The sequence below is a fragment of the Nycticebus coucang genome, chromosome 7, assembly GCF_027406575.1.
Source record: "Nycticebus coucang isolate mNycCou1 chromosome 7, mNycCou1.pri, whole genome shotgun sequence".
In the NCBI taxonomy this organism is placed as follows: domain Eukaryota; kingdom Metazoa; phylum Chordata; class Mammalia; order Primates; family Lorisidae; genus Nycticebus; species Nycticebus coucang.
This window is the reverse complement of record NC_069786.1, coordinates 116,255,809-116,324,989: the sequence shown is the minus strand read 5'-3', so window position 1 is coordinate 116,324,989 and position 69,181 is coordinate 116,255,809. Positions and strand designations below refer to the sequence as shown.

At 50.9% G+C, this 69,181-nt stretch overlaps 3 protein-coding genes across 11 annotated transcripts in view; all 3 read left to right on the top strand.

The window, feature by feature from the left end:
* IHH (Indian hedgehog signaling molecule) overlaps nucleotides 1-3,868 on the top strand; it is a 6,954-nt gene extending 3,086 nt beyond the window's left edge. The window contains exons 2-3 of the mRNA XM_053596550.1: nucleotides 198-459; nucleotides 2,434-3,868. Coding sequence (XP_053452525.1) covers nucleotides 198-459; nucleotides 2,434-3,092 — 921 coding nt within the window. The 3' untranslated portion in view covers nucleotides 3,093-3,868. The remainder of the gene's footprint in view (nucleotides 1-197; nucleotides 460-2,433) is intronic.
* A 10,669-nt stretch (nucleotides 3,869-14,537) lies between these two features.
* CFAP65 (cilia and flagella associated protein 65) lies at nucleotides 14,538-51,101 on the top strand. Of its 9 annotated transcripts, XM_053598230.1 has the most exons (34): nucleotides 14,538-14,612; nucleotides 15,898-16,068; nucleotides 16,260-16,494; nucleotides 18,260-18,444; nucleotides 24,810-24,912; nucleotides 25,702-25,868; nucleotides 26,060-26,259; nucleotides 26,518-26,663; nucleotides 27,147-27,369; nucleotides 27,739-28,004; nucleotides 28,783-28,983; nucleotides 29,241-29,600; nucleotides 31,060-31,197; nucleotides 32,377-32,622; nucleotides 33,196-33,420; nucleotides 34,215-34,376; nucleotides 34,597-34,747; nucleotides 35,175-35,303; nucleotides 36,865-37,078; nucleotides 37,411-37,539; nucleotides 41,811-41,987; nucleotides 42,271-42,337; nucleotides 42,520-42,630; nucleotides 44,454-44,645; nucleotides 44,745-44,903; nucleotides 46,104-46,247; nucleotides 46,433-46,546; nucleotides 46,727-46,834; nucleotides 48,020-48,064; nucleotides 48,288-48,493; nucleotides 48,947-49,075; nucleotides 49,577-50,077; nucleotides 50,720-50,857; nucleotides 50,952-51,101. In XM_053598230.1, exons 3-34 carry the CDS (start codon nucleotides 16,336-16,338, stop codon nucleotides 51,052-51,054), a joined length of 5,598 nt encoding a protein of 1,865 aa, XP_053454205.1. In that variant the 5' UTR covers nucleotides 14,538-14,612; nucleotides 15,898-16,068; nucleotides 16,260-16,335; the 3' UTR covers nucleotides 51,055-51,101. The 9 variants fall into 9 exon arrangements, 8 of the variants coding, with proteins under 8 accessions (XP_053454205.1, XP_053454207.1, XP_053454204.1 ...); XM_053598232.1 differs by having other exon boundaries at nucleotides 15,898-16,482; XM_053598229.1 differs by having other exon boundaries at nucleotides 15,898-16,494.
* Nucleotides 51,102-61,545: 10,444 nt separating this feature from the next.
* On the top strand, nucleotides 61,546-65,131 carry CRYBA2 (crystallin beta A2). Its single transcript, XM_053597179.1, has 4 exons — nucleotides 61,546-61,861; nucleotides 62,652-62,793; nucleotides 63,915-64,057; nucleotides 64,922-65,131. The coding sequence occupies exons 1-4, from the start codon at nucleotides 61,701-61,703 to the stop codon at nucleotides 65,067-65,069; spliced, it is 594 nt and encodes a 197-aa protein (XP_053453154.1). The 5' UTR covers nucleotides 61,546-61,700; the 3' UTR covers nucleotides 65,070-65,131.
* The last annotated feature ends 4,050 nt before the right edge of the window (nucleotides 65,132-69,181 follow it).

The following is a 69,181-nucleotide window of genomic DNA, read 5'->3' as shown; positions in this document are numbered from 1 at the left end:
TGGTCCCCATTCTTGGGAGCGGTTAGACACTAGAATAGGAGGAAGCATGTTAGGGCCTTCTGTTCCTAAGAGAAAGGGACAGAACACCCTGCCCGGCTTTCCCACTCCACTGGGTGCCGTTGGACAGTTCGCAGGCAGGCTGCGCCTGCACCTGCACCTGCACCAGAGCCTTAATTTCACGCACATTCCTCTGGCAGCGTTGCAAGGACCGGCTGAACTCCCTGGCCATCTCAGTGATGAACCAGTGGCCCGGCGTGAAGCTGCGGGTGACCGAGGGTTGGGATGAGGACGGCCACCACTCGGAGGAGTCCCTACACTATGAGGGCCGTGCAGTGGACATCACCACGTCGGACCGCGACCGCAATAAGTATGGACTACTGGCACGCTTGGCAGTGGAGGCCGGCTTCGACTGGGTGTATTACGAGTCCAAGGCCCACGTGCATTGCTCGGTCAAGTCTGGTGAGCTGCCGCCGGGGGGCTGGGCCCGGGGCCGGGGCCGCAGGGCGTGGGCAGGCAGCTCGGTGCCGGCTGGGGCTGAGAAGGTGAAGAGGCCCGCCCAGGGATGGAGGCAGGGACCCCAGGGAAGAGGACGTCAGCGGCGCTCCCCGCAGCTACTCATGACTGCCTGCTCGTCCCACCTTGCTCAGTAGTGTCATGGGGGAGCCTAGCGAGATAGGTCCTGTCCTAGCACAGCTGGGTGCTGACCTGGCAGTCCACAGTCCACAGGAGGTGCAAGACAGAGCAAACTGGACAGATGGAGAAAGCCAGGCTGGCAGACATGCATCCCCACCCAGCCTGGTGCAGAACAAGGAGGGTGGTGGGGCCGGGGGCCAGGGTGTGCCCAGATTCCACCATGCCTGACCAGGAGCTCCAAGGTTCAGAACCCACCACCCAGCTGCAGGTCAGGCCTCCTGGGGCGCAGGCGTCCCCATCCTCTCCCTCCAGGGCCCTCAAGCTGGACATTTTGGGTCAAAGCCAGCCGTGAGAGCCAGAATAAAAAAAAAAAAGTGGACTCAATAAAGTGGATTTTCCCAGATTGGCCGCCTTGTTGATCACAATTGGCAGGCACTGGGGCCTCGCCCCCCCCTCAAGTCTTGTCAGTGTCCCTGTCGCCTACACTGAACCTGGTCATGGGTGCTTCAAATGTTTCCTGTGTGGGTCGCAGCCTGGCCCTCCTGGCTGCAGGCTCAGTCCTTCACACTGGTACCATGTAGTAGTCCCATGCACAGACCCGGCACACTGAGCCCAAGCCCGAATTTTGATATTCCTGATCTTAGCTGGGGTCCCTGGGTGATCCCACCCTAATCCAAAGCCACACCTTGGCCCCTCTGCTCAGCACACCCTCACCAACTGTGTCTACCTTAAGTCCCAGCCACCCTGCACCCGTGAACACCAGCTCAGGGCCAGATTCCAGGGTGGCCACTTCCATTCCTTAGTCCTGACCCTCAAACACTGTTTCCCATCCTCCCTGCTAATGCCATTGTGTCCCTGCACAAGGACCCAGCACTCAAACTGAAGATGATAACTGTATACTCCCCCAGATCCACCCCTGACCTGAGTGCTCACACTGAGGCTGCCCCAGAGGTCTGTATTTGCCCCATGGGCTGGCCCTCCTCTCTCTCTTTTTTTTTTTTTTTGTTCAGACAGAGTCTTACTTTATGGCCCTCGGTAGAGTGCCGTGGCCTCACACAGCTCACAGCAACCTCCAACTCCTGGGCTTAAGCGATTCTCTTGCCTCAGCCTCCTGAGTAGCTGGGACTACAGGCGCCCGCCACAACGCCCTGCTATTTTTTGGTTGCAGTTTGGCAGGGGCCTGGTTTGAACCCGCCACCCTCAGTATATGGGGCCGGCACCTTACCGACTGAGCCACAGGCGCCGCCCTCCTCCTCTCAATTCTGTGGATTGAAAGAGTCAGCTCCAGTGCAGAACTTGGGATATCAGACTGAGAGGACCGTGTTTTAGGAGCCTCTAAGCAAGGGGGTGAGAAATTCAGGACCTCTAGACCCAGAGGAGCTAAGAGGCTTCCCCTCTCCATGAGGCTGCAGCTTTCCTGTTGTCACATCACAGCCACCCACAGCCTGGCTCAGCTGAGCCCTGGCCTCTGACTTTTTCATAGCATTGTCAGGATGTGAACAAATGGGGGGCATCACCTAGGCCTTGGGAGAGCACTTTTTCTTCTACCCCCTGGGTCTTAAAACCCTGGTGTGCTGCTGTCACTGGCATAGGATTAGGCAGCAGAGAAGGGAGCAGGAGCTCATATTGGGCTTGGGATGGATTCAAGCCTGCACAGGAGGTGGAAGCCAGGCCAGGATATGGTGATGGGGACCTCTCTGGGAGCAAGAAGTTCTTTGGCTGGGCGGGCTGGCCAGGGGAGGATGCTGTGGTGGGAAGGCTGAACTCCACCTAACATCTTTGTGTCCCTTCTTCCCACAGAGCACTCAGCTGCAGCCAAGACAGGTGGATGCTTCCCTGCTGGAGCCCAGGTGCGCCTGGAGAGTGGGGCCCGTGTGGCCTTGTCAGCCTTGCAGCTGGGAGACCGGGTGCTGGTCATGGGGGAGGACGGGAACCCCACCTTCAGTGATGTGCTCATTTTCCTGGACCGTGAGCCCAACAAGCTGAGGGCCTTTCAGGTCATCGAGACTCAGGACCCCCCACGCCGCCTGGCACTCACGCCTGCCCACTTGCTCTTTATGGCTGACAACCACACAGAGCCAGCAGCCCACTTCCGGGCAACATTTGCCAGCCATGTGCAGCCTGGCCAGTATGTGCTGGTGGCCGGGGTGCCAGGCCTACAGCCTGCCCGAGTGGCAGCTGTCTCTACACATGTAGCCCTTGGAGCCTATGCCCCACTCACCAGGCATGGGACCCTGGTGGTAGAGGATGTGGTGGCTTCCTGCTTCGCAGCTGTGGCTGACCACCACCTGGCTCAGTTGGCCTTCTGGCCCCTGCGACTGTTTCACAGTTTGGCATGGGGCAGCTGGACCCCAGGTGAGGGTGTGCACTGGTACCCCCAGCTGCTCTACCGCCTGGGGCATCTCTTACTCGAAGAGGACAGCTTCCACCCGCTGGGCATGTCTGGGACAGGGAGTTGAAAGGATCCCACCACTGCCCTTCCAGAACTGCCATACTAGGTCCAGAGGCCTACCAGTCAGGCGGGTGCTGGCCCTGGAAGGGACCTGAGCTGTGGGTACTGGTTCCTGCCATCTCCTCCACCATGGAGACACACCATTGAGATTTGACTGGGCAATGCCAGCGTCCCTTCCCCCCATCTTGGTGTAGTGATAGAACTGCAGGCTGAGCTGGTGAGGGGGTAGTGATCTATCTATCCTTCTATTTTAAAGACCTTGAGGCTGACATGGAGGCTTCCAACCCAGCCAGCTCTCACTATAATTTTTCATACCCTGCCTCCCCTGATGGAGAGGGCCCATTCCATCTGTCTTAGGCCCCATTAGGTGGGCTTGCACCTCAGATGATGCTGCTAGATTCCCTGGGAGCCATCAGGGAGCTGGCTGGACTCAATGCTGCCCAGAACCAAGAAGGCTACAGGGGTGGGGCAGCCATCCTGACCCTCATGAAGTATTACCTTCCTCCCTGGCCACACTCCTCAAGATGCATCCAGAGACTGTTGCTGTCAGCAGCAAGAGTTCTGTGTTCCAGCCAATGTGACCATAAGGCCTGGTATTGGGGGTCCTTGCCACCACTGCCAAGGCTAAGCTCCCTTTTCTGCTGAACCTTGACCCCTACCTCCTCCTCCGGTCAGTCTCCCCCACCTTATTTATTGGCGCGGAGGGGGAAGCCCTATGGGAAAATTTGGGGGATGTTTTGGTCTTTTCTTCCTTTTGTAATAAAAATTATTTAAGTTGTTAGATCCGTAGAGTCTAGGATGCTGAGTGGGACAATACACAGATAGTTTGGAGCCATGGATTTGTGTGTCTAGGGGTTTGCTCCCCTCCTCAGTGAAGCTTGGTTCACCATGCTCTAAGGACAAAAAGCTTCAGTGTTTCCACCATCTCTGCAGGCTATTTCTCATCCAGGAGCACTGCAAAGTCCCCACAGAGAGCTGTGCTTTGCTCTGGGTAGGGCCTTTGCATACTGACCCCAAAGTTGCTCTAAACACGGCAGGACCAGAGAGAGCACTAAAGTCCCTTTCTTCATTTATAACCATCTCAGTGTGCTCTCGGGCCTGGGGTTCCAACTCTTTGCTGTTGGTTATGGACTGCAATATGAAAAGACCCCGTAGAACTCACATTTGTCTTACGGCCTATTCTGACTTCTTGGACTGGTTAGAGATCCCTAACCTAGCAGTTCTCAAACCCCAGAATTGCCCAAGCAGGTATTTAAAGATGATTCCTGGCCTCATTTCTGGGATTCTGCTTTAATAAATTCAGCAAAGCCTAGGAACTTATTTTTACAAACACACTAAACATAGCAAATAGACCATGGACTTCACTTTGAGAAGAGTGCTTAGTCTAGAGAAGACCTGGTTTATTGCCAAGACTGGATGACCCTCTTCTCCACTTTCCTTCAATCCATCTGTCCAAGGCAAGTTTGTCCTACTCACCAAGGATCAGCTGAGGTTCTAGGTCCAGTGGTACAATTGTTCAATTTTCAGAAATTTTGTGAGCCAGTTGAAATAGGCATCGTGGCTATGGACACTGTGGAAACTGGCAAGTGTTGCAAATTAGGCCTTCCACCACCTTGAAGAGTCTGTTGCTAAAGCACGCCACTGCCCAGGTCCTATCTTCTCACCTAGACTATTGTGTTGGGAGTGTCAGGGATGACTACTCAGACTCTAACCTTACCCACCCAGCTCTGTGGAAGAAAGCTCCTGGGAAAGCTTTTTTACTGTGGGATCTGTGTCATCTGGAGCAGTAGGCTCCACAGGTTATAATGACAATTGCTTCATTTAATGAAGACTAACCATGGCTAGCATTATTCTATATCTGTACACTTAGCAGCCCATTTAATTCTGGTAATAACCCTAAGCAGTGTATACTATAATGTCATCATTTTCCAATTAGAACTTCCAAGGAAGTTAAATAACTTGCCCAAGATTACATAGCAAGTGACATAATTAGGATTCAAACCCTCGTAGACTGGCTCTTGAACCCGTTGTTTTACTACAAAGCTTTTCCTTTAAGGAAATTGGGTCTTTCCTAGAAAGTCATGCTTAGTACTTCATGTCTGGAAATAGGCTTTGTCGGCACATCTGGAGTGGCCCCCCTCTCTGCAGCAGACTCTCCCTGACCAGGCCCACAGGGAACAAAATGACCATGAACTCATTTACAGTGAGAAATAGAAGGTGAAGGTCAATATGGTCTTGTCCATTCATTCACATTTTCTCTCCCTGTACACATTCTACCCAGGAAATCTGATTATAATGACAGCTGTTGGTAAGTGTGGGTGTATAGAGAGGATGAGTCTCCAAGTTTTGGAGGAAATGGGGAGAGAGAGAGGCTGACTATCCCATTGAGCTTGGACACACTGGGTCCAGAAGACACAGAGCCATTTGGTGTCTCCAGACCTTCCTTTTCCAGATGAGCCTTCTCAGGGAACATGTTTATTCTTCAGATAAATTAAAAAAAAAAAAAAAGACCCAGTACAAATCTTTGTCCCAATTCAGGCCCTTAAAAGTCCAACCTTAGGGTCGGAATGGATCCCTACAGCTTTTCTGGGGACCTGGGCCTAGATCTGAAGAGACAAGGGAATGAGTAGATAAGGGTGTCCTGATTGTCATCTTTCACTTCTGCAGCATGCCGGCCCCAATCCCTCCCATGCTCTGTGTGCTGCCAAGGCCCAGGTGATTGAGGATTCCTGCCTCTCCACTTACACCCAGGCTCAGCCTCCCAGGGCTGCTGCATCCACAGTTGTGATCTTTACTCACAGCAGATGTTTACTGGACAGCCTTGTGTCAGGCACTGTGCTTGCTGGGTGCCTGCCCTGGGTGAACCCCTAGGGAAGAAAGGAGAATAGTGGGAAATAGGGATGTCCACACCATGCACTAAGTGCTATGACTGACATCCTGAAAGTGGCTATGGAAACACCAGGGAACAGCTGGTAACTAGGAAACATTCTGAAAGTGAGGATACTACAACTGGAAGAAAAGGGCCCAAATCAACTTTAGGGTTTTAAGCAGGAGATCCAGCTCCCTAACCCCCCAGCATCCTTGACCTTAGCCTTTCTTTGGCCTTTGTGGCTGCACCTGTAAAGGTGATGTCAAGGGCTTTCTCATTAGATATCCTCTGTCTTTGTTACCAGGGTTCAAGCAACCTCTATGCTCCTGTTCTCTCTGCCTGCTTCCCCTCAACCTTGGAAGTGCATTGGGAAGAAACTTGCAGTAGCTTCCAATAGCCTAGTCCAGACAAGGTACAGGGCCTACGCCTAAATCCACAGGTTCCCTGGGGAGACCTAGAGATAGTGAGAACAGAGTGGATAGTGAGCTTGTTTATGCCAACTGCCTTCAACACAAGGGCTCACTGTACCTTGCCTTCTCTACTCTGCTGTGCCTCGCCACAGGTCCCCTGCCCCCAGCTGGCCTTGAAACCTCTCATTCTTATTTGGAAAGCCTCAATTAGTGCAGAGCATGGTTCTTTAGAAGCCCTGTAGGCCTGCACACAGCCCTTTCCCTCAACACATGGGCCTCAGGGCTCTGCCTACGCCCTGTTGGAAAGGGCTTTAGGCATCAGGCCTGCTACTAGCACCGTGGCCCCTGTATGGCAACTGGAAATAGGCACCCTCCATTGAAAAACAGTAAAAAGCTACCCCTGGGGGACAACCAACTAGAAAAGGCAACTCTTTTTGTCTGCAGCCCGGGGAGGAAGTCCATTTAGGTGAGAGCCTAGCACAGGGTGTACACTGGAGCATGCAGCACATGTGATTTTAGCTCCCCTTGCCTGCCCAGCCTGGAGCCCTTATGCAGTGTACAATTTATACAGTTGTAAATTCAGGTCCTGATGGGTCTGGGCTTCTGCTAGGCTCAGCCAATTCTGCTGGGGATGAAGATTCGCAAAAAGCTCCATACAGTGCAATATCAGAAGAGCATGGCTGTCAGCCAGGAGCCAGGGCTGGATGCTACAAGACTGAAGACTTCCTGGAGGTGGCTCCAGGGGCATGAGGACTTGGACAAGGTAAGAAGATGGATTATCAGGAGCAGGTGCACAGAGGGGAAGTTCGGGGCATCCTCAGGGACTGGGAGCTAGTGTACTTGAGTCTAGAAGTACAGCCAGGAAGGGAGACTGCAAAATGGGAGGAGGGGAGAAGTGCTGTACCCCATGGCAAGGGCAGAATTAGTGACTCAGGGGAAAGTGTCCCTGTAGGAAGTACCCCAAGAGGCAGATTCTAGCAATGGAGGCCTTTGGGTGACAGCACAGGCCCAGATTTCCAGCTAGGAGGGTGCCCCATCTGGGGAGACCTCTCTGATAGGGTTAGCAGCAGCAGCTCCGCAACCAGTGCCCTCTGACCCCTGGGTGGCTACATCTTCTGGGGCTCAGTCCCAGGCCCACAAGCCACCCTGGTTCTTGTTCTTAAAGCCTCTTTGTTTCATGGGGCACAGCTGTGGCCAGCCGGATCTGATAAAGCACAGTTGGGTAGATAACAGCTCCACCCTGCCTGCCTCCCCTCCCTGAGTCACACCTGGTTGCCTGCCTCCCACATGACGATCACCCCACCAGGGTGCAGACACGGGGGCCATCTCACTCAGGTGTGGCCAGGGTGTGACCTCTGGGCTGGCCCTTCCTCCAGCCCATTTAAGAACTCTCTCATCTGCATGGTGAAGGATAGGAGAATTATTATCCCTATTTCAGAGAGAAATAAACTAAGCCTTCAAGAAGGAAAATATCTTGCCACAGTCATTTCTTCCACAATCAGGAGCACCTACTGTGGGCAAAGTGTACTATTTACATTATGTTTTTCATCCTAACAGTCTATGAGGTGAGGTTTTTCCTAATTCCTACTGTGCAGAGGAAGAACCAGAGGCCCAGAGAGGTGAAGCCATTTTCTCAAAGTCACACTTAGCAGAGTCCAGACTGGAATCCAGGCCCCTGCAGCCACAGACCAAGGGAAGTAGAGACTGATGAGTCACTGTCCCAAAAGAATGGGAGGAAGACACTCCTAGCCTAGAAGATATGATGGGGCTGAGAGTAGCCAGAACCCTGTCAGAGGATGTGGACCTGGAGGAATAATATTTTAGGTACTGCAAGGAGATCCAAGGTAGGGTGTAGGGATGGTTAAAATATATCCACTAATTCTTTGACACTGCTCCTATGGAGAGGCAGGGACTATCTAGCTCTTGTTCTAAATCTTGTCTGAGGCAAGATCAGAAAGGGCCATACAGTCTCTGCCTGTTTCCATCCTGAGACTGCAGAGTCCATGCACTCAGCCTGTAGATAGGCATTCTGGTCCATGAACTAGCCAAGCTCCCAGCTGACAGCCAGCATCAACTGTTGGCCATGGAGTGCACTATCTTGAATATCCAGCCTACTCAAGCCTTTGGATGGCTGCAGTCCTGGATAACTTCTGAATGCAACTGCATAAGAGACCCCAAGCTAAAACTTGCCTGATCAAGCCCTTTCTGAATTCCGACCCACAAAACCATATGCAAAATAAAATGGTTATCTGTAACCTCAACATTCTGGGGTAACTTCTTACATGGCAATAGTAACCAAACAAAGGGTGAAGAGGGAATGGCGTTGATGAGGACATCTCCTGAGGCTTTCAGAGGACTTTAACACAACGTGACACAGAGGCTTTAAAAAAGGGAGCCCGTGTGAACCTTTTTCATGATTAAAGAAAGGATAATGCAGAGGTGACATGGCCCTTCATCCTCTGAAGGGGGAGTGTGAGAATACTCTGAAATGGAATAATCTTGGGGCGGATGGAGACAAAAAGGGAGGTTTGGATGAGCACATCTCTCCATACACAATCGATTAGGAAAATGATGCATGTCTGCCCTTCTGACAGGACCTCTGATGATGGCAACTCTTGCAGGAGTAAGGAGCCTTGCAGTGGTTCAGGAAGGAGGGAAGTTCATGGATAAGGGCTTGTGGGTAGCAAGGAGTTATACATGGCCAAGTGGAAAGAAATGCTATTGAAGATTTTTAAAACCTAAATATTAAATATTGAAGACAGTGCTCAAAGGCTGGAGCCAGATCTGGGAAAGGGGTTGGATATTCCTGTGAACAATTTCTGGCCACAGTAGCCAGCATGCCCAGAGTGGAAAACATAAAACCTTGGCAAGAAGGTGCAAGAAAATGAACTAGAAAGCACCTTGTTGCTGTAATGAACTCCAGGTGTGTCAGCATCTGGCTTCTGCACACACTTCCAAAAAGGCCTTACTTAGGAACTCAGAGGAAAATGACCAGATAATAGGGAGTGCATATGGCTGGGGAAGCAATTAGGAGTGAGAAGGTTAGTTCCAGGACAAGTATCTCACTTTCAGCCTCTTAATCCTAGAGAGGTAAAAGACGAGCATGATCCAAATCTTATAAAGAGAAGGAAATACTGTTTCCCCGAAAATAAGACATCCTCCGAAAATAAGATCCACTTACAGGAAAGATAAGATGTCCCCTGAAAATAAGACCTAGCACATCTTTGGGAGCACACCTTAAAATAAGACACTGTCTTATTTTCGGGGGAATGGGGTAGCAACTTTACAGTGGAGAATCCTGGCAGATACCAGGTGATCAATTAACATCACCAATAATACACAGTGACACTATGTACCCCTATGATACCCTGAGAATGGCATGTCACCTCTGCCTTATCCTTTCTTTAATCATGAGAACTGTGAGATAAACCCAGATGGAGAAACACTCTACAGAACAACTGACAATACTCTTTAAAAATGTCAAGGCCAAATGAAAGGCCAAGAAGACTCAGAAAATGCCCCCCAAATAGAGGACAGTTGAGGAGGCATGACAACTAAATGCCAGATATGATCTTGGATTAGATACTGAAACAGAAAAAGGACATTAACAGACAAATCTGTGAAATCTAAAGTCTATACTTTTATTAATTGTGTTTGACATACAAAGGTTAGCTTCTTGGTATTGATAGAGGGTCTACCGTCATATAAGACATTAACCTGAGAGGAAGCTGGGACAAGCGTTTATGAGAACCCTTGGTACTATTTTTGTGACTCCTCTGTACATCTAAAACTAACTCAAGAATTCTTAAATGTGAATATAACTCATAAGGACAGAATCTCATGGACTGGTCAAAGGCGAGCTTCCTTACCACACCTGAATCCAAGCCAACTCCCACATCCGAAGGAGGCCACCTGTACTGAGCCAGTGGTCACGTGACGAAACCTTCACTGGAGAGAGGGTTCTAGTCAGAAATTCATTTGGAAAGAGGTTTGAGGAATTAAATAGGATGGAAGTTACAGAAAAATAGTGTTCTTCATTTATTCAGAATCTGCAATGAACCAAGCACTGAGCTAAGTTCTTTAGAGCTTTTACCTCACAACCTTTGAGGTAATGGACAAAATTCTCCCTGTTTACAGATGAGGGCACTGAGTTGTCTAAAAGTGAAGGAACAAGATCCTACAGCTATGTAGCTGGTGGGGTTGCATTTGAATCCAATCTGCTTGGCTCTAGAGCTCCTTTCTAGCCAGTCCACTGTACTGCCTCCTCAGGAATGGCCTCATTCCATTCAGAACTCAGGGTTTCTGGCCTGGGGTGGGAGGGGGAAGAGGAGATGGAAGGCTGGAGGACCGAGGAGGTGGATGGCCTCAGATGGGCTGGTCCACTGGAGCTGTCCATGGTGCTAGTCACAGAGCTGGCAGGAGACAGAATGGGTGAAGACAGCAGGGTAAGCTGCCACAGAGAAGAAGCACTGCTCACACAACAATGAAATGAGCAGCTAGATATGCTGACAAGTCCTCCCCCAGTGAGGAATCAAGAGGGAGAGTGGAAATAAATAACTGTATGCACTAACAGGTAGTGTAGGGATTTTTGCTCAGGTATGACTTGCAACCAGCACAGTATAGCTATGCTGGTTGTTTATATCTGGAAATACTTTGGTGCCAGTTGGTACACCATCACCGACTGAGGCCCCCACTGCCCTGGTTGCTCTCCCAGTCATCTCTCTGTATGACCCAGGCTTCCCTATGATCCTAGCACAATGTGGGCTTCTGAGATCCTGCTCTGGCTCTAAGGCCAGCTGGTATTTATTATCATAGGCCATTGCCCACACTTTACCAATTATTAAGTATTGTGAATACTACTGTTGTTTGTTCCCATTTTATAGATGATGATATTGAGGATTAGTGAGGTTTACCAATTCACCTGACATTTCTCAGCTATTAGAAACTGAAACCAGAACTTGAACTTGAGTCTTCTGAAATCAAATTTTAAGTCCTTTTCCCTCCATCTCTCTACTGTTGGCCTATGCATCCTTCCACCCTGCAATGAGGACTATACACACACACACACACACACACACACACACATATATATAAAAAGTTATGTAGGAGGTCAAGGTTTGCATAGGAGAGTTAGAAAGACAGAACGGAATCCTTCCATTTGAATTCTCTTGCCAGGGCGGCACCTGTGGCTCAGTGAGCAGGGCGCCGGCCCCATATGCTGAGGGTGGTGGGTTCAAACCCGGCCCTGGCCAAACTGCAACAAAAAAATAGCCGGGCGTTGTGGCGGGCGCCTGTAGTCCCAGGTACTCGGGAGGCTGAAGCAGGAGAATCGTCTAGGCCAGGAGTTGGAGGTTGCTGTGAGCTGTGTGATGCCACGGCACTCTACTGAGGGCGATAAAGTGAAACTCTGTCTCTACAAAAAAAAAAGAAAGAAAGAAAGAAATGAATTATCTTGCCATTTGGTAGTCTGTACCCAACCCCTGCCTGTTTTGTGCCCTGGAGATGCCATCAGTTTCTTGACAGCCTCCCACCTCCACAGCTTCAGGGGACCATGAGACTCTAATACAAAGTGTACCCACTGCCTGCCCTTTGTTCCAACCCTGAACTCCCATAGTGGCTCTCTTAGTTGCAACCTTCTCTTATTCTTCATTCCTCAACCTGGACTGAGAAAGACTCACCCTACTCATTTCTGAGGTCAGAAGCTTCTATGAGAGGCACCTCCTCAATTTCTTCCCACAAGTATATCTTGGATGCAGACTTGATTTCAGAGCCAACACTTGAAACAGAGTCAGCATCTCAGGGTGAAGGAAGATGGGAGAAGGCTTTCTAAGTGCTGGAGCCAGGTTGACTTACAGCCATACAGCAGAGAACCCTGGTGTCTCCTTCTGTCTTTATCTACCACAGAGCAGTAGGTGTCTCATCCTTCTTGGAGAGACAAGGAAGGAGGATATAGATAGGACAAAAACTTCCCACTTCTCTAGCATGTAGCAGAGAAGCTGGATGCTGGTAGGAGGGGAAGATTCGTGGAGGGTTGAGTGGATTATTAACAGGGACCTTCCATCTAGTGTGCATGTATGTAACCTTGTTGATTGCCTACCATGTGTCAAGTACTTTACACATACTTATCACTCAGTCTTCACACCTGCCCTTTGAAAATATCTTCAAGTAACAGATGAAGGAAACTGAAGTTCACAGAGGTCATATGACTTGCCCAAGGTCACAGTAATGGTCAAGATTAATCCCAGGTCTTTCTGATTTCATAACTGAAAGTCTTCTCTATTCCATAGGAAGGTGGGGGTGGGATGACAGCGGGTGAGTACAGGGGCATGGGAAGATGCTTGGAAAAGATATTTTTGTGTGTGCTGAAGTCCCAATCACTGGGTGTAATTTATCTGTATTATCCCCCATCCCTAGCTTCAGACCAGGAATACCTGAGGCTGTCTCCCATTCATCTATCCTTCCTCCTTTCTTCCCTATCCTAATCCTCATCAATTTCCTGTATAATCACCCATCCTTGTTCACAGCCTTGAATCAAACAGCACCCCCAATGTGGTCTTTTTTGATCACCAGGATCCAGCACCCATTATCTGCCACAGGCTCTGGGATCCTGGAAAGGGGGATTTAAAAGCAAACCTGGCTTCTTCTTCCCCCTCTTCTGGGTCAACCTCTTGTGAATTCTCTTTCCATATGTTTGCACCCCTGGGCAAAGTCCAGCAGGCAGGTCTCTCCCTGCGAGTTTGCAACATTCACCAAGGTCACTAGCCAGCAGAGCTTCTATGAGGCAGCTAGAATCTCAGAGAAGCAGAGCCCAGAGAGGACCTGCTAAGAGGAGGAATCATCTCCTTTCATTGTCCCAAACCCAGGATCCACCAAGGTTTGAGCAGCAAGAGCTCTGGAGGGAGACTCATCAGTGAAGAGGCATAAGGATGTGTAGCTCCTAGCTTGAACTTTCCTTCTCTACGAGTTTTCTCACCAAGATTCCCAACACCAAACTCTGCTCCCAGAGTCACTGTTCCCTATTGCTTTTTAGTCTAAGAATGGGCAGGTCCCTTTGCTTGTCCCTAAGGTGCAGCTGAGTCATGCTGACCATTAAAAAAACACTTGGAGGAAAACAAAAAGGAAATCATTATAGAAACTACAAACAGCATAAAGTCATTATGTCCAAAGTGCAGGCTTCAGATTCTTAGAATCCTGTTAAAACCAGTGAAAAGCTCACTGAGTTCCACATGCTTCAATTCCAAGAAAGGCCTAATCGTGCTGGCATAATTTACCAGCCCCTGGGTCTGCCCCTTCCCTCCAGTCTTTCCATGCTCTAGCCATGTGATCGCCAAGGACAACTCAGGTCACTTTGTCATCTCAGTCCACCTTTCACTGTTCACACATCAACTCCAACTCTCCTAAAATGACAGTTTATTTTCTGGGTTTACCCCTAGATTCACTAAGCTCTCTCCTCTGACCACCTCTCCCCTCCCATCTGTAAGGAAACCTGTTCACTGCCCTAGACAGTGAAACATCCTTAATGGTCCATGACTTTCGAAAGTTCAAGACTTTAATCTTGAACTACCTAAGGAGTCTTCACAAAATGCGATCTTTCCCCCACCGCACATACAGTGTACAAATGAGCGTCCAAAACTCCATGTAATGTATAATAATTCATACATTAACCTTCAGTTCCCTTCGAAAGAGTTGTTTTTCTTGGCGCTGGGTAGGAAGAAATGCTGGGAGAATACGCCAAGGACACATTCTCTCCCGCCAGCAAGACAATCCATTTGCAAAGCAATATGCAGATAAGAAAGAATTGCCGACTGCTTTTAAGTTAACAATTGTAATCACAGGTAATGAGTTTCCGACCTTAAGTCACAAGTGCCTGTTAGGGAAAGAACAAGAATGACACCCATTCCCATGCCAAGTCCACCGAGTAGCTTCCTGTGAATTTGGCTGTCAATTAAAGTTGCTGGGAAGTTACAATAACTAGGTAACTCTATATACCATATCATGACTGGAGAAGCACGCAGTTACTACTGACAGAGAAATTCCGAGAATTAAAACAGAATATAGGGAGTAAACCCGGGCAGCTCATTCGCTTTTTATGATTCTTGACTCATTCGGACTGCCGTCGTTGTCGTGGGATACCAGAAGACGCCGTGTCCTGTGCGTCCTGTATCTATGGAAACGACAATATGGCGACGGTGTGCGTTCTGAGCGTTGGTCCCAGGATCCCGGGGAGCCGCGCAAGTGGCCCAGGAAGGTAGGTGTCCGGGAGGCCCGCTTCTCCGGGAAGCAGTGCCCGGGGGTGGGGTTCCTCCAAGCCCTTCAGAGACCCTCGTGGGACTGAGACTTGGGCGAGATCAATCAAACTAAGGATCCCAAGGAGAAAGGAAACAACTTAAGCATATTTTGTCCCCCTTCTTCTTTACCTGTTTATTCCACTCTTCACAATGATCATTTTTTCCACGAGTCAGTCATCTTGGGAATTTTTAGGTCGGAAATTAGACGAATAAAGGAAGCTGATGATACATATTTTTTAAAGTACTCGAACTTAGAAAATTCTATTTAGAACAAAACAAAACAAAAAACCTCACTTGCCCAGTCTCTTCAGAGTGATTGCAGATGTGTGAATCTTTTGGAAGAGTAGCGCAGGCTGGTATGTAAATTGTGATTGCTAACTTCAATAACATAGGTATGTTTAGTGCTTTTTCCAATCCTCTATTTCATTCAAGCTTCACATCAGCTTTGTGAAATAGTCAGGACAACTCTCATTTTACAGGTGAAGAGACTTGAGGTTTGGGGAGATAGAGAAACTAGCCTCTCTGGACAGTCTGAGGAGATGCTGGCACCCAGCTTCCTTTGCATAAGACCAGTGCTTGGCTGAAAGTTTAAAAATTTTAAATTACATGTGTGGCTTGCATTCTATTTTGGAGGGTAGTGCCATGTTCAGTGATCTCATGAATGAGAACTCCACATCCGTATAAAGGAAAGTTATAGCCGAACCTTTCAAAATGGATCATTGAAGAGTCTGCAACCCCCTTCCACATGTGCCTGAACAGAGTTGACCTTAGTTTTGGTGTTCGAGTGTGAAAATTGCTATTCTTTTATACAGGTTACAGAGTCATACTTGGGTGTGTGTACTAAAGGATCTAGCTAAAAGAGAAGGAATTTGAGGTGATGAAGGAGCCAGAGCAAGTCTGAGACCCTTTGTGTCTCTTAGAGCAGAGCCAAGCACAGTGTTGAACATTTGATGAATGCTGTGGATGCTCTTCCTGAAAAAGACATATACATGCATTCGACATCTTGCATATAATTTGCATATAATGTTTTCATATGTGTCACTTGTATTTGTATATAATTTGAGCTTTAGTTTATCTGGGAATCCCTCTGCTCTAGACTGAGTCATTTATCCTTGGATTGATTTATTATTTCAATCAAACCTTAAACCTGGACTACAGGTTGTACACTGGCAGAGAAAACCCAGAAGCCCAAAAACCTGCCAGTCTCCTTTGCCTCTTCTTTCCCCCTTACTCCTCTTCCCCCAGGAGGTAAGACACGTTCAGAAGAAGCAAGTGGAAAGCAAAAGCCAGATAAAGGCAAGGCGTGTGCTTCAGTGGCACCCACAAGCTTGCTGAGAAATGCCCAGTGTGGCTGTGAAGGGGCATGGCCCAGTGGACCTTATCTTCAAGTCCTCTTTCAAGTGCCTTTCGTGAATGGTGAGTCCCCGGGCTCCCAGGAAAAACTCTGGATCTTATGCCCATTCGTATTCTTCAGGGTGCTGCCTCATACCTGTTGCCAGACCTGGGGATCAGGACCTTTCCTCCATGACAGTGATGGCCACAGTGCATCTCCTCCATCATTCTCTCTTTCTCATGTCCCCCCTGTCTTCTCTCTGCTCTCTCCCCAGCTCTGAACTCACACCTGGACCTAGCAGGAACTACTGGTTTAGTAAGAGGGCTCCCTGGAGCATCCCCAGGTGAACAATGCTCACTCAGACCCCAAGCCCCATGACGCCACCCGTGGACAATGGGGACTACACCATGAACTCCGGCGCATCCTGTCTGAGTACCAGCACAGTGGCCATCCCCTCTGCCAACAGCAGCAGCGCAATCAGGAGTGCCTGCAGCAGCGTCAGTGCCCGGGTGGGGACACAGCCAGGGTGGGCGGGGCCTGGTGTGGCAGAGTGGTGGGATAGAAATCTGAGAGGCCTTGACTCTCCCCTGTGTGCCCAAGCACTGTCCCCTGTATAGATAGGGCAGCAAGCACGCTGAGTGCTGGAAGCAGTAGGCTCACCGGGAGGCCCCCGGGAGCTCCAGAGAGAAGTAAGTTCTCTCTTTCCTCACAAAGCTCTTCTGGCCTTGACCCCTAGAACTGTGTTTGACTGATGTATGGACAGCGTTTACTTCTGGCGACTTTTGTGGTTCTCTCTGTGGTGCAGCTGTCCAGGATGTGACTATGGGATGTGACTTTGTATTCCACACATGTATGTCTGTGTTGTGGGTGGGTGGCACATGCCTCCTTAGATGTGATGGTGGCTTCACTTGCCTCCTGGTGGCCTGAGGATTTTGTGTTGGAAAACATCTCACTCCACGCTGTTCTGGGCCTGTTTGCTCTCAGATTCACTCACTGCCCTTTTCTGCTCTGCTCTCCTCTGAGCTGACAGATTGGAAGGCAGAAGGCACAAGCCAGGGCATTTCTCTTCCCCTCTTTCCTCTTTTGACAGTGGTTCTGTCAGCAGCTGCATCTTCCCTGTGGCTCCAGTTCCCACCAGACAGACCTCGGGGCTCTAACACTACAGACCACTACTTCCCCTAAGTTAGGCGTGGAGGAAGCAGGTTGATGTTCTAATTCCTGGGTTCCTTTCCTGGCCCGACTTGTGCATTTAATTCAATACTTTAAAGAGTGGCTTCTGTTTTCCTGATTGGACCCTGACTGATATTTGTAGTAAATTACTCTACCTCACCAATGTCACCTGTCCTCCACCGGTAACTTGGGAAAGAACATACTGTATTGGCAATCTGACATGCTCTGTAAATATTGAAACTGAGGATGTAAGCTCCAAGAGAGAATGGATTTGTCAGCTTTGTTCACCACTGTAGCCCCCGTCCTTAGCACGGCATGTATTGCATAATAGGTCATCAGCAAATATGTGTTGAATGGGTGACTAGAGCCTTGTGTTATGCAGCAACATAAAGGCCACACGTAGTCAAAGGTAAATTAAAATGCCAATGAGTTGAGCAGTCATAGCAGTGCCCGTGGAAGGAAAAGACACTGACCCCCAAGGGGCTTCTCTGTTCCCCTTTCTCTCCACAAAGATGGGACTGTGGATCAGCTTATGAAAGGATTTTCCATTATAGACAAGGAGACACTAGCTCATTCATCGTGGGGCCCCAAAGTCAGGGTATGAGTGGAGGTTGATTACAGGCACGTTGGCTCCTTCCTGTGCTCCACTAGCCAGTTGAGGGTGGGGAGGAGATGGTGGAGAGTGTCCCTGTGGTCTGAAAAAGTGTCTGGGATAGACCACTCCAGGAGAGTGGAGAGGGAAGATGGGGGAGGGGTGGGGGAGGATTTGAGGGAGGGGTATCTCAGTGTGCACTGAGGAATACAGCAGGTCAGCTAACACTGAATTTCTGTGCTAGATGGAATGGTTGGGTGGTGTGGTCCAGGGAAGGCTTCAAGAGTTGAGGCTATAGTTGGAAAATCATTCCAGTGACCTCAGAATAAGTGATGTCTGACTCCAGGGCCTGCCTGCTCCTCACTTTCTCTCTCCAGGCCATCACTCAGGCAAGGGGTGGTGCAATTCATTGCTTTCTGGAGATGGGGAGATCTTTGCCTGTCCACTGGGTCTTTGCATCCCACTCCACTAATGCATCTTTTATTCTCCCCTTTCCCCTGCCACCTGAACAGCCAACCAGCTCCACAGACGTGCAAAGGTTCCTCCAAAGAAAGCAAGACATAGTGAAGAAGAGGGTCATCTGGGGCATTGAGGTGGCCGAGGAGCTGCATTGGAAAGGCTGGGAGTTGGGGAAAGAGACAACAAGGAACCTGATTCTGAAAAATCTATCCTTGAAAACCCAGAAGATGACATACAGGTATCAGTATGAGGACCAGGAATCCAACTCCGAAAAACCCAACCCCCCCAAAGCAGGCTCCCTTTTTTTTTTTTTGAGACAGAGTCTCACTATGTCCCACTCGGTAGAGTGCCCTGGCGTCACAGGTCACAGCAACCTCAGACTCTTAGGCTTAAGTGATTCTCTTGCCTCAGCCTCCCAAGGAGCTGGGACTACAGGTGCCCGCCATAACGCCTGGCTACTTTTTGGTTGTAGTTGTCATTGTTGTTTGGCGGGCTTGGGCTGGGTTCAAACTCATCAGCTCCAGTGTATGTGGCTGGCGCCCTAGCCACTGAGCTACAGGTGCCAAGCCAGCAGGCTCCCTTTTAAGTATTTCTTCATACCTGTAATCTCAGCACTTTGGGAGGCCAAGGTGGGATTATTACTTGAGGCCAGGAGTTCAAGACCAGCCTGGGCAACAAAGCAAAACCCCATCTCTTAAAAAAAAATTTAAATAATAAAATAGTTTAAAACTTTTGGTATGTTGTATAAAAGCACATGAGTGTTTAAAATGTGCAGCTTGAAGAATTCTAGAAAGGGGAACCCATGTAACCGGATTAAGTCACAGAATAATGCTGGTGTCCGACCCTCCCCTATTGAAACACCCTCTGTACCCAGGGAGATAACCACTATCGTGAATTTTATGTAATGATTTTCTTGCTTTTCTCAAATAGATTTACCACGTATGTTTGCATCTCTAAATGATATACTTTAATTTTACCTTCTTATAAGCTTTATGTGCATAAAATTTACAAGCATATATTCTTTTGTGGTATGCTTTCATAACTCTTTTATCTTGCTCAATTATATTTGTAAGACTCAACCATATGCAGCTATGATATACCTTTTTCATTATGGAATAGCGTTCCAATGTATCCTTATACTATAATCCATTTATTCATTCTTATGTTAGGGATGTTTGGATTAGTGTTTCCAGTTTGGGACTGTTACCAACATTGATGTATACCTTCCCATTAGCACACGTATAAGAGTTTTCCTAGGGTATATACATGGGTGTAGAATTGTTGAGGCTTAGGACACGTGTATGTTCATGTTTTGTTGACAAACCAAAACTATTTTCCAAAGTACATGCATCTGTTTAGATGTTTACCTGCAGCGTTAGAGAGTTCTTATTTTTTCACGTTCTACCAATAATTGCTATAGTCAGGATTTAACATTTTTTGCCAATAATGGTAACCTGGTGTGGTTTTAACTTGGGTTTTTCTAATTACTGATTAATGAGGTTGATCGTCATTGACCATTTGCATTTTTTCATTTATGAAATTTATGTTCAAGTGTGTGCCCATTTTTCTATTAGAATGCCATTTCTTTTCTTTTTCTTTTTTGTATAAATTCTTAACTTGAGTACTAATCCTTTGTTAGTTATGTGTTGTGGCTATTTGCTCTCACCTTATGACCTGTCTTTACCTCTCTTTATTGTATCTTTTGAAGAATAGAGGTTCTTAATTTTAAAGGACTCAAACGTATCAATGTTTTTCTTTTATGATTGGTGCTTTTTTTGCACCTTGCCTAAGAAGTTCTTCTCTACATCTATCCCGGTCATAAAGATATTCCCCTATAGCAGTCTCTGAAGACTTTATAGTTTTGCCTTTCATATTTATATTTGTGTTTTATTTATGTGGAACTGGTTTTTGTGAATGATTTAAACTAGGGACCTGATGACATCTTTTCTCAATCAAATGTCCAGTTGTCTCAACATTACTTATTGACAAATTCATACTTTTTCTGATGATCTCCCATACTGTTGACATACAGCAAATGTACTGGGCTATTTCTGGACTCTTTGTTTTGCTCCCTTGATCTACTTGTTTATCCCTGGGCCAACGCCAGCCTGAATGAATTTTTAGAACTTAACAGTAAATCTTGATATCTGGTAGTGTACGTCCTCCAACTTTATTCTTTTTTAAAATTGTTTTGGCTATTCCTGGCCCTTTCAACTTCTAAATAAGTTGCTTGACATGTCCCATTAAGTTATTAACTTCCTCTCTTTCTGTTTTCTTGAGGAAGGCTTGCAGTGCTATAAATTTCCCTCTTAGGACTGCCTTTGCAGTATCCAAGAGGTTCTGATAATTCGTGTCTTGTTGTTTTGTTCCAAAAATTTGGTGATTTCCTTTTTAATCTTGTCTATAACCCATCTATCTTTCAGCATAAGGTTGTTTAGCTTCCATGTTTTTATATGGGTATGCAGGTTCCTATTGTTATTGAGTTCAACTTTTATTCCATGATGGTCTGAGAAGATGCAAGGAATAATTTCTATTTTTTTGAATTTGCTGAGGTTAGATTTGTGGCCTAGGATGTGGTCGATTTTGGAGTATGTTCCAGGGCTGATGAGAAGAATGTGTATTCAGTTCTGTTGGGATGAAATGTTCTATAGATGTCTGTTAAGTCCAGATGGTTGAGTTTAAATCTAAAATTTCTTTGCTTAGCTTCTTTTTGGAGGATCTATCCAGCACTGCTAAAGGGGTGTTAAAATCTCCAACTACTATGGAACTGGAGGAAATCAAGTTGCTCACGTCTGTTAGAGTTTCTCTTATAAATTGAGGTGCGTTGTGGTTGGGTGCATAAATATTAATAATTGAAATCTCATCATATTGAGTATTACCTTTAACAAATGTGAAGTGTCCATCCTTATCCTTCCTTATTTCAGTTGGTTTAAAACCTATTGCATCTGTGAATAGGATTGCAACACCTGCTTTTTTCTGCTTTCCGTGTGCCTGGAGTATAGATGACCATCCCTTCACCTTGAGTCTAAATTTGTCTTTTAATGTAAGATGCGATTCTTGTATGCAGCAGATATCTGGCTTGAGTTTTTGTATCCAGTCAGCCAACCTGTGCCTCTTTAGAGGACAATTTAAACCATTCACATTAAGGGGATTGGTGGGATTACACCAGCTGTGCATCTTACAAGGTGTGAAACTTGGTAAACGGTCTGTGAAGCTAGTGAATGATGCCCCATGATCATATCAATGTACACAGCTATGATTTAATAAAAAAAAATAAAATAAACCATTCACATTAATTGAGAATATTGATAAGCATTTTGAGAGTCCGGTGGACATTTTGAATCCTTTTGCAACTGTGGAAGTTGAAATTTGATCAAAATTTTCTGGGTGGATTTACTTTTGTGGTGGAGGATTATGCTGGTCTTTATGGAGGATAGGTCTGACAATATCCTGGAGAGCTGGTTTAGTTATGGCAAATTTCTTCAACATGTGAATGTCATTCAAGTATTTAATTTCTCCATCATAAATGAAAGTCAGTTTAGCTGGGTACAGGATCCTGGGTTGAAAGTTATTTTGTTTTAGGAGATTAAAAGTTGATGACCATCCTCTTCTAGCTTGAAAGGTTTCAGCAGAGAGATCTGCAGTTATTCTAATATTTTTGCCCTTGTAGGTGATGGTTTTCTTTCATCTGGCTGCTTTCAGAATTTTCTCCTTCATGTTAACTTTAGTGAAGTTGATTATGATGTGTGTGGGGGATGTCTTATTTGGGTTGAGTCGTGCTGGAGTTCTGAAACTGTCTGCTATCTGAATTTCAGAATCTCTTGGCATGTCTGGAAAGTTCTCCTTCATCATCTCATGGAGAAGAGACTCTGTGCTTTGTGAAGCCACTTCATCACTTTCAGGGATCCCTATAAGATGAATATTGGTTTTCTTCGAATTATCCCAGAGGTCTGTGAGAGAGTGATCTGTTTTTGCCCTCCATTTCTCTTCCTCTTTGAGAGTTTGGGAGCATTCGAAAGCTTTGTCTTCAATGTCAGAAATCCTTTCTTTTGCTTGCTCCATTGTGTTACTGAGGGATTCTACTGTGTTTCTCAGATCTTTGAGGGCTGCAACTTCTTGTCTTAATGTGTCAAAATCTTTGGTCATTTGGTCTTTGAATTCGTTGAATCTTGACATATCTTTTGGGTTACTGCTTGGAATTCTAATTTGATCTTATTTGCTATCCAGATTCTGAATTCGATTGCTGACATCTCAGCTATTTGTTTGTGTATGGGATCTTGTGCTGTGTCTGCCCCATTGATCCTTGGGGGAGTTGATCTACTCTGACTATTCATATTGCCAGAGTTTTTCTGTTGATTTTGCCTCATGATTGTTTTTCACTGTTGCCTCTGGCTGTCCTCAGTGTTGGGGGGGGTGTTTCTCCAAGATTAGACCCCAGCAGGATCACTCTATTATTGCTGGATCTTTGTAGGGAGTGGCCCAGTGTAGTTCCTCTGGGGCTTCCCCAGCCAGGGAGTTCTGGTTGTGGAAGCAGCTCTGGAGTGTGATACACCTGGATCCAGCAACAGGGCGGGAGGTGGTACACATGGTTCTGGGAGTGCCTGGTGCTCAGTGACTTTGGTACAGAGAGTCCAAGGCTCCAGCAGTCTCTGGCCAGGAGACAGGCTCTGTGCAGAGGCAGGGAGGGCTGCGGAGGGCACGCGGCTTCCAGAGTCCCTGGCCTGACGAGCGGGCCAGTGTGGAGGCAGGGAGGGTACAGGAGGGAGGACGCAGGGTTGCGTGGCTCCTGCAGTTCCTGGTCAGGGCATGTGGAGGCCCGGCAGGTGCGGGTCGCGGGTTGGGGGTCGTGGTGCAGCTCTTATAGAGGTACAGGCGGCGCCAAGCCCAGGAGTTTGAGGTTGCTATGAGCTGTGATGCCATGGCACTCTACCCAGGGCAACAGCCTGAGGCTCCAGTGTGCCAAAACCAGTCTCACTCTGCCCCCAAGGGTTAAGGCTGTAAGGCAGCTCAGTCACTAGGTTACTAGCTCCCGCCTGATCCTTGCTCTGTGACCCTGAGAGCGGAGTTTGCCAGGGCAGTTCTCTCACAGTGGCTCCCTGCAGCCCACAGCCAAACACTATTAGCTCCATCCGGCTCAGCAGCTCAGTCTGGGGCCCTAGACAATGCCCAAAGTTCTCTGCACTCCTGCTCAAGCTCTCCCCAAAGGCAGTTCGACTGGGTGCCAAGTCCAAAAACACTGAAACAGTTCACAGGTAAGGCCTTTCCAGTTTGCAGTCTCACTGCTGCTTGTACTTATGGCTGCCAGTGGGATTAGGTCGATCAGATACACGCAACCACTTGCCAGTTTTCCACTGTTTTTGTCCTCCTCTTGGGGTCCAGAAGTCCCTTGCTGACTCCCTGTATCCTCAAAGGGATGATTATAGGCAGATCCCACCAGCCAGAGATGCCTGGAGTCTTATCTCCCCAGACTCACCGTGCCCTGTAGCAGGGAGGCTATTACTTGGCCACCATCTTGGATTCCAGTCCTCTAAATTCTTTTTGCTAATATTTTATGAAAAGATTGGCCTGTAACTTCTCCTTTTCCTTCTGTGTCTATCAGGTTTTGGTAACAACATTATGATGGCTTTATAGAATATGTTGATGAATGTTTCCTCATTTTATATGACCCGGAATACTTTAAAACCAGAATTGTTTTTCCTCATTACTCGGTAGGACTTGCTATAAAGCCATATGGCCTAGTGTTTTCTTTGTAGGAAGATTTTTGACTACATTGTTCTAGATAGGCTGGCTATAAAATATATTGTATAATTCTTGAGTCAGTTTTGGTTAAGTTATATTTTCCCTAGGAATTTGTTTAATTCATCTAAATGTAAACATTTATTGGAATAGGGTAGCTGACAATATCATCTTATCAATGTTCTAAAAGTCTGCAACGTCTATAGTTTTGACTGACCCTGGATGCTACAGCCCTGTCATGGTCTCTGTTTGGAAAAGTGTCCCTGGCACCTCCCTTCTCAGCCTTCCCCCAGACCAAGCACTCAGGGCTCTGATAAATCAGGGCATCTTTCCCTACACCCCACCACGGTCATTACAAGTACTCTTCTCTCTCTCTTTTTTTTTTTTTTTTTTTTTTAGGCACAGAGTCTCACTTTATCACCCTTGGTAGAGTGCCGTGGTGTCTCAGCTCACAGCAACCTCCAACTCCTGGGCTGAGGCAACTCTCTTGCCTCAGTCTCCTGAGTAGCTGACTATAGGTGCCTGCCATGACGCCAGGCTATTTTTTGTTGCAGTTTGGCCAGGGTTGGGTTTGAACCCACCACCCTTGGTATATGGGGCCAGCGCCCTACCCATTGCACCATAGGCGATGCTACCTCTTTTTTGTTCAGAGTAAAGGGCTGTGGCAATAGGAGGAGGAAGAGGGAGACAGTTCCTTTTGTGGCTAAAACCTCGTATGCCCCCCTCCATGCACTCATCCCCAGATATCTTTCTCCGTGGCCCCCAGGTCTCAAGACCTTCAGCTCCAGGTTCTCCCTAGCCTTCTTGCTTCTTCTCATTGTTCTGAGCCCTGATCTGAAATGTCCAACCTCTGGCTCTCTCCCACAGGCCTCCCAAGACCAAATTCTTCTTCACGGTCATCCCGCAGCCCATCTTCCTGAGCCCGGGCATAACCCTCATGCTCCCCATCATCTTCCGGCCTCTAGAGCAGGTAAGTTCTGCCGTAGAGAGACTGGTGGGGAGGAACCAGGTAACAGGGACCTCAGAACAGCGACCAGGACAGAGCAGGGAAGTGCTTCCCAAACCCCAAACACATCCTGCCAGCTCTAACAAGAACTTGAAAGGGGCCAGGCCAGCATGGCGCCTCATACCTTGTAATCCCAGACCTCTGGGAGGCCAAGGCAGGTGGATCCTTTGAGCTCACAAGTTTGAGACCAGCCTGATCAAGAGTGACACCCTATCTCTAAAATGATAGCTGGGAGTTGTGACTGGCGCACAGGCATAGTCCCAGCTACTCAGGAGGCTGAAGCAAGAGGATTGCTTGAGCCCAAGAGTTTGAGGTTGCTGTGAGCTATGATGCCACGGCACTCGACTGGGGATGACAAAGTGAGACTCTGTCTAAAAAACAAAAAAGGAAAAGAAAAGAGCCCACCCCCTAATCTTATCAGACATAGGAGCATTCCCCTTTGGATACTGGAGGGAAAATGTGGTGATACTGTATTAGCTATCAGAAAGCCCTAGGTTCCTTGGCCTTTTCCTGCTCCCTCCAAATTTCTTCGAATTACTTTCCCCACAAAAGAGGCACTAACCTTTGAGACCAAGAAGATGTAGAGGTACAGGTAGCCAGCCCACTACTCAGACTCTGAGGTAGTGGTCCGCAGCCCCACCTGGCCCTCAGTGGCTATGTTGGGGTGCTGAGAGAAGGTGGGATATCTGGTCCATGAGTACCACATAGGTAGCACTGGTGATGATGGCTTCTGTCACTACCTCTATGCTGTAGAAGGAGTATGTGGACCAAATGTGGTTTGAGAAGGCAGAGGGGAAATTCTCCGTAGACCTGAGGGCCATGTTGCCTTGCCACAAGCTGATCTGCCCGCCGCTCCTGCAGCTGCCCATGTGTGCCGTCGGGGACATGGTGGAGGCTTGCTTCTGCCTGGACAATGTAGGGTAAGGGCAGAGACTGAGGCATAAAGGTGGGGAGAGCAGGAGCTGTGAGGAGGGTACCTGGGAGCAAGAGAGACCTAAAGACCTTTGTCTTTATGGAGGAGTTAAGAGGGTGGTCTCACACCTCTACCTTGCTAAAGAAGTAGCAATGGTCAAAGGGGCCCCATGGCCCTGATCTGCCCCTCATCCCCCAGGGACCTGCCCACCTTCTTCACTTGGGAAGTCCCCAGTCCATTCCACATGCTGCCCTCCACGGGGCTACTGGAGCCAAGCCTGACCTTTCGGATCAAAGTGACCTTTCAGCCCCTTATAGCTGGCATCCACGAAGTTCGTGCCACGTGCTGGTATGGGACAGGCAGCCGGCAGAAGAGCAGCATCCAGCTACAAGCTGTAGGTGAGGCCTGACACCCACCTGCCCCCAAGTCCGCTTGCTGCACCTCCATGGTGCTCAAGGCCTCAGTGCAGCCCTCGCCTCCTGGCCTGGCCTGGGACCCACCAGCCTGCTGCCCTCTCCCTGGCCTATCAGGCTTTGCCTTTCCTTTGCCTTCCATTATTGCAGACTTATTCTCCCTGGGGACACCTGCCTCCTTTTGGGAGCTGTTCAGCTGGGGCCATAGAGGCCCTGGTGGGTTTCCCCCTATCTCTGCCTCAGCCAAATGCACCCAGCTGCTGGTACGCATAAAGCATAAGCAACCGGAGGACCAGGATGCTGAGGGCTTCCAGAAAGTGTTGCACTTTGGCTCTGTTGCTGTGGGCTGCACCATGGAGAGGAAGATCAAGCTGTATAACCCATCGGTGGTATGCAGGGGGCAGGGAGGGGAGCAGGAAGGACACAGGACCCCAAGACTGGGATTTCCACAAATGTATCTCCTTTACAGAATGTCCCCCTTTCCACACATTTGGCGCCAAGGTTCACAAACCCAAGTGTATCAACAGCTGTCAATAGGTGTCCTCTCAGTTGGGGGCTATGCCAGGGTATACCTGACTCCCTAAGTGCAATCCAAAAAGCAGCCCTAAGACTTCCCTGACCCCAGGTTGATAGCTAGCTATGATGGTACTTTTGGGAAAAGAAAAAGGTGTCCCCTCTGGGTAGGACAAGTTCAGGGTACATGGCTTGGTACTTCCTTCCTCATGGTGTAGGTAGCCTTGCCCTATGCCCACAGCTGGCCAGTGGGGCATAGGGTGGGTGTCAGTTGCCCCCATACCTTTGGCTAGGCACCTCGCTACAATCTGCACATTGCTCCCATGACCTGATTCCTTGTTCCCCACATGGCCCCACAGGTGAATGCCCCCTTCAGGATTGAAATATCCTCAGACCTGCTGGGCAAAGACCAGGCCTTCTCATGCCCCACAGCCCATGGCATCGTGCCCCCAGGAGGGAAGAAATGTGTGTCAGTGTTCTTCCACCCTGAGACCTTGGACAGCAGAAGTATGGACTACTTCTCCATCATGCCTTCTGGCTGTTCCTCCCAGACCCAGCTCAAAGTCATCGGTGTCTGTAGAGGTACTGGCATCCCCAGGATGCTTGCTGCACTTCCCTTGGGACAGGAGCAGCCAGGAGGATTCTGAAGAGCTCCTTCCTTTCTAAAAGCCTGTGGCCACCTCGCCTCTCAGCCTGGTGTCTGCTGCCCCCTGCTGGCCCACAGGGGAAATCATTTGTGGACACCTGGAGGTAGCTGTCCCACCATCACCCCAGGGATGCTAGAGTTCTGCTCTGGCTGCCAGGACTCTAGGACTTCCCAGGCTGGCCTCTGTCTCCAGGCAGCACCACTTCCCATAAGCAGGACCCTTTCTGAGACATCATTGAGGAGGCTGAAACCCTAGCCCTACCCAGGGGCCAGGGTGCACTCACAGTGACACCCCCCATGCCCAGGTCCTGCTGTGTCCCTGCAGCACTATTGCATCAACTTTGGATGGGTCTACCTTGGGGAGCACTCAGAGGAGCCCCTGTGGATTGAGAACAAGTCAGACTGCATAGCCCACTTCCAGTTTGCCATTGACTGTCAGGAGAGCATCTTCAGCATCAGGCCTGCCCATGGGACTCTGGTGGGCAAGGCCCGGGTGACCCTGCACTGTGCCTTCCAGCCCACTAACCCCATCATCTGCTTTCGACGGGTGGCCTGTCTCATCCACCATCAGGTGAGCGGTGGGACAGGGCCAAGGCTGAGGGGAGGAGGGGCTCCTCTGGGCCTGATCCAGGGCCCATCTGAGGCCCAGTGATGAAGGCAAGAATTGGTGGGTACCCCCCTATATGCTGGAACTTCTGGGGCTGTTGGCTGGGATTGTCTTCTCCTCTAAGGCCCCAGCCCATGCTTTTGGAGCATAGCCAGAGCACTTGAAGGCTCCAGCTTCTCCTTCAGCATTATGCCCAGGATGTCACAGGGATAGAGTGTCAGGGCACATCTTGCCTTGGCTCCTGTCAGGCCAGGGGCATGTGTGGAGTCCAACCTCAGGCCAGCATGAGGTACCTGGCCAATATGGTAAGCAGGGGCTGAAGTCTAGCCTAGGATCCCTCCAGGAGCTGGTGCCAGGCTCTGGAGTGCATCTGTCTACCTGTATAGGTATAGTATGGACTAGGGGAGGCTTCTGGGTGGGGAAGCAGGAAGAATGAGGCTATGTCTTATGTTCCCCTCCCCTAGGGAGTTTCTGGATTCTGGTCTTGCAGGCCTCTTGGCTGGCAGTAGGGTGGGCAGCAGAATGCCCAGGGCCTTGGCAGAGGGGAAAGAGAAGGCTAGGCAATGGCTGAGTGTCCCAGGACTGGGGTGCTTTAGTCCTGACCTTCCCTGGACTGCTGCTATTCCCTAGCTGAGAACTCGTGTACCCACCACCTGTTATCTTGTCTGCCCAGTTTCTGGCCAGCAACCCTCTAGCCCCATCACCCCTCCCATGCCCTGTTGTACATGAACAAATGGCACAGGACCCCCTGTTCCTGGACCTGATTGGGACCTGCCACTCGGATAGCACCAAGCCGGCCATCCTAAAGCCTCACCACCTCTCTTACTACCGCACACACCTGGCCCGGGGCCTGACGCTCTACCCACCCGACATCCTGGGTGCCATGTTGAAGGAGAAGAAGCTGTATCAGGATAAGGACGGGGCCCTCATGATTCCCACAGAGGTAGGGTGACCCCTCCACCTTGGCCCAAATGCTCCAGACCCAGGGGGAACCCTGAGGCAAGATGCACTCCCCAGGCTCATGCCCCCTTCTCTAGCAATTCTGGGGCAGCACTGTGCCAGCCCTATGGACACTGTTAGTAGTCTGGGTGGCCTGGGATGGGGCTCTGGTAGCCTTTTCCAGACAGGAGTGTACTGAAAGATGGCCAGTGGCAGGAGGAGTGGCAGTTGGGCCCTGTCAACCTATCTTTCTCCATGCAGGACACGGAGGACATGTCAGCCCCACAATATCCCTATATCCCCCCAATGACTGAGTACTTCTTCGATGGCACCAGCGACATGGCCATCTTCCCGCCTCCCGTCAGTATAGAGCCTATCGATGTGGATTTTGGTGCTTGCCCAGGGCCTGAGGCCCCCAACCCTGTCCCACTGTGCCTGATGAACCACACCAAGGGCAAGATCACCATGGTCTGGACACGCAGATCTGACTGCCCCTTCTGGGTAACCCCCAACATCTGTGATGTGCCACCGCTCAAGTCCACAGCCATGCGCCTGCACTTCCAGCCACTTCACCCCAACTGCCTCTACGCAGTGGAGCTTGAAGCTTTTGCTTTCTATAAGGTGTGTGCAGATGAGAGGGAGCAAGGAGGGTCTCTACTGGAGCTTGAACAACAGGGGGTTGGCAGGGGATCACAGTCAGCTCTATCCTCTCAGTGCCAAGTTTCTCCCTATTTCCTTGGTTGGACAGCGGCCCCTACTGGTTTGTTTCCTCCCAGGCTCATGCCTCACTTGGTCCATCTGCCTCTGTCTCATTCATGAGTGCCTCCCCCACCTCTTCTGGGGAGAACTCAGCTGAGATCAAGCTCTTTGGGACAATTTGGTATATAAGGAGTAGCTCCCTGGGGCTCAGCTGGGGGGCCTCCTGGCTTCTCTATTATTCTATGAAGTAGGAAATTGTCCCTCTGAAGGGACTGTGGCCAGCAGGAACCAGGGCCTGGGGACAGCTTTCAGTGGTGCTGGGTAATTAAATGTGTGAGGGGAGAGGCGTCTAGCACAACTTCCCTTGGTTGGGGAACTCAGAGCACAGGCTGTCCCCAGTGCTTCAGCTCCAGCCAGGGCCTCTTAGTCCCAGGTGTGTGGTGTTCCCTCCTCAGCCCTGGCAGTCCCACCTTTCCCTGTCCCGGCTCTGCCCACCCTACTGGCCTTTCCTTGTGGCCAGGGTGCTGGGACCCAGACAAGAGTAGAGCTGTGCAGTCAACGTCAGAGTCACTTAGCAGCTACGTGACCTTGGGCACGTTCTACAATGTCTCTGAGCCCTGGTCTTTTCATTTCTCAACCTGGGGCCACGTCTGAACTTTTGAGGAGGCTTGCCAAGGTGGAGTCTTTCATTGCCTCTGTTCTATCTATAATATCTTAGCAGTGGGGGATGTGGATGTTTGTAGGAGTAAAGCTATGGATGCCTGGCTCCGCTGAGGCGCAGCATGTCAGATTTTGAGGTTACACACTCTAGAACTGTGCTGTCCCTTATAGCCACTGCCAGCCACAAGTAGCTACTGAGCCCTTGAAATGTGGCTGGCCCAAACTGAGATGTGCTGTGAGTATAAAATACACACCAGATTAATAATGTCATATTGGTTATATGTTAAAGGGACATGATTTTGTATCTATTGAGTTAAATAAAACATATTACTGAAATTAATTTCATGTGTTTCACTTTTTTAATGTGGCTACTGGAACTTTTAAAAGTACATTTGCGGCTGGCGCTGGTGGCTCATGTGATATTTCTGTTGGCCTGCGCTTCTCTAGCCTCATTCCTGCAGAATGAATGCTGCTTTCACATCCCTCCCCCTCTCCTCCTGGGCCCTGGAGGACTAAAGAGAGTGTTTGCTGAGCCCTTCAGATGCTCCAGAGGGCTCCCAGCCTGAGGGGCTGGATTGAGACTCTGGTTCTCTTCACTGTCCTCCTCCTTCTGTGCCCACTAGAGGGCTCTTGCAGCACGGAGGAGGGGACAGGGCAAGGTGGAGCACCCCACAGGCCAGACTTAGGACTCTGAGCTCTTCCATGGGTCCGGCCCCTGCAGGTCCTGCGGAGCTACAACAACATTGAGGAGGACTGTACCATGTGCCCATCCTGGTGCCTAACGGTGCGGGTGCGAGGTCACAGCTATCATGCTGCCTTTGAGCACCACGTCCCTCAATATTCCCTGGATGGCCCCAAAGTGAGTATGACCCCAACAGCTGTGGGAGGAGGACAGGGGAGCCCTGACTTCAGCCTTGGCCCACAGATCCCTCTTGCCCTCCCCGATGGCCTCAGAAACACATCCCTTCTTAACTAGTCCTTAAACACGTTCTACAACCAGTCCTAGGGATCTGGGCCAGGCAGGGACTTGCTCCTGGATCGCAGTACTTACACTGGGACCAGGGAGAGTCTAGGAATTGGACATCTGGCCCTTCCCTGCTCCAACTGAAATTGTCACCTTGTCCTCTGACTCTCAGGTTGAAAACCCTCCAAATCCTTTCTTTGGGCCCTGCCGTGCCTAGTCCTGGGGGTAGGCGCTAGGGATACAATAGGCCTTTGGGGGTACCCAGCCCTGTGGGGGAGGCAAAGCCAGTCTCTTGCCCAGGAGGTCATAATTCCCAGGTCTCCCCCTCAAGGCTATCAGAGCCCTGCTGATCTGAAGAGCAGGATGGCACAGGCTGAAAAGCACAGAGCCTGGGACCAGACCTCCAGCTTGCAATTCTGGTTGCACCTTTGAGGCCTCCTCAGGCTTCCATCACAATCACAGTTTTTACATTAGTCCTCTTGTTGCTGGAAAGGTCCCCTTTGGGACAGTGTGCTTGGGGGTGATCCTTTTCCTCCACCAGTTACCCTTCTTCCCTCCATCCCCAGACCTACACCCCCAGTGTGTGTGGGTCTTGCATTCTGTAGCCCCCTCAGCTGTTAGCTCATGTTGGCTGCATCGTAGATGCCGAAGGAGTGTTTTGGAGCTTGGATTATTTGGGTTAGTTCCCTCAGCTGTCTGAATGAGAATCATCTAGAAAGGGCCACTCACGGCAGAGCCTCTGAACTGTACTCTCTGAAAATGGGTGATCTAAAAGATGATTCAAGGGCACATTAAAATTAAACAATTCCTACTTTAACCTTGAAGAGAGGCCTTGAAGGCCTGAGTTTCCAAGGGGTCTGTGACCACCCTATCAGGAGGTCTCTGTGGCCACCCTATCAGGAGGTCTGTGCAGAACAGAACCATTATTTGGTGCTAGGTTGGGGCCTCCCTTAATTCCAATTCCCAAGGCTACATGGTGGCATCTTGGATGAGTGGGAGACAGTCCCAGCTATGTCTCAAGGGTGGAGATCAGAGCAGAGATCCCTCATTTCTGCCTTTTTCCCCTACCCCAAGCTGTTCCCCGCAGTGCCCTCCTTTGAGCCTGCCTACCGCAGCCTGCTTCTTGTCAACAAAGGCTCCATGATGCTGACCTTTAACCTGGCCCCCAACAGCAGCTCAGACATCACCCTGAGGCCCACCTCGGGCCATGTGGCCCCTGGGGCCCACCAGATTTTCCTTATCTGCACCCACCCCAAGGGCAACTCCTGGAAGCAGCACATTTTCTATCTTCAGTTCAATTTTTGTCCCCAGTATCTCAAGGTAGGAGGCAGGGGTAGGAACCTGGGTCCTTGTGAGTGAGCCCTAACTTGGGACTTCCCTTTTCGAATCCATATTCTGGAGTCAGCCCCTAAGACTCCCGTAAAGTGGACTGAGGGCTGCTCCTCCAGGAAGTAGCACAGCCGGGACGGAACTCCTTGGCAACAACTGTGAACAGCTTTCCTACCCCTCAGGGCCCTGCTTATCTACTCATGGGTTCTGGGACCAAGAAAGAGGGTGTAGAGAATCCAGGGGAAGCATCTGGAAGCAACAAAAGACTCCATCTGCAGGCAGTAGAGGGGATCAGGCCAGAGATAGGGTCGAGGGTGGTGGCCCCCTGTCTGACCCCAAGAAATGGTCTCCCATTTCTCCTCCCGGTCCCTGAGTTATTTTCAAGGATCATCTCCTGGGTCAGTCACCATGGACTTTCAACAGAAGCTGCATATGCCCAGGCTGGCAGAGAGCTTTCATTGCCAAGGGAGAAATCTGCCTACCTGCAGCTTCCTATACATGGGTGGTGGGGGAAGCCAGGACTGCTGGTGAGGTCAAGGCACTGCCCTCCTTCCTCTGGCCTAGGAGGTAAGCATGCAGAGCCGGGAAGAGCCACTGCAGCTGAAGCTGGACACCTGTAAAACCCTTTACTTCAAGCCCACCTTGGTGGGCTGCTCCTCCACCAGCCCCTTCACCTTCCGCAACCCTTCACGTTTGCCCCTGGAGTTTGAGTGGAGGGTCTCCCAGCAGCACAGGAAGATGCTGGCTGTCCAGCCCTCCAGGGGGCTCATCCAACCCAATGAAAACCTTGTGAGTGGCCCTGATATTGTGTTTCAGGGGTGGGGAAGGGGTGCTGTCACCTTTACCTCCACCATCATCTCTCACTTGTGCCTCCCATAGGCCAGGTTTACCATGAGTGCCACCCATGCCGTCCATGGGGAAGGGATTATTATTGCCCTCATCATCACCCCCATTTTACAAAGAAAATTTGAGGTGGGAAGCTGTTTACTAAGATTATAAGTTAGGAGGTGCAGAGCTTGGACAGGAACCCGGAATCTGGGGCTTGTCTCCCCCCATCCTTGGTCTCCAGCTGGATTTGGGTATCAGTGGCCAGCTGTCAGTAAGGTGAGAAAGGAGACTCCACAGTCCTGAGGGGATGCTGGCTGGGAACCAAAATAGCAGACCCTGGCGCTTCGTGTAGGGTCCTACAGACTACTTGGGGAGGCCAAACTTGGAAGAACCACTAACACAGGCATCTGTAGGGCTCCCAGGGACTGTCACTGGGGAGATGAGAGCTCTGGAGCTAACCTCCAGGGTTCACCCCCAGTTCCACTCTCACTAGCTGTCTGACCCTGGGCAAGTGACCTCAGGTCTTTCTGTCTTTAGTTTCTCATCAGAAAATGAGGTACAAGAATAATACCACTGACCTTGTGGGGATATAGGATTGAGGGGATTAAGGAGATGACATACTATATACCCTGTAGAGTGCCTGGCGCAAGGAAGGGTTGCCATAGCTTGATACCCAGTGATGGGACCTCACACAGCCAGGAGCCTAGGGGATGAGTTCTAGAGGTCCCTATGCGAGGACCATCTCTGTGCCCCAGATGCTGACATGGACTTTCAGCCCTTTGGAGGAGACCAAGTATCTATTCCGAGTGGGAATGTGGGTCTGGGAAGCTGGCCTGCCCCCCCACATCATCAGTCCCCCTCCACCAACACACTACACACTGCGCCTGGTGGGCGTGGGCATCACCAGCAGCCTCTCTGTGAGTGGCAGAGCCCTGGCGGGGCATGGGGGCGGTGCTGGGGCCAAGGCCCAGCTAGGAGGGAACACCCCTGGGAACTCAGCTCCAAGAGGGCAGGAGATCAGAGCCCCCACCCCTGGTCCTGCCCACCCTCTGGGGATGCCCCAATGATGGGGATGGGAGAGCAGGGCCGAGGGCCTGGGGGAACTCCCACCCCCAGCCAGCTGACTGTGGCCCTCAGGTGAAGGAAAAGAAGCTGGATTTTGGGCATGTGCTGGTGAATGACAAGCAGTCCCTGTCTCTGGTCCTCCTGAATGAGGGTAGCTGCACCCTCTATTACCACCTGTACCTGGATCAGCTTAGCCCCAAAGTCATCGAAGACCAACCCCTTGGTACTTGGACATGGGCTAAGATGGGGGATGGGTGTTGGGATACTGGTTTAGACCGGTTAGTCATGCCTGGTTTGGATAAGGCAGAGGAAGGAATGCTTAAGTCCTGGTGCTTCCACTTTATAGCTGGGTGGCATTGGGTAGACAACCATCCTCTCTGAGCCTTGGTGTTCTCATCTGTAAAATAGGGCCAAGAGGTCACCTCACAGGGTTAATAGGCAGGGAAATGTGCTTATCAGGTGCCAATGACACAAAGATGTGTAGTCCCCTCTGTCCTAGGCTGGGGGAGGCACTCTTCTCCCTGTGTGCTGACTCAGGGCCTGCTCCCCAGCCAGTGCTCTGCTGGCTTGGGAGGGGATAGCTGAGAAAGAGCAGGAGGGGAGGCCAAACCTCCTGTAGCCACTGACCCCACCTGTGTGGCCCCGAGCAGCTCTGCAGATGGACCGGACAGAGGGAAGCATGCCACCACGGTCCCAGGACACTGTCTGCTTGACTGCCTGTCCCAAGCACCGGGCTCAGTACTCCTGGACTGTTAGTTACGCTCTCCTCTCCCACAGAGGTAACTGGGCCACCTAGACAGGAGAGCGGGTCAAGAGGAAGTGGGGAGCTGTATGATGTAGGGCTGGGGGTGAGAGTGCTAAAGGTGAAGGCAGAGCTTCCAGAGTGACGGGTTGTCTGGTGTGAATGCCACGCACTAGTCACAAATCTGTGGGTGTGTGTACCTGAGCTCTGGAAGACTCAACTTGAAAAATTAGGAGCTGTGTTATTTCAGAATCTTAGACAAATCCTTAGCCTCTCTGGGCCTTAGGTTCCTTTTCCAAAAAGCAGAGCTATTATTCGCCCATCCCTGGCAGGCTGGCAGGAGCCCAGGGCATCAAGGAAGAGCAGTTAAGAGTGTGGATTGGAGCCAGACTGGGGTTGATTCATGGCTCCAACACTTGTTAGCCTTAGAATCTTAGCAAGTTGTTCACTTCCCTGTGCCTCAGTTTCCTCTTCTCTAAAATGGGGATAAGAATGGCACACGGGACAGAAATGCGTATGAAGTGCTGATAGCATCACATGCATGAACCTTGAAAATAAGCCAAATGAAAGAAACCATCACAAAAGCCATATACTGAATGATTCCTTTAACATGAAATGTCCAGAATAAACAAATAGAAAGATACAAAAAGTGGATAAGTGGTTGCAGGGGGTGGAGGATGAACAGGAAATAATGGCTAATGTGTACCAGGTTTCTTTATGGGGTGCTGAAAATTTTCTGGGGGAGTAGTGATGGTTGTACAACCATGAGAATATATAAAATCACTGAATTGTATATGTTAAAGGTGAATTTTATGGTGTATAAGTTATGTCTCAATAAAGCTGTTATTAAAGATTAGTTTGGGGCGGCGCCTGTGGCTCAGTGAGTAGGGTGCTGACCCCATATACTGAGGGTGGTGGTTTCAAACCCAGCCCCGGCCAAACTGCAACAAAAAAAAATAGCTGGGTGTTGTGGTGGGCGCCTGTAGTCCCAGCTACTTGGGAAGCTGAGGCAAGAGAATTGCTTAAACCCAGGAGCTGGAGGTTGCTGTGAGCTATGATGCCATGGCACTCTACCCAGGGCCATAGCTTGAGGCTCTGTCTCAAAAAAATAAAAATATCTTAGAATGGGTCCAGGCGAAACTTACTAAATACAGAATACAAATGCCTACATACAGTAACTAGGAAAATGCCATGAAGGCTACGTTGAACAGTTTGATGAGAATATTTCAGATTGTATATGAAACCAGCACATTGTACCCCTTGATTGCACTAATGTACACAGCTATGATTTAACAATAAAAATAAATAAATTAAAAAAATAAATAAAATAAAAATAAAAATAAATAAATCAATAAAAATAAAAATTAGTTTGAAAACAGATAATAATGCACATTAAATGCAGGTGTGCGAAGCATCTAGGACAGTGCCAGGTACACGGTAAGCATCAGATGGGGTTAGTGTTGTTGGAAATGTCCCAGAGCCCAAGGGCCATCTGCTGCTCCTGACAAGGGTCCTGGGAGCAATTGTCCTCAGCCTGCTCAGCCCCCCACCCTGGGGGAGCTGGGAAATGAGCCTATTCATCTCCTCCCCCACCCCAGATAACAAGGTTAGGGAAAAGCAAGAACTGTGCCATGTCTCCCTGGTGGCTGTGTTCCCCTTACTCTCCATCTTGGATGTCAACTCCATGGGCAGCGCTGAGGGCATCACCCGGAAGCACCTGTGGCGCCTCTTCTCCCTGGACCTTCTCAACAGTTACTTGGAGCGTGACCCCACCCCCTGGGAGCTCACCTACAAGGTGCCCACCCGACATAGGTGAGCTGGGCTGACGATGGGGGCAGGGCCCACTGAGAATGTTTGTGGCACTTTCTGCCTACACCCCAAGCCCCAGGCACCATCCAAGAAGCTGCGTCCCAGTTTTTTGTGGGATGGGCTCCCAAATTCTTGCCTGTTCTTAGAGGGGTTTGGGGACAGAAAGGATTGGCTTGAGGTCTGAAAGTTTCGCCTACCCCTACCCTCCCAGATTCTCCAATTCCCACCTGGAGGGAGAGAAGGGGTCAAGCCAGTATCCCCTGGGAGGGTCCCACCAGGAGAGCCTCACCCTGTCTCCAGCCCCTACTCTGAGCCTTTTTCTCTGCTCCACACAGCACAAGCCAGATCCCCCCCATCTTCACCCCTTTGAAGCTTGACTTCAATTTTGGGGCAGCACCATTCAATGCCTCACCCTCAGTGGTGCTCTTGGTGCTGAAGAACAGCGGAGTGGTGCCCCTGGACTGGTATGTCTGCTCAGAGAGGGTTGCTGGGGGGCCCGGAGACAGATGCCCAGAAGCTGCAAGGGAGGAAAAGTTGCCTTCTCTTCCCGATGAGGGACCTGGCTGCCTGGCATCAGTGAAGAGTGAGCCTGCCATTGGTGGATGTGGAGGCCAGGGGTCACCTAGCAGGGCTTGAGACCTGTCTCAGGCTTGGACATGGCAGTTGACTCAAAAGTGTGGAATTGCCTGATGGATGCCAGGCACAGTGGTCTCATAACTCCGTGAATGAGAAGGGGCCCTTGAGCATCTGCTGAGTACCAGGCCCTGTGTGTCATGAGCCTTTTCTCTAGTCCTCACACCAACCCTGGGAGAAATTCCTTCTCTCCTGATTCTCACTGTCAGGGTGACTGAGGGTCAGCCAGTTTAAGGACTCAGCCAGGGCCACTCAGCTACTAATGGACGGAGTCCAGTTCAAAGCCATTTTTGCCCAACTCCAGGGCCCCTGCCTACACTGGTTAGTCAGCAGGAAGACTTCGAGTGGCTTCTGCATGCTAGGCACTGAGGCCTGGCTGGAAGGGCCCCAGTTCCATGGGGCTGGGGCCTAGAGGAGGTGAGTCGAGGGTCTCTGGAGAAGGGCAGGAGCTTCTGGGGCAGGTAGATCTGCCTCTGAGGAGCTGAGTAAAGCCTCGTGGGTCTGCACCTCTCAAGTCACATGAGTTCCAGGCCTGGAGACCTGAGCTCGCCAAGCTTGGCCTTTCCTGTGCTTGACTTTCCTCCTGTCAGGGCCCAGAACTTGTGGCTAGTAAACATCCTGTTTCCACACCAGGGCTTTTTATTGTTTTTCCTCCCTGCCTCTACCACGTGCCTTGATTTCCTAGTAAAGTCCTTTTGATGACTTCCAACTTTGCTTGGCTAGAGAGAGATGTAAAAGAAATGTCCCCGTCTGGGTCAAGTTTTAGAGAGGGATCTGGGGACCCAGGGGACGTGGTGGGGTGAATGAGTGTGAAGGTTTGTGGGGGAGGGGATGCATCTGTGGTCAGGAACCTACCAGCCAAAGCAGAGACAGTCTTTTTTTTTTTTTTTTGAGACAGAGCCTCAAACTGTCACCCTGGGTAGAGTGCCTTGCCATCACAGCTCACAGCAACCTCCAACTCCTGGGCTTAAGCGATTCTCTTGCCTCAGCCTCCCAAGTAGCTGGGACTACAGGCAGCCACCACAAGGCCCGGCTATTTTTTGGTGGTAGTTGTCGTTGTTTTTTGGCAGGCCTGGGCTGGATTTGAACCTGGCAGCTCTGGTGTGTGTGCCTGGCGCCTTAGCCATTTGAGCTACAGGCGCCGAGCCAGCAGAGACAATCTGTGTAGAGTTGTCAGGTGTGCAATGGCAGCCCCTTGCTCTGTGATGGTCCCCCTCTCCTCCACAGTGGAGTGAGATCAGGCAGCTGGCTATTTAAGTAGATCCTATCTGAGAGGACCAGACCACTGATAACAGTGGGCTCCTGGCCCTGAGTGACTAGGGGAGCTTGGCAGAACTGCTGACCTGGTCAGGGAGGCCCAGTGCTTGTCTTGAGCTCCAGATCTGCCATTCACGGGGCTCTCTGAGTGGGCCTAGAGCCAGGCCCTACAGGGCTGGGAGGTTTGGTGGGGGGAGAAAAAGCGGGTTGGCCCATGCCCTGGAGTGGAGCCAGGTATTTTGGTGGACTGCGTGCCAGTGTTTGTGTAGGAGTAACCCAGCTCATGCTCTCCATGGAGAAAGTCCAGGCTGCTGGAAACCCAGGCGGAGGAAAGCCAGGCCAGAGGGCCCACCAGCTGGGTCCATCCACCAAGAGATCATCTGAGGTGCCGGAAGACGGTCCATGCTTCTTCCATGACTCCAGGCAGCTCTACTCTCCTGTACTTTCTGTGTTGTTACATGTTCTTTAATTTCTTAGAAGGCTATTTTTGAAAATTCTGACCCTTCTCTGCTGAGCTCATAAAGAACAGACAGAGCGTTTTATTCCTGCCAAGGACAGTCAGAAAGGGCCAGGAAACAGGGGCACAGGGTGGAATGAGAATTCCAAGTGGGGGTGAGCCCAGGGCAGGTGGCAGAGTCACATAGCTGTCCCTCCCTCCAGGCCTCTTCCTCTCGATGCCTCTGCTTTGTTTGGCCCTGGGATTTATAGGGTCTTGGACCCTATAAGAGAAGGTGCTTTACAGGTGTCAAACATGCTGATTAACATCATTTGTTCACCCATCCTCTCCTTAATTCCTTGGCCAAACCTCTACTGGGTGCTTCCTAGGCACAGGCTCCAGGTGGGTCTCAGGATGGGAATGTGAATGGGCCCAGCCCCTCCCCTCCCTGTGCTGCAGGGGCCTCAGGCAGACCGTCTCCTGGTGCATGGCCACATGGGCAGCACTTCAGGAAGGCTTCCTGGAGAAAGCTACAACTAAGTAGACCTGCTGAGTGGCAGGAAGAGATAGAAAGACTACAAAAAGACTTCTAGACAGAGGGCCTGGCATGGACACAGTGTGGCTGAGTAGTGAGCGAGAGGGTAAGGAGGACCTCAAGTGAGGCTGGGGGTGAGAGGTTGGTGGGAGGTGGGCTGGGCTCTAGAATACTCCTTCTGAGCATCTGGACTTCTTTCTGAGTGTGTTAAAGGGCTGTACACTAAGGATGAAAGCCAAGATGTGGTCAGTTTTCAAGACTTGTCACTCTGGTTTCTGGGGGAGAAGGGCCATCAACTTGAGGCAAGAGAACAGGTTGGGAGGCTACTACAGTCCTCCAGATTGGCAGGTTGGAGAAGCCCATACTGAAGGCCTGGCAGGGAAAGGGATTGGAATTATTTAGGAGGGAGACTGGACCAGAGCAATGAGGGCTAGGGAGAGGCAGAAACTATGTAGAGGGCCCTGAATTAGCAAGATCTCTGATTCTGCTGCTGCTCAATATCCCCCAAATAAAATGACAGAAACAGTTTACTGACTGGTAGCAAGTCAGATGATATAGGGGTGATGGAAGAAAAGAAACTCCCCAGCTCCCTCTCCAAGTCCACTGTGCTGGGGAGATGATGGTCAGGAGGATGGTTTCCACTCTCAACCTTGGTACAACATACGGGCACATTCACACATTTACAGAGTGATTCTCTTTCTCTTCCATTTTTATACAATAATGACACAATAATATACATGTTACTTCCTGGAAAATATTTTCACAGCGTGATAGCAATAATATTTCCTTTAGATCAATACATATAGATCTAACACCTTCTTTTTAATAGTTGCATATATATTATAATATGGATGGATCTTAAATCATTAAACCTCTCCTTTATTAGAAACTTTAATTGTTCCCAGCTACTTTTTTCTCTGCCACCACAAAGAAACTTGTAATAGACACTGTGTGTGTACATGTGTGTATGCATGGTTTCATCCCTGCATCCTTAGCTCCCCAAAATGAGATTTCTGGGTCAGAAGGCATATGCATTTTTTATTCTAACAGAGGCTGCCAAATTCTCTCCAAATGGTCCCAGCAGCTCCCTCTCTCCCTACCAATGTTTGACAGTATCTGTTCTTTCTAAACTCACCAGCATTGAATGTAACTATTCTTCACATTTCAGATGTGAGAAAGTTTAAGACAGATGCCTTGTGAGTTTTGATTTGTGTTTCCCTGACTCCCACTGAAGCTTTGTTTTCTTTTCCTTTTCTGGATGTGTCCTCTGCCTGGTTTGCTGCAGGGACCAGTTCTGTGCCATCTTTCTGAAGAGATTCTCCTTTCAGATTGTGACTTTGGGATCCCTTTATCACTAATTTGTCAGCTATTCAGAGTGCAGTATCTGCTTTACTATAGCTAAGGCATTTCAGGGACATTAACTCTACGTACAGCTTTGCTTCTGTTTCAAGACTGCCAGCCCTGCTTGGGCATCTGTTCTCCTCTCTGGCCTGGACATCATCTCAGGGACCCTTGGTTGGTGCTGCTAGCAGTCCTAAGAGCCTCAACAGGCTCTTCCTAAGAGCTTTGTCCAGAAGAGCTTGCTCAAAGTGGTCCACATCTACAGGCCACCTTCTTGGCCCCTGACACCCACACGGAAGCTCCCATCTGCACTTCTCTTTTAGTCCCCGTGGCCCTGCCTCTATTCCTGAGTTTGGGTCCTTATGAAATGAAAATCCACAACAGCTGCATTTGCCCAGCCACATATGGGACAGTTTGCCAAATGGGGGCATGAAGCACAGGAGGGAAGGGGGAGGCCTCCATCTGCCACTTGGGGGCTCAGAGTTCTCACCTCTCTCTTCTGTCTGACTGGTCCTTTGCATGGCTTCTCCCAGGGCCTTCCTCTTTCCAAGTGACCAACAGATTGACCTGGAGCTATGGGCAGAGCAAGCAGAGTTTAACTGCACTGAGCTTCACCAAATGCGTGTACAGGACAACTGCATCTTCTCCATCAGCCCTAAGACCGGGAGCCTGAGTCCCAGGCAGGAACAGATGGTGGAGCTCAAGTACAGGTGCTCCCCTACCCCCCACCCACCCTACAGTTCCATCCCTGAAGACCTCTTCCCCTGACCTATCACTGTGGGACTCTAGGGCATCTCACATAGCCATCTGCCAGAGAGGGCTTCCTCCCACCTACAGGGGAGATCTGATTTCCTGCTTGCCCTATCCCTGCATGGAGGGAGTTGCTCCTAGGAGCTAGCTGGCTCAAAGCCACAGGCGTGCCATATCCATTGGTTCTCCGACTTGTACCAGGGCTCAAGAACTCATGCCAAGGATTTGCCTCCTCCCTTCTAGCCACCTGTTTATCGGCACTGATCGCCTCCCGGTGCTCTTCAAGGTGTCCCATGGCCGGGAGATCCTGGTGAGGTCCCAGTACCTGGCCCTGCCCTGGGTCTTAGGTTGAAAGAGGGGTCTCACTGGACAATAATAGAGGAGCAGGGGACAGGGGACAGTGTCCCCTGGGGAGCTTGGGCTGAAATTTCTCTGCTGGGTGTGTCAAATCCTCCCAGGAAAGGAAGCCACTCATGGGCCTTTTATTTACAGCTAAATTTCATAGGTGTGACAGTGAAGCCGGAGCAGAAGTATGTGCACTTCACCTCCACCAGTCACCAGTTCATCCCTGTCCCCATTGGTGACACACTGCCCCCACGGCAGGTCAGTGGTCCACATCGTTTTGTTGACCAAGAGTCCTAAGCATTGATCTCTGCATATCTGTGTCAGCCTTGACAGGGGAACAAAGACACTACCCTCCAGAATCACCTAAGAAGTGGGGCCCACAGGTTGAACCCCCAGACTAGGAGAGACTCAAGGCAAGAGCGTCAGTTTCTTGGTGCCTGGTAACTAAGCCCTTTGCCAGGCCCATTTCCCACACAAAAGTGGGGATTCTTTTTCCTTTAGCATAAGATTCTTCAAACTTCTCTGACCATGAGCCACACTAATATATTTTACCTACTCATACCCCAGTGTGTATATACACACACACACATATAACCAATATGGAAGTATCACAAATCCATACTTATGGTACTATGTGCAAAATATGCTGATATTTTCTTTTTTATTTTATTCCATTTAAAAAATTCTAGACATGACCCACTAAATTGATTTAGACCTGCTCACTAATAGGTTTCAGCCACAGTTTGAAAATCACTGCTCCAAGGACATTTTTGTGGAATGTGCAGAACTGGAATGGGAATCCATCAGAAGCTATAGACTTTTCTTTGTTTATTGATTGAAGGGAATCCAGTTCCTTTGCTCTGGAAATCTCTGAGAGATATACCCTTTTCTCAAATATTTCACAGCTATGAAATTTCTAACCATTTAGAAGCCCATGTGTTTCTGGGCAAAGGTCTCTAGCCGTTCATCCTAGAGCAGTGATTTTCAACTGGTGTGCTGTGAGAGGACCTTAGGTGCACAATAAAAAAAGAAAAAAAAATGTATGATGCCCCATGATCACATTAATGTACACAGCTATGATTTAAAATTAATAAATAAAAAAAAGAAAAGAAATTTTTTTGGAGAAATTTTTTTTCACAGCAACCTCCAACTCCTGGGCTCAAGCGATTCTCCTGCCTCCACCTCCCAAATAGCTGGGACTACAGGCACCTGCCATAACTCCTGGCTATTTTTTGGTTGCAGCCGTTATTGTTGTTTGGTGGGCCCGGGCTGGATTCGAACCCACCAGCTCAGGTGTATGTGGCTGGCGCCTTAGCCACTTGAGCCACAGGCGCCGAGCCACACAATGAAAATTTTTGAAGATCATTAATTAAATTATTTTTGGGCTCGGTGCTTGTAGCTCAAGCGGCTAAGGCGCCAGACACACACTCCAGAGTTGGCAGGTTCGAATCCAGCCCAGGCCTGCCAAACAACAATGACAACTACAACCGAAAAATAGCCGGGCGTGTGGCAGGCACTTGTGGTCCTAGCTACTTGGGAGGCTGATGCAAGAGAATCACTTAAGCCCAGGAGTTGGAGGTTGCTGTTAGTTTTGGTGCCACAGCACTCTATCCAGGGCAACAGCTTGAGGCTCTGTCTCAAAAAAATAAAAAAAATAATAATTAAATTATTTTTGAAAGAAGTTCAAAGCACAGTAAGCATATTCTTTTTACTCTTTTTTAAAAATCAACACAATTTAAGTGTGCCACGAAAGTTTAACTATAGGTTCAAGTGTGTTGTGAGATAAAAAAAGGTTGAAGAACACTGCCTTGTAACTTGACAAAGGTAAATTGAGGGAAAATAAACTAAGCTACCCCTTTACAAATAGAATTACATAGTATCCTAAAATGTCATAGGCTGAAAATACAATTACCTACTTCTTGGGTGATCAAGCCGTATGGGAAAGCAGAGGAATTTAAGGGAGCTCAAGGACGCTAATGGTGACATCATGGAGATCAACCTGCCCTCTTATGATGGACACTGTGTCCTAGGTTTGCAGTCCTGACCTGGTGTGGTGATTCTTCTATTTTTTCCCCCTGCAGATTTATGAACTATATAATGGTGGCTCAGTACCCGTGACATATGAGGTCCAGACCAACATCCTGTTGCAAGTTCAAGAAAAAAATTTCGATCATCCTATCTTCAGCTGTCTCAACCCCAAAGGGGAGATCCAGCCGGGAACCACTGCTCGGGTCTTGTGGATCTTCTCACCCATTGAGGCCAAGACCTACACGGTGAGCAGCAGCCTGGGATAACACAGGATGGGGTTGAGCTGCTTCTGCAGCAGGTCTGCTTCTGACCAGCCCCTGCACTACCCCTCCCCGACTTCCCAGGTGGACGTGCCCATCCACATCCTGGGATGGAACTCAGCCCTCATCCACTTCCAGGGAGTGGGCTATGACCCTCATGCCATGGGGGACACAGCTCCCTTCCACAACATCTCTTCATGGGACAACAGCTCCATACATTCTAGGCTGATGGTTCCTGGACAGGTGAGGGAAGGGGAGCCAGGAAGGCCTGAAGCCTCGGAGGGGAGCTTTAGAGCCCAGTGGAGCCAGTCCAGAGGGATGGGGAGGTAACAGGGGAATGAGATGGTGTTGAGGAGGAACAGAGGCAGAAGAGGGCCCTGGAATCAGCCCTCTTCCAGGTTTTAAGAGGCAGCACCAGCTCTGTGAGATGCTTACCCTGCCACCTAGTGCCCACAGGTGTTCCTGCTTAAGTCATTCTACCTGCTGCAGGGCCATTCATCCCACCCTCTTCTCTGGGCATAGAAACGGGCATGTTAGAATGTGTAGAAAGCATTCTAGGTATCATATCCCATTCTATGTCTTAAATATCTTCATACAAAGCAGTCCGTCCCCTAGCCCTAGATGGATTTTGCTGAAAATATCTAGGATCAATAACACTATCTTTAGTTCACACTCCTCATTATTGGAAGGTCTGACCCATCCATCCACCCACTTACCCATTCACCCATTTACCCATTGACCCAAAAACCCATTTACTCATCTTATGTATCCAACCACCCATTCATCCACTCATTCATATACCCATCCACCCTTCCCGCTCAGATTCTACTCCAGGATGAGCACTGTAGAGGTCCTAGGGACAAACAGAAGAGCCAGATAAAGTCCTTCCCTGGAAGCATTCATGGCCTAGACAGAGAAAAAGTGCCCTTTCTGTGTTGTCTCAGTCTTTCCCAGCACCCCTATAACACAGCTCCTATTCTGTGCCCAGCGAAGATGCCAACAGCTAATCACCCATTCATTTACAAGTATCCGTCAGAGGCCCAAATTATGCTGGTTTCAGTTTTGCCTCTCTGAGCTAATTCTGGTTCAGTCCCTCCAAACCTATTTAATCGTTGAAATCATAGCCTTTAGAGTAAAACTGTCTGAGTTTATTCCAGCTACACATGTGGTAGATTGTTAGAAAAATCATTGGCACTGTCTGAACCTTAGCAGCACATCTGCAAGGCAGGGATGTAGCAGTGCCCGTATCGTAGTTGTGAGGATCAAATGCATGGAAAGCACCTGTACAGCACCTGGCTGTTGAAAGCACTCAGTAACTGGTTGACAGCACTCAGTAACTGGTTGAAAGCACTCAGTAACTGGTTGGAAAGCACTCAGTAACTGGTTGTGTGGTGGTTATTTCTTTACCTCCCAGAGTTGCTATTATGTTGTCTGTACCAACAGAAAGTCTTCCTGTCCCAGTCTCATATCTCCTTGGGAAACATCCCTGTGCAGAGCAAGTGCAGCCGCCTGCTCTTCCTCAACAACATCTCCAAGAAGGAGGCAATTGTCTTTGCCTGGCAGCCAAGGCCTGTAGACTTTGGGAAGGTGAGAGTCCACTGGGCCCACAGAATGAGAAGGGCTCTAGACTCATTTCACCCCATCCTGTCCCATCTTGTCCCATCCTTTCCCACTTCATCCTATCCCATCCTGTCCCACCTCATCCCATTCCATCCCATCTTGTCCAATCCCATTCCTGTGTAACTCCAGAGATTCCTTCCACAAATCAACAGGTGTCTGTGAGTCCCATGGTAGGAAAGGTAGCTCCTGAAGAGACGGTCCCAATTATGGTGACTCTGAAGGCTTCAGTGCATGCCAGCTTCTACAGTGTAGACCTGGTATGCAAGGTAGGAATCAGCCTCAGGTGGGGTGGAGGCACAGCTCCCAATTCTGGGAGTGGAGTGGGCCCTGAGACAGAGGCAGGAGCCAGCCCTTGGGAGCGTGGAAGCTCACAGCATAGGTCCAGAGCAAGTGCTGGTCATAGGCCCTCCAGACCTTAAACTCTCTCTCCTTCTCCTGGGCCATAGGTGTACCCACAGGAACTCATGAGGCAGTACCATGAGGACCTGCAGGAGTGGAAGGATGAGAAAAGGCGGCAGGAAGTGGAGTTCACCATCACGGACAGAAAAGTGAAGGTAAGGAGGGCTGAGCAGGCCTCAGACACCCGGATCTTTCTGACTGGCCTTATCAGAGGCAACAGAGGTGCTGGGCCAAGGTGGTCCTCCATGCAGAACTGGCCAGCCTGCCCTAAGAGATTAGATTCCATTCACTGGACTCAGCATAGCATTCCCACGGCTATCCCAAGAGACAATCTGGGTAGAGCTGGTTGGCTGGTCATGCCCTGCTTCATGGGGCCAGTATTTAACGAGTGCCTATGGTGTGTTGGGCACCAGGGACACATGGGAAACTGGACAAGCTCACCTTCTGAAGGAAGACACCATGGCTTCAGGTGCTGGTCCTGGAAACATATCATTGGGTTTGTTTCCTGGATCTGATGATTTCTAGCTCTGTGATCTTGGTCAAATTATTTAACTTCTCAGTTCCCTCAACTATAAAAGGGGGAAGATATGACATTGGGATCTGCTTCAAGATAATCCAGAGGTGGGGTATAGATGAGACCAGACATAATTGCTGGGTCTGGGTGGTGGTCAATGGGATATACTTTGTAGTGCTCTCACCTATGGGGTATGTTTAAGATTTTGCATAGTAAAAAGGTTAAACATAAAAGTTTTAAAATACTTTTAATACCAGCAAAATATTTGCTTTGTAGCATCGTGATGATTAAGTAAGTTAATACAAGCAACAGGCCTAGCACGGTGCCTGCCCCCCAATAAGTGTTCATTGAACATGAGCTGTTAGTACATGGGGGTGGAGGGAGAGCAGCAGTGAGCCTGAGCTGACACTGTTGCCTTGGTCCATCCCCAGTCTCACAGCCTCCCACACTGCTGTTCTCACTCTTCAATCACCTCTGTGTCTGCCACACTGGACCCCCACACTGGATCGCCACACTGGAGCCCACACTCTCTGCTCTGAAGCTCTGGCCCAACTGTAGATACAAATACTTCTTGGGAGCTTGGGTGAAGGGATTTCTGAATTAAGTCTTAATAAGGAAGGCTATTTCTCTGTCTCATCAATCCACAAATTCCAAGGCACACAACCAAGCACCCTTGGATGGCATCTCCTTCTCTTTCCTTCTGGAAGAGACTGTAACTGGGATTTGAGCAGGACCAAGAGGATAGCAGAGACTGGTATTAGTTTTAGGCCCTCTACGGGTCTCTCTAAGCCTCTTGCATCTTCAACAAAGGTCTCTGCTTCCACAGGAAAGGGCATATTGTTCAGCCTGTGTACCTTCGAGGAAGTACAAGGTAAGTCTGTAAGTCCAAGCCCATCTTCTTGGGATAACTTGAGAATGTCCTTGCTTGCTCCAACCCCTGATCCAGCTTCCCAGAAGGGAGGGATAAAAGCAACAATGGCTGACACTCCTAAGTGGCCCAAAAAGGCCTGGTTAGGGAGATAGGACAAGGGACCCATTAGTGATGAGAGAGGGGTCCCCTAACCTTTGATATCCATTCCGTCCCCTTTCCAAAGACACTACCTCCCATCAAGAACCAGCAGCCTCTTCTTACCCGGCCTGCCAGCTGGAAACTGCAGATCCCACCTGAGGAGACATCCTGGCCATGTCCCCAGCCACCCCCGACAAGCATTCTCTGCCTGAGCCTCACTGCCCGAGCCCACGCCACCGATTACTTTCTGGCCAACTTCTTCTCAGAGTTTTCCAGCCACTTCTTGCACTGGTGAACTCCTGGGGAGGAAGGGTTTCCTTCTACTCTTTGTCCCCTCTCCCACTCCAAAGCAGGGGCCGCCCAGACCCAACACTGGTGAGGGGTTAGAGAAAGTCCAGTAGCAATCAGACTGGGCACTGCCAGGCCCAGGATGTCCCATTACTGCTTTTAAGCCTTTAAGAGGAAGGTGGCAGAGCACCTAGGCTTCCCCACCCCATGAAAGGAATGTTTTTGTCACCCCTCCTCATTCCTTCCTTTCTACCTTGGGCCTCTCTGACTCCTACACTGACTTTGAGGGTTGGGCTTTGTTCCCTGAAGGCAGTAGTGCTATATTTTGGGTAAAACTTGGGAGTGCCCCAAACTCATTTATGTCCTCCTGACTGGGCAGCTATCACCATTGCTTATGCCCCCAACCCCAGCATGGTGGCTTGCCCAGTCCACTTAGAATGTCATGACCTGCCCCAGGGAGCTGCCAAAGAGGAAGCCCCATAAGGAGGAGTCAGAGACTTATGAAGAAGAATCCCCTAACAAGTGGGGTCCTGTCTCCAAGCAGAAAAAGCAGCTGCTGGTTGATTGTCTCACTGCCATCATCAGGTACAGGCTCACATCTGGGCCTCTTCTCCACATTCTCATCCCTGCAGCTCATTCGGCCAAAGCCCCCTGAGTTCCAGCATTTCCCTTCTTGAGAAATAGAACTTCCTTGAAAAATCCCTTCACTGATGGCCCAGGCAATCCTGCCTCAGGACACTGCAGCTTTAATGGAGTTGGCTGGAGGGATCCTTAGGGCTGAGTCTTGAGTTCTCCCCCATTCCACAGCTGGTAGATGAGGTCTGGAGCCAGTGTACAGTCTGCCCTGATCTCTGTCATTCTGACCTGCTAGCTCTGCCTGCATCATATCATGTTCACCACTAAGAATGCATGGGGCCCAAAGATGCCTTCCTTGAAAAAAGTGACAGCAGGGGCAACTAACCAATGGCTCCCCTCCTCCACCCAGAACCTCTCCCCACCAACCTAGCACCTAACCCTGAAGTCAGGATTCCCCAGGAGGCTGTGAGGCCTCTCAGTGAGAGCCTTCTCCTCCTGCCTGCCACCCAGAGGCCTGCTGGAGGACAAGAACTTCCATGAAGCCGTGGACCAAAGCCTAGTGGAGCAGGTGCCATACTTCTGCCAGTTCTGGAATGAGCAGTCAGCCAGGTTCCCAGACCACATGAACAGCCTGCACTTAATGCTAACCCCATCGTCACCCACCAGCAGCTGGGAGGAAGAGGAAAGCCAACAGCAGACAGACACACCAGGGGAGGGCAGCCTGAGGCTGGGGAAAAAGGAAGGGGAGGAAGAGGAGGAGAAGGATGAAGAGGAGGAGGAGTTGGAAGAGGAAGAGGAGGAGGAGGAGGAAATAGAAGTGGAGGAGGAGTTGGGCAAGGAGATAGAGAAGGAAGAAAGAGAGGAGAAGGAAGAGAAGGTGGCCTGGATGGAGAGTGAGCCCACACTGCAGCTGGAGTCCAAGGAGTCGTCCCAGCAGTGGCAACTGCAGCAGCAGCTGAAAGCCATGGTGAAGGAGGAGCAAGAACGGGATGAGAAGGAGGCCATCAGGAGGTGAGCAGCAAAGCTCAGGTGGAGGGTCAGGAGGGGTCAATGTACAGAAGGTTCTTAGCTGGCAATACTATGCTGAGGTTGGCCACTCTCTGCGCATCTCTTTTGAACTCAACATTCAGTGACATCTTGTTGGTAGCTTAAGGCATCAGTGGGAGGATCGGCAGAACCACCACCCTGAGCTTTACTTTTTTCTCGGATAGCTGGCTTTTGATATTTATCAGTACACTGCTGCCAGGAGAGTGGTTCTAGTCTTCAGAATCTCTTCATGGGTTTCTAGAGCCAGAAGAGAAACACCATCTCTCCTGTGCCGCCTCCCCCAGGCTGCTCAGTGGATGTTTTCTGTCTTTGTTGGGCTCCCTAGGCCACACCCAGTCCCTCCTGCACTCTCTCACCACTCAAGACTTTCTCCCTACCCACAGCTTCTACCACGAGCATAACATTTGACAATTTTTTCTCTTCTGGCCATACTTTGAGCATCTGTAAAATTGAAACAAGGATGCCACATAGTGTGTGTGTGTGTAGGGGGGCGGGAATTAAATGAGAATGAGCATGGTACAGCACGTGGCACCCGTGTGACACAGAGAACAGGAGTAGAGCACGCAGAGCCTGTGGCGGCGCTAACACCGCTCTCCTCCCCCGCAGGCTCCGGGCCTTCACCAACCTGCAGGAGGCGCTGCTGGAGAACATGCTCCAGAACGTCCTGGTGGAGGCGAGCCGAGGGGAGGTGGTGCTCACCTCGCGGCCGCGCGTCATTGCTTTGCCACCGCTCAGTGCGCCTAGGTAGGGGCTCTGGGGCTAGACGCCCCGGGCCAGCGTGGGAGGGACCGCAGGGAAGCCTCGCCCGCACTCCTACCTGGTGCTTTTTGTCTTCCAGGATTCTGACCCCGGACATGCTGCTGACGCAGCGAACAGAGGTACTCAACCCAGTGATGCCACATCCTCCCCACTCTGCAGATACATGTGTCCAACCCCCCTAATGTGCCACCCTTGGCTTCGCCCAGCCCCCTCTTCACCGCTCAGCCAGTAAAGCATTTAGCCATTTTTTCTATCTATCTCGACTTTATTTCCCCCACGAGGGGGAAAACACAAGCGCACTTTGCGAGGGACGGATAGTGGTAGCGGCTTAAGTGAACCGCAGCGACACAGCGGGGACAGGAACTTAGAGCTTTGGGGAGAAAGCATCTCTTCACACCGCAGCTGGGCGAGAGCGCTCGCTGCCGGCTGCGGGACGCGGGACCCGGCCTGGCCAGTAGAGGGCGCTTCGGGCAGGGCCTAGCTGGCTTTTGCCACAGTATAGCTTGGCAGACGGGAACTTTGCGCCAGGCCTGGTGAGGGAAGCAGGTAGCCACCGGATGGGGCGGCTACGCCTCCCTTTCCCCCGTTGCGTCTGTTCCTAGGCTGGGCACCCCGAGGGCCAGGCTTTTAGCGTTTGCCTAGCTCCTGAAGCTTTGCTAAGAGATTGGGAAGGAAGGAGAACTAAGGCACACCGCCAGAAACTAGGCGCTGGGGCGCGGTCGAGGTCACCGGTAGACAGCGGCCACAGACCCTACTAAGCGACTCCCACTATGACTAAACCCCCAGACCAAGGGATGTCCTGCCTTTCCTAGGATATCCACCTCTGTTCTCTCCTTCTACACCCCTCCCCCAGCGGGATCTTCTGTCCTCTGCCCCTGGCTCCTCCCTCCCAGAGGCAGGTGGGTGGAAAAGTGACATCTGGTGTTGTTCCAGAGGCGCCCGGGTCCCCAGCACCCTCCCCTCCATCCCCTCCTCCAAGGCCTCGTAGAAGCTGCAGTCTCAGAGCCCGGGGTAGGGGGGGTAGGAGGGTTGGGATAGGAGGTGGGCGCTCCGCCTCCGTGAGTCAATATTTGCCCCAAGCAAACGGGCGCCAGGACAGGTGTGAGTGTGAGTGTGTGTGTGAGTGAGTGTGTGTCGGTGTGTCTAGGGGCGGGACTGAACAGGCGGTATAAGAGCACAGAGCACACTGAGCCCGGGCTCCGGCACAAGCTCCAGGGAGGGGCCTGGGGACGAGGCCAAGCGGGACTGGGCAGGGCGCAGGGCCGAGAAAGCCTGGTGGAGGGAGGCCGGGAAGGGAGGGGAGGGCCAGGTGTGCACCTGTGGCCGCCTAGGCCACCGACGTGTCATCAGCGGATGCGCTCAGGAGAGGAAGGCGGCTAGCGGAGCCCTGTGCGGCTGTGCGCTTCGTGGAAGACCAGAACCCGGAGATCTCCGAGGGCCACGCCAGGCCCCAGGCTCTCCGCTCCCGCCCCGCGACGAGCCCCTCGCACAAACCGGACCTGAGCGTTTTGTTCGTTCGGCTCGCGTGAGGCAGGGGCGGCCTCTCAGCACCGGCCGGGGGCCAGGCCCGATCGCCACGCAGACACCTGTCGCTGCCAATGCACCGCCACCATACGGGTCGTGAGGCTGGCCGCTGCTCCAGCCGAGATCCGGCTCCCATCCGGCCCCGCCCGCCCTGCCTGGCAATGCCGGTAGCTTGTGGGCTGCCCGGCTCTGTTCCGGGTAATACGGGCTTAGCAGGCTCCACCGGGTGGCCAAGGGGGGCTGTGGCCCAGAATGGAAGCCCTTCTGGAGGTAGAAACCCGGATTGTAGTCGGGCTGTGTCCCAGCAACTTCTGTGGCGTTGGGCAAGTCATTTCCCTGCCTCTTGGTTTTCTCATTTCCGCAATGAAAGGGTTGGTCTGGCCTTTCACAGGGGCTACCCACCCCCCAGCCTCTATATCCTGGTTCCTGGGCTCCTAGCCACACTTTTGAACCCCCTGAGTGGAAGATGGAGGGCCTAAAGGGGTTGGCCTCGAAGCTGTGAGGTGTGGAAAATCTGGTAGAGGGGAGCTGAGAGCCATGGTAAAGACTAACATCCACTCCTCATATCTTTGGGGCTGCTGACATCCTGAGATTTCACTCCCAGCCACCTCTCTGGTTCCTCTTTCAGTTTAACCACATTTGAGACAGAATGATTGAAAGGACAGTCTGGCAGGCCTTGCCAGACAGGATCCCAGACACAGCAGTTCACCTCTCCCAAACTTCATTATACTATGTCCGCTTGTTCCAGTCTGCTGGGGTTGGTCTAAGTAGCCCTATTGTTGGTCAGAGGCAACTCCCAAGGAGATGGGAAGCAGGGTCAGAAGTTGCTCCAAATTAGACATTCTTGGAGGAGCTCGCTTGTCCCCTCCACCACCATCTATTTCACTGTCCCCCCTCACCCAACTACCCAGAGGCCCCACATGGTCTGCTGAGCCCCTGAAACAGAGAGAGGAGAGGGGAGGGGATGAGATGGCCTTGACAGATCCCAGCCAGTTCTGCAGAGAGGGTGGCCAGCCGGTGGGCTGTGTGTGGAGCAGCCCCAGGGCAAGAGAAGGTCCCTGGATCCCAAGCTGGGGTGTGTGCAGCCCCTGCCTTGGCCTCTTTGACCAGGCTTCTGTCCTGGGCCCAGCCCCCTTTGTTCCTTGCCTGACACTGAACAATTTACCTAAGTAGTCCTCTTATTGGTCAGAGGCAACTCCCAGGGAGATGGGGAGCAGGATCAGAAGTTGCTCCAAATTCAATATTCTTGGAGGAGCTGGCTTGTCCTCTCCACTACCATCCCCACCATCCATTTCACTGTCTCCCCTCTGGGGCATCACTTGGCACTGGCACACCTTCCTTCAGTCTTTGAAGGCTTCCTCTCTCCTCCCCTAATCATGACAGGAGGCTACAGCTCCCCTATGGCTAAGATTCAAGATCCTGAGGCTGCATAACACTCTCCCCCTAGAGCAGTGGTTCTCAACCTTCCTAATGCCACGACCCTTCAATCTAGTTCCTGTGGCTCATGACCCACAGGTCGAGAACCACTGCCCTAAAGTGACACCCCACCCAAGACACAGTCAGAGGGGTCTTTAAAGGGAGAGTGGTAAGAGGATTGAGGCCACTCAGTGTCTGGGGTCTGTCCTGGTTACTGGTGAACAACAGCCACTGCCCTTCCCCCCAGGGCCTAATTTCCTCAGGCCTCCACCCCCACTCATCCCCAAGACCCGCATTTCCTGGCCATTACCAGGGACAGGGCCTCTCAGTCAGGTCCCTCCTCCTCTGCCAGGCTGGGGGCGGAGTCTCTGGGTGCCTGGCAGGCCTGCAGGTAGGGGCTGGATGTGGGGGGGTACTCAGCAGCTGGTGTGCGAGGCAGGCCCTACCCCCTCCTGCTCAAAGCTGAAGCCTGCTTCCTGTCGTCCCTGTCACCACCCTGTATGGGGGAGGGAACAGGTAGTGATGGAAATGTAAAGGGACTGAGCAGTGGCAAGCAGCAGTGGTGGGACTGAAACAGCAAGAGAGAAGCAGGAGGAAAAGGATGAGATGAGAAATAGACCAGAGGACATAGGTGGAAGGACAGAGGGTGTGGCCCAGAACAGGGTGAGAACCACTGAGATCCTAGGGTGGCTGCAAATGCCCCAGACAGTGAGACAGTGAAAGCGAGACCAGAGGCTGAGACAACCAGAGAGAAACCAGAACATGGAGAAAAGGGCAATGTGAGATAACAAGAGACGCACACTGTGTAGACTTGGGGTTAGAGGTCGGGTAGCGAGAGGTGGGCGGCATGCGTGTGTAGAGGAAGGGGGAAGCTGTGGGGACAGCCCCCACCTCACACTGGAGTAGGGAAAGTACCCCCAACAGATGTAAAGTGGTCGCTTCTAGGTGGGCTGCAAGTGGGCACAGCCATGGCTGGGGCTGTCCCTATCTGGAGAGCCCACTTTCTCCCATTCAAGGACAGAAGGTGAGAAGGGGCAAGGCCTAGGCCTTGGCTAGGCACTGGGGGGCTTTGAGCAGTGAGAGGCAGAATCTGATTTTATCTTTCCCATTACCCTCTTGGCCACAGCTGGATAGGCCAACAGTTGGAAAGTTGCCTCCCTGCTGATTCTGACTCAGCCTTGGAACTCTGGGCTTGGAAGCCACCCAGGGTCTGTGTGAGAGTGGGGGGACCTGGAAGAGCAGGCACAGGGAGGGGGGTTCACACCCAGGTGCTAATCCCTATCCAGCCAAGGCAGTACCAGAACCTGGCTGACCTTCTTGGAGATTAGTCCCCATGGAGACCAAAGCAGCTCGCCCCCTCACTCTGCGGGGAGGGGGAACAGGAGGGTGGGGCAGGCAGAGGCTGGTTGGGGGAGGGGAGGGAACCTCCCCGAAGCATCACAGAATCATTGTAGTTAGGCCTGGGAGGCCCCCTCCAGAATCAGCAGCCCGCCTAGTTTATAGGTAAAAACCTGAGGCCCCAAGAGAGGGAGTGACTGGACAAAGGCTACAGATGGAGCCAGGAAAAGCACTGGAGACCAGAAGCTGGGTCCTGGGCTCCACACCCAAGTGTTCTTTCCTAGACAGCAGGGGCCTGAGCCTATCTCCCTCTGACCCTCCCGACTCTCATAAACTGAGCTCATGAACTGAGTGGCTCAAACTGTGAGGCAGGAAGGTGCCCCATATGAGGACCAGGCTGGCTTCCACAGGGCCAGGTGAGAAGAGCCATCCCAGAGCCATGCTTGCTGTCCTGTTCACTGCCCCCAGCCCAACTCCAGGACAGTGGGGAGAACCATGCTATAAAGTCAGAACCATAAGCACAACAGCTAGCATTTATTGGTTGCATACTGCAGGCCAGTTCTGTGTTTACACGCATTTAAATCTTTACAAGAAGCTTAAGAAAATTATTCCCATTTACAGAGAGAAAAAAATGAGAGGTAGAGTGCAAGTTCATCCAACTTATAAGCAGTAGACCTTGGATTTGCCAGGCAGCAGTGCTGCCTACAGAACCCACTCTCTCAACCCTTCAGTGTCTGTTCGCTCCCGGGTGGGTAGCAGAGATGATGGCTCTCTGGGTGTCCATGGAGTAGGTATGTGTACATGTGAAAGTGCATGAGGGCACGCTCATATTTGAGTCCAACACCCAGCATAGTCCTTGGCACATAGTACATCTTATTAAATAAATGAGTGAGTAACTGTCTGCCTGTGAGTGTGACGTTGTGGTGTCCATTGAATCCTAGAATAACAACAGTGTTCCCATGCAAAGCTCACATGATCACGCCCATGTGCCTGTCATTGTGGATGACTGTCTGCATTTGACTGAAGGTGTATATGTGTGTGCCCTCTCTCTGCCACCCTGTGCAAACCCTGTGGCTTTGTATCTCCATGAGTGAGTGGTGGTGAAAGCTACTTTCCATCTCCTTGGATAGTGGCCAGTTCTCCAAGCCCCCAAGGGGAAGAGAACAGAGGAAGAGCGCTGTTTCTAGTGGGATAGGACCAGCTGGTCTGGTCTCTGCAGTTGCACCAGTTATCTCTGTTTCCCAGGAGACCAGCCCTACACAGCCCCAGGGTAGGTGCTCTGCCAGTCCCTGGCTCCAGACCTGAGGAAAGGGTGGGACTGAAGCAGCAGGGCTGGGAAGGAGAGGCTGGTAATGTACCCTTGCTGCGGGAGGGCTCCATACACAGAATTTGCATCTTCAGTCACCAAAGCCCTGGATGATTTCCCAGTGAAATGAAGGGTAAGGGCTGAGAGCAGGTTAACTTGAGGAGAGGACATTGGCCATAAACCCCTCTCAGCTGCCCAGCAGTACTGAGAACTCAGGCTGTTCATGGGATGGGCTCTGCCTGAGGAAAGCACTTCTTTTCTGGGGATTCTCTGGGCCTTTCCCTGGGAGGGAGACCTGGGTGGGAGGTCAGGATTGGGTTTGAGAGTTTCTCTGCAGGATCTGGGTGTCTCCACGTGGGATGGGGAGGTGGCCTTGTTGGGCTCTGAGGAGACTTTGGCATGAGTCTGAGGGTTTTTCTGTGGCTTCTTATGGGTTCATATGGGATAGGTGTTTTGGCAGAATCATGGGGAAGAGAATATGGTGAGGGGTGAGGTCCTGAGGATTTCTCGGTGGGATCCAAATGTTTTTATATGAAATAAAGAACTAGATATGGGCAGGGTAGAAGGTCCCCCTTGAGTGATGAGATCTTGAAGGCTCTTGGAGGTGCAGACTTGCGATGCTGGATTTTTCTCTACCTAACTCTCCATGTCCAAAGGCCAGGTTGTACATGTGGAGGGAGTAGGGGTGACTGCACTTAGCTGGCAAACAAAGCCACCTGGGCATCCATCCTTCAGGAAGCTCTGAGTGCAGCTGATCTGGGAAAACAAACAGGAACAGCTGTGGGGGTTGGGAGGGGGCCAGAGGGGGAAGCTGGGGGGTGGTGCACAGAGCTAGAAGGGAGAGTAGGGGAAAGGAGGGGACCAGGAGGGAGTTTATAGTAAAGAAGAGGGATAGTGATCTCAGTGATCTCATTCTGGCCCATCAGCCAGGGCTGCCTGAGAGCTCCTACCCTTCAGTACCTTTTTCCAGGCCCAAATCCAGGGAGGAGTGATGTGGGGCCCTGAGAAGTCTAGAGTTCATCTGGGCCAGTGGCTATCAGTGGTGTTGGTAGCTGTGCCCATCTGGTTGCAGACTGCTGGGACTAAAAGCCATGGTTTGGGACCCTGGGACCTACATACCATTTTCCTAATGAGGAAACTGAGGTATAGAGAAGGGGAGAGGCTGGCTGATGTCAAAATCAGAACTTTGTGCTGGAAGAGGACCAGAGGCCCTTCTCACACAGAGGGTCTCCAGCCCAAATCCCAGCCACACTCCTAATTCTAACTTGGATCTCAGCTGTACAACCTCTTCCTCCCTCCCTGAACCTTGGAAAATGCAAACAGGAGCACCGTTCTTGCAGAATATGGTCATCTGACCAACACTCCCCTACTAGTCTGTCCTAGGACACGTACCAAGACCTCAGCCCCAGCACGGTGAAATCACAGCGTCTGGTCTCTGACAGACAACTTCTCACCTTCTGGTCTATCACAGGAGCCGAGTCAGGCACAGCACAGATGCACAGCTTGACGCACTGGCCAACCGCTGCCCCTGCGGACCTCAAACTCCCCTTCTTCCCTGCCCTGCTGGCGGGCTTTCCAGACACTGTGGCCTGCCCATGCCCCCTTGTGGCCAAATCCAGGAATTGTGGAATGGAAATGGAGGAAAGAGGCAAGGTCAGATCTCATGCCTCTCTCCTCCTCCCGCCACGGCTATGACAGGTGAAAGAGCAAAGGCCAGGACACCAGGGGTGGCACTTGCCCTACGCTATAGTTTTGATCACTCCCTTGTGGCTTCGGGGAAAATATGCCCTATTTGTGTTTGTTCAGACTCCCTCTAGACTAGGGAATCAGAGGACAGGGCATGGTTCTGACACCTCTCCCAATCAAACCTGGCTACCCTTGGCCTATCTCTGACTCATATCCTCCCCACTTGGACTTCAGGAGCCAGTTCTAGGCCCTGTGGTTTTGACAGTTACCTTCATATACACGATGTGCCCCAACAGCAATTCTTTACCAGGGGAAAGAGAAGTTCAAGAGAGGCTCTGCATGCCTCCAGCACCTACTCTCAGCAGCCCAGAACTTCAGAGCTAGGTAAGGTAAATCATCACCTCTCATTCTCACTAGAGAATTTCCTCTACACTCCTTTTCCCATGGACATTTGGCCCATCCAACCACCTTGTTTGCTCACTAGTTCAAGAAGTTTTATTGAGTGTCTACTATGTATCCAGCACTGGGCTAGGTGTGAGGATAACAGCAGGAAATAAGACAGACACAGTCCCTGCCATTTTAAATGGAGCTGACACTCTATTAAGGGAGACATTTGTACACTCATAAATACAAGATGAAAAAGAGAACTTTCAGAGGGATAAATGTTATAAAGAAAATAAATGATGCGATAGAAGAGTGCCTATTACCAAGGAGATGGCACCGGAGCCAACCATGACGTGGTCTTGTGACTAAGAATTTCCATGTAACTGGAACAGCAAATGCAAAGGCCCTGAGGTAGGGTGCACATGACACATTGGAAGGAGGGATAGAAGGCTGGTGTGGCTGGTGGGGGGGGGAGCTGGACAGCCACATCTAGCCTGTGAGCCCTTTGTAGCACAGGAGTTTGGGTGGGAAGTGCACAGCATTGGCTTTGGATTCCGAAGGTCTGCGCACTATTCTTTTTTGTCTTTTTTTTTTTTTAAAGAAGACAGAGGGTGCCTTATCCTAACTCACAGCAAATGCAAACTCCTGGGTTCAGGTGATCCTCTTGCCTCAGCCTCATGAGTAGCTGGGACTACAGATACCCACCACAATGCTGGCTGATTTTTTTTTTAATTTTTAGTAGAACCTGTGGCTCAGGCTGCTCTGGAATTCCCAAGTTATAAGCTTGAGCCACCACACCCAGCTGTGGTGCACCTTTATTCTTGCTCTGAAACTGGCTAGCTCTGTGAGTTTGGACAAGATCCAGAACTTCCTTGAGCCTCAGTTTCCATATCTGTTCACAAACCTAACTCACTGGCTGTTGCAAGAGTCCATAAGGGAAGCATTTGGCTCATGGGAATGACCAAATATTAGTTCCCTTCTCACTCACCCTTCACACTTCTGCTGGAATACCCTCCTGCCCCCATTAAGAAAAATTAATTGTTTTGCAAGAAGCCTTTGTGTCTCATTGATATCTACAGTGGTTAAGAAATTTTGCTGCAGGGCAGCACCTGTGGCTCAGTGGGTAGGGCACCGGCGCCATATACCGAGGGTGGCGGGTTCAAACTGGCCGTGGCCAAACTGCAACAAAAAAATAGCCGGGGCTCGGCACCTGTAGCTCAACCAACTAAGGCACCAGCCACATACACCAGAGCTGGAGGGTTTGAATCCAGCCCGGGCCTGCCAAACGAAAATGACAACTACAGCGCCTGTGGCTCAGGCAGCTGGGGTGCCAGCCACATACCCCTGAGCTGGTGGGTTTGAATCCAGCCGAACAATGACGGCTGCAACCAAAAAATAGCCAGGTGTTGTGGTGGGCGCCTGTGGCCCCAGCTACTTGGGAGGCGGAGGCAAGAGAATCACTTGAGCCCAGGAGTGGAGGGTGCTGTGAGCTGTGATGCCATAGCACTCTATCCAGGGCGACAGCTTGAGGCTCTGTTTCAAAAAAAAAAAAATAGCCGGGCCTTCTGGCAGGCGCTTATAGTCCCAGCTACTCGGGAGGCTGAGGCAAGAGAATCGCCTAAGCCCAGAAGTTGGAGGTTACTGTGAGCTGTGACCCCATGGCCCTCTACCGAGGGCAATAAAGTGAGACTCTGTCTCTAAAAACAAACAGAAAATTAAATAAATTCTGCTGCAAGCGGTGAAGAAATTTCCTCTCTGGAGCTACCCCCTTGGGGCTCCAAGGTTTTCCCCCTCCTCTCACTCCTCTCCCACCCTCCCCCTCCACAGGTGGCACTGGTATGGTGGGGTAAGAGTGTAGGGCCATCAATTAGACGCAAGCCCAGGTGCACGTCTCAGCTGGGTCACTTCCCAGCTGCAACGCCTGATCTACCATATGGAACCCATCTGGACCTCCTCTTCTTCATCTGGAAAATTCAAGACAAATAAGTGCGCCTACATCACCCAGGTCGGTGTTTCAATCAGTTGAGTTCACGTAGGTGGAATGAAAGCCTGAGCAGAGAGCTGGGCCTGAACTGAGCGCTTAATCATGAGCTGCTAGCTAACTCTGGGGCGGACTCAGGACTGCAGGCCCTGACCTCTGGAGCTCTGCGGGGGGGATCCAGTAGCGTCTGGGGTCCTGCTAAACTAAGGTGGAGACGTTCTTGCTACCTACCTTAGTGAGCCACTTCCTTGGTTACTATTATTCCTAAACGCTTTGTAATCCCGCGCGCTCCCTGGGCGGTTCTTGTTTGCAGCTCTCAGTGCCGCCTCGTGGTGAGTCCTGGTTACCGCCTTCTCTAGGCCGCAGGGCTGGAGAGAATTCCAGGAGCGCAGGGTAGGATCTGGAAACTCAGGCTTGGGAGGAAAGGAACCGTGATAGACTGATCCTCCAGGGGCAAAAGGAGTGAGGGGCGTGAAGCGAGGCTTTTGCGAAGATCTTTCTCTGCCTCCACACTATCCTGGACCAAACGAGAGGCCTCGACCTAGAGCTGAAGAGAAGTACTTCAGACTTTGGGAAGAACTTCGCTGCGAGTCAGGAACACACAGCCCTAGACCGAGGCCTCAGGGAGGCCTGGTACCTCCAACCCTGAGGGTGTGGGCCCGGGAAGGCGCGTTCTGCCCGGAGGCCTCGTGCGCCCTGCCTGGCTCAGGCTGGGAAGAAAGAAAGCGCGGAGTCAGCGGGGTCCCGAACTGACGCGGCATGTGCACCTCAGCACTTTCTGTTGTAATCCCCGCGGGTTGGGGCCCGATGGGTGGCTGTGGGAAAGACCTCGGTTCCCCAGGGAGACCAGAGCAGACCGAATCCTGCCTGCTGACTCAGCTCCCCACCCCTGCTGGAGAGGGTGCAGGGCGGGGGGCGAGGCCTGAGTATAAAGCCCCACACTCCCGGCCGACCGCACGCAGCCTCTCCATTTTTCTCCCGCCACGCTCACCCAGCTGGTGAATACCCAGCGCTGGGGAGAAGGAGGGCGAGTTGAGGGTCAGCCCCTGGAGTCTGGGTCCAGAGCCAGGCTGAGTTCGGTTCCCCCCATTTCCCCCGTCCTCCACCCCCTACTCAGGTTGGGCCGGCTTTGGCTCCTAAGAGGGCTCTTGGGACCCTAAGCGCTTGCTCCCACCCTTCCTGTCTGCGGCAGCATGACCAGCGTCGCTGCGCCGGGCCCAGCGCCCGCCTGCCTGACTCTCTGGGACGAAGAGGACTTCCAGGGCCGTTGCTGCCGGCTGCTGAGCGACTGTGCAAACGTCTGCGAGCGCGGAGGCCTGCGCAGGGTGCGCTCGGTCAAGGTGGAAAACGGCGTGTGAGTGATCTCCCCGCTGCCGCCGAGCTTGTTTGAGAGGCGCTGGGCTTGTCCTGCTCAAGTTTAGAGTCTGGGACCTCTGCCTCTGTGTGCCCTGAGAGATACCCGCCAACATGAAAAACCCCTCTCAGGCTCCCCCCAAACTCCCCATATGTTGCAAATACAAATCATGCGGAAAAGTGTATCCTTCAGAGTTAAGCAGACAAAGACAAGAAGAGACCCCTTCAGGTCCCCCACAGGACCCCTGAAGGGGTTTCCTGTGTAGTTATGTCCTTCCCAAAGTTTTTTTTCTGTGTGAAGTTAGGCGGCTCTACAATTTGCTTAAAAAAAGAAGGCTAACCTAGTGCTGGCCCCAACTTAGTGTCCTAGAACCCAGCCTGTGGCCTTCAGGAGAACTGAGATAGGCTGCTATAGCAGGCGGGGTCCCTGATGCTTCTCTATGCAGGCTCCTAAATCCTTGAGGTAGAAGCACTTTGGTGAGTCCTGGTTATAACCTCCTCTAGGTCTAGACTCGCAACTCAGGTTACAAGTGATGTTTGTAACCTGAAAAATTCCTTCCAAGTTAGGGCCACTGGGCAGGAAGCCTGGGCTCCTTAAGCCCAAGACAGCCGTAGGTTTGGAATCTTTAGTTTCTACACGGACTGGATTGCAACGCAGTGAGTGTGTGTGGGAAGTGCCTGGAGTTGGAGAAAAAGATTGAGTTTCTCAATCTGTTCAAACACAGAAAGGGAAGGGGAGGGAGTGAGCCTGGGGCAGATAGATGCTCCTCCCAGCTCTTCTCCTTTTTCAGTTGGGTGGCTTTCGAGTACCCTGACTTCCAGGGACAGCAGTTCATTCTAGAGAAGGGAGACTATCCTCGCTGGAGCGCCTGGAGCGGCAGCAGTGGCCACCACAGCAACCAGTTGCTGTCCTTCCGGCCAGTGCTCTGCGCGGTGAGCACAGCCCCGCCCCTCCTCTTCCTCCTAGTTTTAGACTCTGGCCCCACTGTTGAGCTCTGGAAAGGCTGCCCGATCACTGCATCGTGTGTGTAAGCAAACTCCTATGAGGGTGGTAGGGGAATTACTTCCTAGAACCAGGGGGTCTTGGAAAGTTGGAATGGGGGGAATAGGTCAGGAGCCTGAAAATCAGCACCACGGCCAGTGCTGAATCTGTGCCAGTCCTGCACCCATTGCCCCCTCAGTTCCAGTCATCCACCCATGTAAGTGAGCACCTCCGTCATCACACAGCCCTGTGAGGTCGGGAGAGCTGCTGTTAATCTATATGCAGGGGGCTTCAGAGGGACAAAGTGGCTTGCCCGGGGTCATAAGGGTTAACACAGAGATGAGACAGAACTCAGTCCAGGGAGCAAAGCTGAAAAAAGGGTCAGTCTCAACGTGTGTTTGTGTGTGTTAGTGGGGAGGAAGAGTTGATAATGAATCAAATACACTGGAAGAGAAGGTCTTACTTTCCATTTGTGCTGACGTAGGTACTGGGACTGGGAGATTAGAGAGCAGAGGACGCAGTCCAGCCCATCTTCTCCATTCTAAGAGACTAAGGAAGCATTTAGGAGGAAGTCCCTGGATAAGATGCAACAAATACAGATGCCCTGTTGTGTCTATTCTTATTTCGCCATCCAGTGCCCCTTAGCTGACTGCACCTGTGAGAGGCTGTGCCCAGCATACTGGGCAAGGGGTTGGGGGAGTCATTGAGGCCTGAGGGAAACTATCTTGGTTAATGGGCTACATTTTTCTAAGAACCTCTAATTTTCCTCTTGCAAATCAGGTCCATGTCAAAAGATAACCTCTAGCCATGACCCAAAAGGGTCTCTGGAATCCCCCGGTCTCATCCCCTTACCCCAAAGCCTGGGAGGGTGTTGATGTGGGGAGAACTCTGAGCATTTCAACTCCCCAGACTGCCAGGGAAGTGATAGGGTGAATTCTGGGAGTGCTTGTGGGGCCTAAGTTGCTGTACAGCTTGTGTTGGGCAGTGGACTGGGGGGAGTAGGGTTGAGGATGTACCATTAACACATCTTTAGATGGCCTGACCTCTCTATCCCCACCTTCCTGTGCCTCAGAACCATAGTGATAGCCGTGTAACACTGTTTGAAGGTGACAACTTCCAGGGCTGCAAGTTTGAACTGAGTGATGACTACCCATCCCTGCCCTCCATGGGCTGGGCCAGCAAGGACGTGGGTTCCCTCAAAGTCAGCTCTGGAGCGTGAGTCCTGGGAATGAAACAGGGGAAATGAGAAGACTTCAGAAGCAGTGGGGACCAAGGAGGGGGGTGGAGAGAAGTGATGGAGGGTTGCTAAGGGAGACTGGGGACTGGAAGCAAGGGGAAGTGAGATGGAGACAGACTGGGAGGGATAAAGGGAGGAGGTGATAGGAGAACGGGAGGCAGAGAAAACTTTCGGGGTAGAGAAAGGGATTAAAAACATGGGTAAGGGGTGGCGCCTGTGGCTCCGTCAGTAAGGCGCCAGTCCCATATACCGAGGGTGGTGGGTTCAAACCTGGCCCCGGCTGAACTGCAACCAGAAAAAAATAAAATAAAATAAAAATACATTAAAAAAAAAAAAAAACATGGGTAAGGAGGCAATGTAGGGTGGGAATAAAAGACAAGATGAGGGGCTCGGTGCCTGTGGCTCAAGCCACTAAGGCGCCAGCCACATACACCTGAGCTGGCGGGTTCAAATCCAGCCTGGGGGCCCACCAAACAACAATGATGATGGCTGCAACCAAAAAATAGCCGGGTGTTGTGGCAAGCACCTGTGGTCCCAGCTACTTGGGAGGCAGAGGCAGGAGAATTGCTTGAGACCAGGAGTTGGAGTTTGCTGTGAGCTGTAATGTCACAGCACTCTACCCAGGGCGACAGCTTGAGCCTCTATCTCAAAAAAAAAGACAAGACGAGGAAAGTGACAGGAAGACTGGAAGCAGTACTCAGGGCAGAGAGATATGCACAGAGGAGAAGTTGAAGTAGTGGTTTTGGAGCTAAGGGTGGGAGCTGAGAGAAGGGCTGCTAAGAAGGACATAGATCTGGCTGGGGCAGAGCCTAATCATCACTCTTGTGCTCTTGCTGGCCTAGGTGGGTAGCTTACCAGTACCCAGGTTACCGAGGCTACCAGTACATATTGGAGCGGGACCGGCACAGTGGGGAGTTCCGCACCTACAGTGAATTTGGCACGCAGGCCCACACGGGACAGCTGCAGTCCATTCGGAGAGTCCAGCACTAGGTTCTATAGCCCCAAATACCTCCACTGAGGACCCTCAATAAAGGCTCTTGAACCTGCCTGCCTCTCTTGCGTCCTTGGTGCATTGCTTTTTGATCTCTGTTTTTATCCTTCATAGGGCTCCTCCCTGCTTCTCTGACCCTCCCCTCAGGCTCAGGTACCCTTGACTATCAAGCGTAGACTGGCTTAAAATATATGTGGGTGGGCTCTGGTGGAGCTGGAAGGAAACTGCTAGTAATAAGCTTCAGGATCCTGGAGCCTTGCACAGTGGGTGGCTCACAACTACAGTCCCAACCACTTGGGAGGCAGAGAAGCCAGGAGAATTGCTTATTGCTTGAGACCAGGAATTCAAGATTACAAAGAGCAATGATCTCGCCACTGCACTCCAGCCTAGGTGGTAAGAGTGAGACCCCTGAAAAATCTTGTATATCCTTTTAAATACCCCCAGTCTCACACTTATTGATAAAGGCCCTCTCCTTGGTAAAGATCCATCAACATGGGTTGGAGTACTACTGGCCCCGATGGCACCTTTGCCATCCTCTGGGTGGGGTGTACATGCCCCAAACAGCAGGACTCATGTCTAGATTTCAGTCTCCACATACCCTCTGAACCAGGTACCATCATGCCAAGCAGAACTTTTTTTTTAAGCCAGTCAAATTTAGCAGTGGGAGTTGTAAACCAACTTTAGTGACACTAATGTTAGTAAGTTCTGGTGACCCACTATCTTTAGACTAGCCAAAACTTCTTTAACTCTAAGCAGAAGCTTTGTTGTATTTTTCTCTAACCCCCTCAAGAGCATTTTCTTTCAGCCTTTATCTTCACCCCAGTTTCCTCCCCAGTCAGGGAAGCCTGTGAGCCTCTTTCAATAGACCCCTTTCCTCCATTCCCAGGAGAGGAATAAGTGGGAAGTGCCACTGCTTCCCAGGGCCTTGAAGGGGGGAGAATCCCTCTCTCTGACCCCAGCCCCCAGCCCTCTTTGCCTGAATCATCATCCCTTGAGTGGTGTTGAAATCCACCATTTATAAAGCATTTTCACACCCCTCCTCTCAGCTGCTCCAACCCCCCGACCCCCACTTTTCCTTTCTCTCCCTACCCTTCAGAGGACTGGTGAGTTGTAGAAGCCACTGCTCAGGCACTGACTCAGTGAGCCTAGATTCTGAGGCAGGTGGCAGAGGCCCACAGCCATGGTGGGGCTAGTATGTGAGCAGTATTCAGAGCCCCTGGCACTTGTGTAGTTTTTCCCAGTTTCCTCTTGGCCTAGTTAATGATACTGCCATCATTAACTATAACTATAACTATAACTAACTATAACAACTATAAAGGCAGAGCCTCTCAAGGCCCATCCCATCCTTCAGGAGATCTTGTGTTTACAAGCCCCCAGTGGACCTATCAGTGGGGAGAGGTAGCCCAGATCATTGCCCTAGCCCATGCAAAGCAGGACAACATTGGAGAGCATTCAGACGTGGACCTAGGAAGTCCTCAGGGGGTCAAACTGTGCAAAATCAGGCAGCTGTTCCTTTGGGGGAGTCCTGGACCATACGCCAGAACACTGGGGATACAATCACAGCATCCTGAGCCTCAATTTCCTCACCTGTAGACTAGGGCTATTGATCCCTGCCTTCTCTGTCTCATAGAGTTATTGAGAAGATTCAGTGAGAACCTGCTGAAAATGCTTGTGATGTTATTGAAAAGATTGGGGAAGTCAACGTAGGGCTCTCCTTCCCTTCTCTCCTCTTCTCCCCCCCCCCACCTTCCCTGTCCCCATGGATCCTAGAGTTGGGTCCAGGGAGCCTAGGTGGGGCATATATTCTACTTCACACTTGAATGACCTCTAGAGCACATGGCCCCTGTTGCACTGGGTCCTAATACCCTCCATTTTCTATTATACCAATGAAGAAGCTGGGGCTCCAAGAAGGAGAAGACTTGATGAAGTCAGGATTTGAACCCAGGGCTGCTGGCCCCAAATCCAAGCTGAATGGAGGCCAATCAGAGCTGTGGCTAAAAGCATCAAGCCTCAGCAGAGCTCCAAACTTCTGTGGGTCCCAGAATTTATGTAATTTTCCCCAAAGTCATACAACTAGGAAATGGGGAAGCCAGGAGTTGACAAACTGACTTCAGAGGCCCCAGCCCATCTCCCTACCAGCTGCTTTGGGGAACAGGCAATGGAAAAAGGGAGATCTGGTGTCTGCTCTTGGCTAAGCTGCCCCCCCCCCCCTCAGCAAGAGTCAGCAAGGTGGCTTCAGGAACGAGAATGTGACCCTGAACAGAGCAAAAGTGTCTGGGTCTCAGTTTCCCAATCCCTACAATGAGGGACTTGAGGCCAGCCTTTGCCAGTTTGAACCTTTTAGGTTTTCCTAGACTTGGGGGGAGTGGAGGGCAGCAAGCTGTACTCCTATACTTCTCTGCAGCTAGGAAGTAGGCATCATAGGCTGGGTCTGAATGTTTTTACCTTACTGTGTCCTTCTGAGCAGGATGACTGCAGAACCCCATGGGGCCATGGGACCAGCGCCCAGCTCAGTATTAGGGAGATGAAATAGAAACTGCCAAGGACTCTCCCACTGACCTCCCCAGTAGCACAGGCAGCAGAAGGGAATGGAGAAGGTCAAAAACAATATGTGGTGTGGACACACACACACAAACAATTCCTACAGCCCCATCCCTTCAGCAACTGAGTCCCCGTAAGGCTGGGACGCAAAGCCTGTGCTGTCTATCATTGCCCAGCTCAGAGCTGGGATGTCTGGGGACAGCTCCTCTCTGAGTACCTCTCATTTTTGCGTCAGCCTTCCACTGAGAGCATTAAGAGAGTGAATGATGATGCTTCCCAGCTTCCCAGCTCTCCCAGCTCTTAGCTCTTGCTCTTTGTTTTCTGTTGAGAGCATTTGGGGAAGCACTAAGAGGCAATGAGAAGGATTGGGATTAGGCCCACACTTACGGCCCTCCCCTCCAACAAAGCCCTGAATTTGGTCTCCAGGGAATGTCCCAATCTCTTGTCTTTGCTCCCACCAGGTTCCAAGTCTACATCCTGAAGCCCCCACCTCTGTCCCTCTAGGGTCTCTGGGGGATCCCCCATCCTCCCCATTCCCACCTTTGCCTCCCACATTCCTCCCTGGCTCCTTTGCACCTTCCACTAGCAAAGATAAACATTCCAGCAGTTATAGCAAATGAGAGTGTAAAGGGCCCTGTAGAACTTCAGAGTAGGATTTTCCAGCCATCCTCCATCAGGTCCCCAAGACTTTGGGTTCAAGCAATGAGAGAGCACAACTTTGAGAAAACCAGTTCTGACCCTGGCCACCAGGTACTTAATGGCTATAAAGGATGGGCTCTTGTCTAGGGCCTTATCTTCAGCTCAAGTCCCTCCTCAGCCTGTCTCTGCAGAGAAAGGAAGTTAGTTCCACAGGTACAGAGACTCTAGGCCACCTGGGGACCACATCAACATCTTTGCATGCGTTAGAAAAAGTGCACCTTTCTCAGAGTAGATTTCAGCCTTGTATAGTACACACCCTGTTCTAACCCCTCTATCTAGCTCAGGCAGAGCCAGGATAGTAATTGTGAGGGTGGGTGGCAGACTGGGATGATAGGGGATAGGGAAGGACAAGGGAGGATAGTTGGATGTGGAAGGGGGATCAGAAGCCCACCAAGAAAAGCCAGAACAGATTCTCAGTTTTGTCAGAGTAGGGCAGTAGGCCCCACCACTACTAACCTGTGGAAATTGAATGAATAAGGAAAGGAGGGAAGGGAGGGGCAAAGGAGAGAGGAAGCTGGTGAGGAGGGAAATGGGAGTAGGAGAGAAAAAAGGCTGAGACTAGGCGGTAAGTACAGACCTAGACAGGGGTGGGGAGGAGAGACGAGGTGGCCTCCCTAGAAGTTGCCAGGGGAGATGCTCCAGCACCCGGCCTGAGGCTTGGGGGCTGTAGAAAGGCAGGAAACCGGCGAAAGCAAGAGAGAGACGGGGAAGGAGTTCGGGTCTCTAGGGAAGAGCAGAGTGGGAGAATGGGAGGAGGGAAAAGGCGCGATCGGGGGCCAGAGATAAAGGGAGCAACGGCAGCAGGGCCCAAAGCGCAGCGACAGGAGAGGGAGGGAAGCGGAAATTTAAAAGTGAAGATGCAGATAACGCA

Excerpts from the sequence above, each read along its gene's own strand:
- CFAP65 (XM_053598228.1), top strand. The coding sequence starts at position 18,080 with ATGTCTGACTCCAGGGCCTGCCTGCTCCTCACTTTCTCTCTCCAGGCC. Across the intron at positions 42,338-42,519 it reads CCCATGGCCGGGAGATCCTG|CTAAATTTCATAGGTGTGAC; the intron begins GTGAGGTCCCAG and ends TTTTATTTACAG. Across the intron at positions 46,547-46,726 it reads GTGTAGACCTGGTATGCAAG|GTGTACCCACAGGAACTCAT; the intron begins GTAGGAATCAGC and ends CCTGGGCCATAG.
- CRYBA2 (XM_053597179.1), top strand. The coding sequence starts at position 61,701 with ATGACCAGCGTCGCTGCGCCGGGCCCAGCGCCCGCCTGCCTGACTCTC. Across the intron at positions 61,862-62,651 it reads GTCAAGGTGGAAAACGGCGT|TTGGGTGGCTTTCGAGTACC; the intron begins GTGAGTGATCTC and ends CTCCTTTTTCAG. Across the intron at positions 62,794-63,914 it reads TCCGGCCAGTGCTCTGCGCG|AACCATAGTGATAGCCGTGT; the intron begins GTGAGCACAGCC and ends CCTGTGCCTCAG.